This window comes from Anabas testudineus, chromosome 7 (genome assembly GCF_900324465.2).
Source record: "Anabas testudineus chromosome 7, fAnaTes1.2, whole genome shotgun sequence".
NCBI classification, from domain to species: domain Eukaryota; kingdom Metazoa; phylum Chordata; class Actinopteri; order Anabantiformes; family Anabantidae; genus Anabas; species Anabas testudineus.
In genome coordinates, this window is record NC_046616.1 from 23,467,941 (window position 1) to 23,540,029 (window position 72,089).

Here is a 72,089-nt window from a genome sequence, read left to right on the forward strand (position 1 = left end):
TGTGTATGAATCATGAAATGAGATTGTCCCTGATGAGCAAGCCGAGGGCGACGGTGGCAAGGAAAAACTCCCTGAGAAGGCACCAGGAAGAAACCTTGAGAGGAACCAGACTCAACAGGGAACCCATCCTCATATGGGTGATTACATGCTGTGTAGGCAGCAGTCCAGTATAACAGTTAATGTCTTTAAGTTAATGTGGAGTCCAGTTAGTTAATTGCAGGCAGACTTGTTCCATTCCTTGACTATCAAGGGTTGAGTCGAGACCTCCAAGAAACAGCTTCCGACGTCCGCCGAGGCCGGGACCGACATCATAGTAGCTAGTGACCAATCCAGTCTCCAAACGCATCCCATAGGGCAAACGGTGGATCCAGGCGACGAGATCTCCAGCCAGAGGTTGGGCATCAGGACGAGTCAGACAGGTCCAGAGGGCAGAGGGTGGAATGACGTGTATCTCGACAGAGAGACAGGAAGAGGGAAATAGAGAGGTAGAGAAAGAGAGAGATGGTAGTTAGTTGTATTCACAGTCGGATAAAGTTTGAGGTGAATGTATATTTAGAAAAGTGCAACAGGGACTGCGGCAGGACTAATTATGACAGCCTAACTAAAAGGGTGGGCCAGAAGAAAACAAAGACATGACGGCTCCCTGGGATGTAGAGCAACCGTACACTTCACCATCAACAAACCTGAGTGATCAGTGAGAGTTGGGAAGACAGCATCTAAACATACCAGTTCACCATAAAGCTCTACGTCCACGAGTCCTTCCCAAATCTATTTACAAAAATGCTTTACTAAATAAATAGGTTTTCAGCCTAGACTTAAACACTGAGACTGTGTCTGAGTCCCGAACGCTATTTGGAAGGCTATTCCATAACTTTGGGGCTTTGTAAGAAAAGGCTCTGCCCCCAGCTGTAGTTTTCATGATACGAGGTACTGACAGGCAGCCAGCATCCTTTGATCAAAGTAGGCGTCTAGGATCATAAGGCACTAGCAGTTCACTCAGATACTGCGGCGCAAGACCATGTAATGCTTTAAATGTCAGACGTAGTATTTTAAAATCAATGTGAAATTTCACAGGGAGCCAATGAAGTGTAGATAAGATAGGCGTGATGTGTTTATATCTTCTGGTTCTAGTGGGCCCTGGGGACCACTGTTTACCAGCACACAAGAGGGCTGCTGTAGAAGAAGAAAGCACACAAAACCAGCTTCTACGTGCTTTATTTTTAGTTTAGTTGTTTTGCATTTTGGAAAGAGACAGAAAAGTAAGTGGTTGGCTTAGAGCTCCAGTTGGCCAATCATCATTCACTATTCCAAATTGACACATATGGAACAAAATGAATACTGGTGGCCTAAACATTGACATATGATTTCATGTTACATGATCCTGGATCATCCAGTGTGTCATTAAGCAGATTTCAGGACACCATATCAAGAGAAACTCCTCACATCACCTTGCCTGCAAGTCAGGAAACTATTGGATATGTGCCAAAATTGTTCCACAGAGGACCAACGGACTCATTATCTGTCCTGGGATGATGATGACATCATCATCGCCACCTTGTCCTTGGCTTCCTGTCGCCTGGTGTGGCCGCCTGGCTGGAATGTTGGCACACAGCTGGGAAACCAACAAATACACACAAGCACTTGTACGCATTCATACATACACACAGTAAAATCATAAATAATAAAAAGGTGATCAACATGGGACAAATGTTAACTGTGTGTGGTCTTGTAGCTGCAGAAAAAATGTTTTTAAATTTTAATAATAATGAATACCCGCGACCCGGTCCCGGATAAGCGGATGAGAATGGATGGATGGATGGATGGATGGATGAATACTTTATTGATCCTATTGTGGAAATTGTGGTTGGACAGCTGCCAGAGCTGCTATGGGGTTTCAGTGTCTTGTCCAAGGACACCCCAGCAAGTAGCCAGGATCTGATCGAACCGCTCACCCTGGGGTGAGGACGACTGCTCTACCACCTGAGCTACTGTATGAAAATCCATGGCACAAATTCCAAAATCACATATTAACAAAAATATGAATGAGCTCTCTGAGAACACCAATGAGCACTAGGCAGCTTTTACAGACTGCGGCACACGTGACAAGTTTACTAATTGATTTTTTTAAAGCAGCGTGAACTCTTCAGTTCTTCTCGTGGCCACTAGAAAACGTGTGTGACAAGTATAAAAGTCATTTTGGCTGGGTGATAAAATCTTAATAAGGTAATTTCCCAGGTCTCAAAACCTTATAAGCACTTGTACGAAGGCATGGCTTTAATTTGAAGACACCAACAGATGCACTGTTGACCACTGTGTTCTTAGTTCTATACAAACGTTAACGTATCAGTGTGTGTACAAAGCCATAACCATGCCATTGGTGCTTTATTATTAGGAAAGTGGCACAATTCTTAAATTGACTTTATTCTGATGGCTCATGGAAGTAGAAACACACTCATTACAGCAGTCACTGTGGAGAATGGAAAAAGAAGTGGTTCTACTGATTGTGTTGCATTTGTATGGTTGACTCTCAGCTGTGTGTGAGAGATGATAACAGTAGATTCCAAAGTAAGACAATCAGGATTACTGACAAAACACCTAAACAGTTTGAGTAAACATGATCAGAAGTCTGTGTGAGGTGCATATGCATTATATACATTATGGCACCAAATGCCATCTTTTGTAGCCTGTCCATGCCATCCCGAGTAGTAGCCTTTAGTGCGGCATTCAACACTATAGATCACAACATTCTATTACACAGACTGGAACATGTCATTGGGGTTAGAGGATCAGCAGTAGGCTGGTTTAAATCCTATCTATCAGATTCCAGTTTGTACATGTTAATGATGAGTCTTCCATGCACATAAAAGTTATAGAGTTCCACAGGGATCTGTGCTTGGACCGATTCTTTTCATTCTATATATGTCCCCCTAGGGCAATATTATTAGGAAACATTCCAATTTCCATTGTTATGCAGATGACACCCAGCTATATTTATCTATTCTATGAAACAAGAAGAAACTAATCAATTAATCAAACTTCAAGAATGCTTTAAAGAGATAATTGTTAATGACATGGTACCGTTGCATTGTTGTTTGTTGGTGTCTTCTCTCTCCTGTAGGTGTGTCTCCTCCTCTCTGTACTTTTCTGAAGAGATCCTCGGCCTGGAGCTGTACATCTCCAGAATCCAGTTCACCTGCCCAATGTTCTTGCTGCTTGTTGTTGTTTTTGTTGCCTGCTGTTCTTTTCTCTCTTCTCTTTCCACTCACCCCAATTGGTCCATGCAGATGCTCGCCCACCATGAGCCTTGTTCTGCTGGATGTTTCTTCCTCTAAAGGGAGTTTCAGCTTCTGTCAGTTTCTCTCCACTGTGGGATTGTTTCCTATATAATTTTTTATACAACTATACTCTGTAAGGTCTTAAACCTTACACTGTAAAGTGCTTTCAGATTACTTCTGTTGTGATCTGTTGCTGTACAAGTAAAATTAAATTGAAAGTGAATTGAATAAAGCACTGGATGTCCTCTAATTTTCTACTCCTAAAAGACAAAACAGAGTTCATTTTGCTTGATCCTAAAAACCTGACGACGCTGTTTTTTTAAACAACTTATTCTAGAAGCTCCTTTTGCCTTCAATCCAGTATTTAATTTAAAATTCTTCTCCTCATTTATAAAGCACTTAATAATCAGGCTCCATCTTATCTTAAAGACCTCATAGTTCCATATCTTCCAAGCAGAACTCTACGTTCTCAGACTGCCGGTTTACTTGTGGCTCCTAGAGTTTCCAAATGTAGAATGGGAGGCAGAGCCTTTAACTATCAAGCTCCTCTCCTGTGGAACCAGCTCCCAGTTCAGGTTCTGAGGCAGACACCCTCTCCACATTTAAGACTAGACTTAAAACTTTCCTTTTTTATAAAGCTTATAGTTAGAGATGGATCAGGTGACTCTGAACCATCTCTTAGTTATGTTGCTATAGGTTAGTCTGCTGGGGGACCTCTACTGATAAACTGAGCTCCTCTTCTCTCTCCCTTCTCCTATATCTATTCATTCAAATGCCACCATTGCATGTCATTAACTTGTTTTTTCTCTCCCATAGTTATTCCCATAGGTGTTTCCTTCTTTTCTGTCTTCCTTTCTCTTTACTCCTCCTAAATATGTATATCTCCAGAGTGAAGTTACAGGCTCTACGGAACTGTCCAGTGTTTTTGCTGATTGTTGTTCTTGTTTTTGTCTGCTGTTCTCTTCTCTCTCCTCTTTCGACTCACCACAACCGGTCGAGGCAGATGGCCGCCCATCCTGAGCCTGGTTCTTCTGGAGGTTTCTTCCTCTAAAGGGAATTTTTTCTCCACTGTCTCCTGGTGCTGCTCAAGTGGGGTTGTTGAGTTTTCTGTATAATTTTGTATACAGTTATACTCTGTAAGGTCTTAAACCTTAAACACTGTAAAGTGCCTTGACTTTCGTTGTTATTTGGCGCTATACAAATAAAACTGAATTGAATAGTAGAAGTAGTAAAAGTAGAGTTAGTAGTAGCAGTAGTAGTAGTATGCGATTACATCCATGCCCTACTTGTGAGAGTTGTGAGCTCATATAGTTTGGTCCTGTCAGGCGTCGCACAGCCTTTCATGCAGCTTCCTTTTCCTGTTTCTGTTTCTTTGATTTTTGGAAAATTATGAGACACTCACGGCTGAATTTCCGTAGTATAATGACACTATTGTACTGCTCCAATGACTTTAACACAATAACTGCACATTTTATGAATAAATTAATTTTCCAAAGGGACTCTTTTAGCAGTTGTAAACACTTGTTTTGGAATTCCAAATAGTTTTAAACTGTTTGGTGGATGATCAAAATGATCCCATTTTGGTTGTTTTGGAGGGATAAATGAAGCAGTCTATTTGTTTTGCTGTTTGTTCCACTGTCATAAAAACTCTCCTGTAGTTTTTGATGTGATAAATACAGTTAGTCCTGGAAGTATCTGGACAGTGACAGAGTTTTTGAAGGATTTTGCCTTTATACACCACCGCAAGAGATTTGAAAGAAATCCATCAAAATGTTACTTAAGTGTAGATTTTTTGATTCAATAGTATTTTAGACAAAGCGACATAATTATAAATCATGTGTTTGACAAATGATATGGTTGCTTTTGATTATGAGCTGTTCGTTTCCTTCTTCATACTTTTCTCTTCCCGATACAAGTTAATCCTGGTTTAATTTGTCCGAAAAGTCTGATTCCAGAACATGGGAGGTTTTTAAGTGCTTTCTGCCAAAGTCTAATCTGGCTTCCTGTTTCCTGTTTCCTCTTGAATGTTACCAATGTTCTTCCCCTTGTTGTAATTTTTTTTAAATCTTGAAGACTCTTGATTGTAGATTCTGATTCTTCTCCAGAGTATCCTTGATTTCTGTTGATGTTATAAAGAGGTTCAAGAACATTAATTTGACCACACCTAAGTTTTCTCTTTTATAGATTTATGTTGTTATTGTTGTGGTTTTTTACAGTTTAATAATGGCCTCCCTCACTTGCATCTCCTTGGACTCTAGTGAAACAGCTGTCCAAATGCAAACTCCATACCTAATAAGAACCTTTTATCTGCTTGGAGGGACTCTGCTTTAAGTGGCTGTAATTCCCAGATAATAAATGCCATACCTTTGTACATTTAGCAGACACTTTTATCCAAAGCAACTTACAAGTATGGTACAATGGTAGGCAGTGTGAGCGTGAGGCCCCTACAGGTGGTAGGCCATGGGATTTAAACCCCAGTCTCCCACATGGGATACAGTGATGTTACCACTACACTAATGAGCCATTTTCTAACAACTAAAAACATACAGATAACCCTTGTCACATCTTGATTTATTTTAAATCCATTCTGGTGGTGTAAAAATCATATAAACGTCACTGTCTACATATTTCCAGGCCTAACTGTATGTCCACTGGATGCAGGTGCTGCTCTGGACCTGGAAACTCCACGACTCATCAGTTGACATTATTCCCAAGGCTTCTGGTATTATCTGTATTTCCTGCACAATCCATTTGATTTGCATATAATTTATATTAAGTATTCAAATACAAATGTATGTATTGATTAACATATAATTTATTAATTCCTTTCTTGAGGACAATCAGCTACATTTAAGGCACCAGGGGTTCGAGGTTCAGTGTCTTTTTCAGGGACACAAGAAGAAACACATTTATTTGTCAAATTTACATGTTAAATTGGTCTGCATTTAACCCATGCCCCTGGGGGGAGCAGTACAGCACCTGGGGAGCTAGCGTGGAGTGTCAAGGACACACCTGGTGTCTGTGACGCGGTTTGAAACCCGAACCTTCTGTATCTCAGGCCAATGATCTACTCATTGAGCCACCAGGCCGCTGACAGACACTGAACATGGCCAAGAGGAGCCAGCTGATGGAGTAGTTGTTGTTGTTGTTTATGAAACAGATCAGTCAGTTCAACACTGAGTGATGTGTTTCATGAACAACAACTACTCCATCAGCTGAACTACTGTACAGTCGCCAGTTGAAAAATAATCATCCTTTCAGTAATTATCTAAGGGGAGGTTCTTACCTATTTGCTTAGGGATATCCAGGTAGTGACTTTTTGGACGGGCAGTGTAATAAATAAATACATATTAGACATACATACATACTTTTACATTTGGAATTATGAAATTGCAATTTAAAAATAATAATTATTGTTCATTTTCCTGGGATATTGCAGCTTTATGAATCATGTGGTGTGCCTGCTAATATTACTTTATAAACATGAATCTGTCCTACCCCCAACTTCATCTTTTAGACCTATTGTCCATATTACACCAGTACTGTTGACATGCATAATATACAAGTGTTTTGTTGCCTAAACCAATATGCACAATGAAGTCAGAAAGTTAAAGCCCCAGTTCCGGGTTCTTTATGAAATCTTTCATTAATATAAACAGATCAAATAAAAACATGTGTCGTTATGTATTTAGTAACATCTAATCATTTTTAGATGTTTTATTTTACTTAGGTCTAAGCTGTGTTTTTGATTAACCTTTGACATCAGGAACTGTTCATTCTACCTGCAGTAGGTCTATACATCCATGAAGTGCTTGTTCTGTGTGTATTAGATCAATGAAAGCTGCTATCAGCAGCTGAATTCAGGAAGTAGCCTCTTCTCTTGATCTATGGACTCATTCAAAGTCACCTCTGATGCCAGGAAGTGTTTCTCTGCTGGATCTTTACAGTCTCAGCTATTGACCATCTAAAGCAGGAAGTGCTTGCTCTCCTTGATTCTAAGTCATTCATTTTGACCCTCGCCACCAGGAAGTGTCCTTTCTACATCTATTAGGCGTATGGAGTCTCTGCTAGTAATGACCTTAGACAGGAAGTGTCCCCTCTGTTGGATCAATGGAGCCATTCTTATTTCCTTCGCAAAGCAGGCCAAGTATTGTGTGGAGCTGGCTCCTTCTTCCTCTCTGATGGTAAATGAGTCTGCCGAAGTTTCGTCAGAGTTGAGGCTGCGTTCATGATGTGAGTAACACACCTAAGGCTGTTTATATTCTGTAACTTTACAGATAAGCATGATCTGTAAAATGAATGAGTCGCTGTCTCTTTCTCACACAGACTGTACTGTGTGTGTCATTAGAACTTCACAGACTGGCTTTCTAAAAATAATTCAACATTTGGCTTATTTTCATAAGAGTTACATGTTGAACCTCTTAAGAACAGTGTCCTTCCACACAGGGGTGGCTGACTCAAGTCTGGAGTCAAGTCTGTCTCCTCAAAGTAAGATCAAAGTTTAAAACAGTGTGACGTCACAGGCTCCTTGAAGGTGCATCTCCATAATAAGTTAATAATAATAATTTTTATTATACACTGGCAAGAAAAAGTATGAGAACCTTTTTTTTAATTTTATAGTCGTGTAGCTAGTGCCACACTACCATTTAAAACCTCAACCGGGCACTTCCTGTAGCTGTGGATCAGACCTGCACATTGTTCAGGAGGAGTCATTCTTTGGGTGTCTCATGTGTGGAGCACAAGAAGAAGACATTTATGTCAGCCATACCTCGAGAAAAAAGAGCTTTTAGAGTCTACAATCCAGAATTGTTGATTTACATAAAGCTAGATAGGGTTATAAAGTGATGTCAAAGACTTTAGAAATTCACCAGTCTACAGTTAAACAGTCTACAACAGGAGACACTTTGGGACTGTGCCTACTCTACCAAGAAGTGGGCGGCCAGTCAAAATGACCCCAAGAGCACAAAAAACACTCATGAGGTAAAGAAACAACCCAGAGTGACAGTCAAAGATTTAAAGCTATCATTGGAACTGGTTAACATCTGTGTTCATGAGTAGATGAAACATTGAACAAGGCAGGGCTATGGCAGGACTCCACGAAGGAAGCTGCTTCCACTAGCACTAGCTATAAGGTTTTTATGGTTGTTCTTAATAAAGACATGAAGGATCTGAATGTTGTTTGTGTTATTATTTTAGGCAGATTATATTTGTTAGTACTTTAGACTTAAATGAAGATCAGATCATATTTTATAACAAAGTAATGCAGAAAACCATAAAATTTTAAAAGGTTCACATTGTTTTTCTTGTCACTAAGTGCTTTTTTACAAATAAAAGTATTTGTGGTTGCATCAACCATTTAAAACAGTTATAGTTACAGTTATAGCCCATTTGTCTCACACACACAAAAACAAACAGGGTATTTACATTTACATTTAGCAATCTGGCAGACAAAAGCAACTTACAAGTGAGGTACAAGGTATAGTACCTCCCACTGGAGGTAGGCCACAGCTGGGATTCAAATCCACTACACTATTCAGCCAGCCAGGGACAACATAAGACAAAATGCACTAAACTAAACTTGACACTGTACCAGACACGGTGGGACAGTTTTCAGGCTGCAGCAGTTGTGTTATACTGGAATCCATAATCTTTTCTATAACCACAGCTTATATTGTTGGACTCATCACAAAAGGTTCAGCCTCTTTATTTTCTGGGTTTGAAATTGTTTGTGATTCTTTCCTGAACATTTTCAGTCTCCTGGTAAAATAGTGAACTAAAATGTTGAGGATATGAAAGGTTCCAGGGAGCTCTGCGCTCTTTTCTAAGGAAACTAGAATGAAATCACACACGCAGATAATAAAGCCCTGACCTTTTTTTTTTTCTTAATCCATGTTTTCCTCATTACATTAACATCACGTATCAACCCCTCCACCCCCCTGACTCTTTTCCTGCTGGCTTCACCCTGCTGTTATCTGTTTACTTTCCCAGAAACCTTCAAAACGCGATGATGTGGAAGCCGAACACTTGTGTGGTGCAACAATGAGCAGCAGACATTCTACTGACAAGCTTAACATCATCCTTTACATGTGTTAGAAATCAAGAAGTCATTTGTTTGGACTAATGTGCAGTATGTATGTATCTCTGCTGAGAAAGAAAGGACGAGGAAAAGAGGATGACGACAGATAATACAAGAAGAAAGAGGCTTTGAGTATGTGAGAAAAGACGACGTGGAGATGAGAGTAAGGTAATAAAAGGAAGAGGGAAAAGAGAAAGTGAGGAATGACAGTTAGAGAGGGAAATATGGGCAGAGAAGAAGGAAGGAGATCAAACAAAGTAGAGGAAAAGAGGAAGGAAGGAAAATCTCAGGAGGTCCTGAGATGGAAGGTGATAAGCAAAATGATGGCAATGGACAATGAGGGGAGAGTTGAAGGGAAGAGAAAAAAGAAGAGGAATGAATGAAGGAGAAGTGATGACACACAAAGTGAATGAGGGAAGAATTAAAGAGTGGATGAGCATAAGTAAAAAGGATCAAGGAGCAAAGGGATGATGAGTGGGAAAACGGGAAAAGATGAAAAGAGGAGGAAGAAGCTGCTTTTGTCTCCTTTCAATCAGTCTTTGGATGAGTTTCTCTTCTCTGCATATCTCTTCCTCTCACTACATACCTCTTAGCTCTCTGTAGTAAACACGCACGCACACACACAGACAGGCGCTCTGACAGCTATCTCAGCAGCTGTTGATGTCGCTGCCAGCTCTGCTCAGCAGATCCTCAGCTGGAGGAGGTTCTTGGCTGCAGACGCGAAGCAGCGAGAAATCATGAGACCAAAACAAAAAGAAAAGAAGTTTCTCCAAGAATTATTCAGAGAGAGGAGAGTCTGATTTACATTTGGAGAGACAGAACCACGGCAGGCGACACCGGCGTGCAGACCCGGGGTAGAGCTGGTTCAAAAGTGTAATCTGCTCTAGATCAAATCCTATTTTACAGTTTGAAGCTGTTTAATGAGAATTAAATGTTGCCCAAATTGTTTAAAAACATCACACAGCAAAACCAAGGAGAGGGTTTTATCCACACACAGCTCCTCCTTGTCAAACATTGGCACCTATTTGACCATTGACAGTTCAGTTGCTTGCTTTGCAGCTCACTTGCAAGAGTGTCTATGACTAAATGTAAAGGTGGATTCAGATGTCAGTTTAACCTGAGCTAGGGATGTTACAACGGCTCCTTGATGGGAACGCATGAATCCAACTCTTAGTGAAGTCTCCTCTTTATTTGAACAGTGAGAATTAGCCAGTCACGATAGGAAGAAGTTGCTGTCAGTGCATGTACATTTGTTTTTTAGTCATTTGGCAGCATTTTTATCCAGGCCAATGCTAAGTCATCTTGGGTAACAATATGATTAGGTTTCATGTCTCTGAGGTTTTTCGGTTTGCTTGAAGTTTGGCTAATTGATTTGTCATGGATCAATATAGCTGGGTTTCATCTGCATAGCAACGTATTTAGCTGGTAACCAGTGTAGAGAGGACAGCATAAGAGAAATCTGGTCCTGTTTTCTCAGTGAAAGTGAGATGTGGCAGAAGTTGTTAAGGACAGTTAGATGTAGGTTAAATGTAGGTTTGGAGAAGGTTAAGTTAAGGTCTGCATGTTTGAAGGTGGATGGGACAGAGTTAATTCATTTAGTCATTTAGCTGACACTTTTATCCAAAGCAACTTACAAGTGAGACAAGGGTAGGCAGGGTAAACAAGGGTAAACGTCACGTCTTGCCTAAAGACCCCTACTGGACGTAGGCCACAGCTGGGATTCGAATCACGGCCTCCTGCATGGATGCTGCTGGATAGAGTAGTTACCACTACATAGTATAATATCAGAGGTAAGATGATTCAAGAGATCTTTTCTCATTTCAAAGTGAAGCAATGTGCTGTTTGCTGGCCTGGATATTCTGTAATATTGTGAGATATTCTTAAAACTTTGTTGATGTGTGTTCCCATATTAATAAACATTAATATAAGCATGCTTTTTCACATTGTTGAATTCACCAATCCACCATCAACAGTTTCAGTCATACTGTACACTGTTGTCAACATTCAGACATTGGCCACCAAGTCCAAAATAACTTGACAACACTGTCATCTAGAGGAAGGACACAGTAAATACAGACAGGACATAAATTCAACTGCAAAAGAAACTTTAAGTCCATTGAAATCACATCTTAAACAGTCTGAGTCTTCTAACAGTCTGTTTGTGCTCATTTTCCAATCCGGTGCTCTCATCATTCAGATGTAACTCCAAGTCGCTATAGACTTCCTGAGTGTTAAAAAAGTTTAAATTTAAATTAAGTCAGTTAAAATTAAATTATGTGTGTGTGTTGGTGCAAAAATAAAAATTAAATGTGCATAAAGCGTGGAAAGAACTTTCTAAGGAGGAATGGGGATTTCTGTGGACTCATTGTTCAAACTCTTTAAAGTATGAGACGCAGAGGTGAGAGAAGTAGGCTACACAAATACAATACTCAAGAAAAGTGTAAGCACTTCACTAACATGTACACTGAGCAAAACACAAGTTCTTTATTAAACTCATGTAACATGTACATGCTCTAAGATTTAATCATTTTATTCCATAATATATGTATAAGTGTATTAGTGTGTATTTGGTTTGGTTTGGTTCCTCGAAGCTGTCAGATAAATTCAGTGGAGTAAAAGTATCTACTTATACATATACTTATGTATATATATTAAAAACACAGTGACTGTTTAACAGAGGCACCACAAACACAGTGATCACACCCTGGAGCTTTGGTCACTTTGGTTGTTCCAAGTCTGCTTTGGAGATGATCACACAGAAAACTACAACTCCCGGCGTCCCACAGCGGCACAACAACAAACGAGGGAGGCAGCAGCTGGGAGACGAGACAGACACACTGCGTAAAGAGAAGCCCGGAGTGAGACACAGCGGAGAGAGTTCCCTTCACATCGATGGAGGTTTTCTCCGCCGCAGAGGAGACCGAGTGACGGACAGGAACCCGCTCGAACATGGCCAAGAACCAGGAAGTGGAGCGCATCGCCAAAAAGCTGGATAAAATGGTGCACAAGAAAAACACGGTGAGTGCGAGAGCGGGGGCTGCATCCGCGATCAGGTGCCGATCGGTACCTTTGAACCGCCGGGACGGGGAACCTTCTGGAAGCGGCTCTGAGGGACTGCGTTTCTACACTTGTGCTGATAATGTCCCACTGTCACCTGACTGATGCTGCTGATGCTGCTGCTGCTGCTGCTGCTGCTGCTGTTTGTGCTGACACTTTGGAAACAGTTGGGTTAGAAATCACATCAGGGCTTGGTTGAAAAGCCGGTCACCACACTCACACCTGGAGTCAATCATCCTCTCTGTCCACCTCAGTTTTGTCACACCACATTTTAATGGAGGTTGCAAATAACTGTGCAAATGCAGTTTCGAGCCACTGAAGTGTCCATGTAGTTAGTTAATAAATAATTTGAATATTCCCAGTGACACAGATCCCCTATGAAAGTAACTAAATAAAAATTTACCTAGTTCAGCCTTCAGTTCCAGATGAAGCAGAATACAATCAAAAGAATTGACTTCATTTTTGGTATTGCTGGTTGTCTGGCATAACCACGAAATGGTCCTGATTTGATGTAATTAATTCAATTTAATTAAATTTTATTTATATGGCACCAAATCACAACAAAAGTCTTCTCAAGGCACTTTACAGTGTTTAAGGTTTAAGACCTTACAGAGTATAATTATACGAAAAATGACATAGAAAACAACAACAATCCCATTTAAGCAAGCTTTAGGCAACAGTGGAGAAACATCCAGCAGAACCAGGCTCATGGTGGGCGGCCATCTGCCTCGACCGAATGGGGTGAGTGGAAAGAGAAGAGAGAAAAGAACAGCAGGCAATAAGACAACAACAAGCAGCAAGAACATTGGGCAGATGAACTGGATTCTGGAGATGTACAGCTCCAGGCCGAGGATACCTGCAGAAAAGTACAGAGAGAGGGAGACAGAGAGGAGGAAACACAACTACAGAAGAGAGAAGACACAAAGTTAATGACATGCAATGGTGGCATTTGCATTGATACTGGAGAAAGGAGAGAGGAGCTCAGTTTATCAGTAGAGGTCCCCCAGCAGAATAACCTATATCAGCATAACTAAGAGATGGTTCAGAGTCACCTGATCCATCTCTAACTATAAGCTTTATAAAAAAGGAAAGTTTTAAGTCTAGTCTTAAATGTAGAGAGGGTGTCTGCCTCCAGAACCTGAACTGGGAGCTGGTTCCACGGGAGAGGAGCTTGGTAGCTAAAGGCTCTGCCTCCCATTCTACATTTGGAAACTCTAGAAACCACAAGTAAACCTGCACTTTGAGAACGTAGAGTTCTCCTTGGAAGATATAGATAGTTTTTCAGCATCAATCACTTTGAGATAGGATGCTGCTAATTTTAGAAATATTCCTGAGGTGGATAAGGGCAGTTCTAGAGATTTCTTTTATATATGGAGTAAAAGAGATATCCTGGTCAAAGATAACTCCGAGATTTCTCACAGTATTACTTGAGGCTAAGTCATCTAGGGTGAGAACGTGATTAGACAGTGTGTCTGAGATTTTTAGGACCAAACAAAATAACATCTGTCTTGTCTGAATTTAGGAGAAGGAAATTAGAGGACAGGTGGGATTGGTTTCTTCTGGTTTCATAGATAGGTATAGCTGGGTATCATCTGCATAGCAATGGAAATTTAGTGTTTCCTAATAATATTGCCTAGGGGGACTTACATACATATAAAGTAAAAGAATTGGTCCAAGCACAGAACCCTGTGGAACTCCGTAGCTAATGTAGCTTTGAGTAGAGGTTTGACTACAGCAACCCTAAAAACTGTATGTAAGTATGTAGCCTGTTAGTAAAGATAGATTGATCTGAACTAATATTGACGTGCTGATCAAAGGTAAGAGGTCTCATGTATTGAGCCACAGTGATGATTAGTGTTTGGTTCAGTGGGAGTATAGTATAGACATTTGGTAAAATAAAAATATGTGGCATATTTGACACATTCAATATTGGCATTCATATTTTTATGTAATACATTTTAGAATTTTAACAACACTGATTTGATGGAATATGTTTTCATTTATTTATTAATTTTTTAATCAGGAGGCACACACCAGGATTATGCAGGGACTAAAACAGTTAGCATATGCTAGCAAGAGACTCGCTACACTTTTCTCAGTGCTTCTTGTAGTCATTGTTATTCAATTCAATTCAATTCAATTTTATTTGTAGAGCGCTTTTTACAATTGACATTGTCACAAAGCAGCTTTACACAACCAAAGAACAGTACATGAACAGTGAATGTGTATGAATCATAATAATCAGATTGTCCCTGATGAGCAAGCCGCGGGCGACTGTGGCAAGGAAAAACTCCCTGAGAAGGCAACAGGAAGAAACCTTGAGAGGAACCAGACTCAACAGGGAACCCATCCTCATATGGGTGATTACATGCTGTGTAGGCAGCAGTCCAGTATAATAGTTAATGTCTTTAAGTTAATATGGAGTCCAGTTAGTTATTGCAGGCAGACTAGTTCCATTCCTTGACTATCGAGCGTTGAGTCGAGACCTCCAAGAAACAGCTTCCGACGTCCGCCGAGGCCGGGACCGACATCATAGTAGCTTGTGACCAATCCAGTCTCCAAATGCATCCCAAAGGGCAAACGGTGGATCCAGGCGACGAGATCTCCAGCCAGAAGTTGGGCATCAGGACGAGTCAGACAGGTCCAGAGGGCAGAGGGTGGAATGACGTGTAGCTCGACAGAGAGACAGGAAGAGGGAAAAGAGAGAGGGAGAGGGAAAGAGAGAGAAGAGGAGAGATTGCAGTTAGTTGTATTCACAGTCGGATAAAGTTTGAGGTGAATGTATATTTAGTGTAGTGTAGTAGGGACTCCGGCAGGACTAATTATGACAGCCTAACTAAAAGGGTGGGTTCAGAAGAAAACACAGACATGAGGGCTCCCTGGGATGTAAAGCAACCAATCACTTCACCATCAACAAACCTGAGTGATCAGTGAGAGTTGGGAAGACAGCATCTAAACATACCAGTTCACCATAATGCTCTACGTCCATGAGTCCTTCCCAGATCTATTTACTCAAATGCTTGACTAAATAAATAGGTTTTCAGCCTAGACTTAAACACTGAGACTGTGTCTGAGTCCCGAACGCTATTTGGAAGGCTATTCCATAACTTTGGGGCTTTGTAAGAAAAGGCTCTGCCCCCAGCTGTAGTTTTTAGGATACGAGGTACTGACAGGCAGCCAGCATCCTCTGATCGAAGTAGGCGTGGTGGATCATAAGACACTAGCAATTCCCTTAGATACTGTGGCGCAAGACCATTTAATGCTTTAAATGTCAAAAGTAGTATTTTAAAATCAATGCGAAATTTCACGGGGAGCCAATGAAGTGTAGATAAGATAGGGGTGATGTGCTCGTTATGACATTACAATAACTAAAAAGCTTCAAAACATAAAGGAAATTATTGAAAAGTTATGCCTGGTTCTAACACTTTTAGAAGTGCTTGGTTGGGATGGGTATTAAACAATGGGCACTTGGTCAACAGATTTATCCATTAGAAGTCTGTCTTATAGCTGCATCATTCTCTTGGGAACCATTACAGTGAACCTCCTAGTCAGTTGTGAGGAAGAATATACCTTCTAAAGATTTGACTTTTTATGTTGCTAGTGAAAGATGACAGAAGTTGACTGCACATTAACCAGGCTAGAGGTTTAATATGAAGGTTTTGTGTACAGGATGGTGCCCTTGACCTGCTGAGGGAATTGAAGAACATGAAGATGTCTCTGGAGACCCTGCAGGTAATTAACTTCACCCCTCTGACATTTCACTACCACCAAGTTCACCCTTTGGCACCTTGCACTGCAGCTCCACCCTCATTATGTGAATATGTCTTTTTTTTTTAAGCTATATTTATCAATTTAAAACAGCACTTTAAACATATTTTCTGACATAATAGAATGAAATTCATTTGCAATCAATTTTATTTACGTATTTACATCAACATATTTGTTGTGATTTAACAACAAAATAATTTCAAGGAACTCTACATAGCCTTACACAATTATGTAGAAAACCCAACAAATCCCAGTTGAGCAGCAGTGGGAGGAAGAGGAAAAACTCAATTTAAAGAAAAAAACATCCAGTAGAACTGTGCTCAGGGTGGGCGGCCATCTGCCTCGACCGATTAGGGTAAGTGGAAAGAGCAAAAACGAACAGCAGGCCACAAAAACAACAACAAGCAGCGAAAACACTGCGCAGGTTGGTAGGGAAATAATATGGAAATATATAGCTCTGGGGTCGAGGATGCCTGCAGAAAAGTACAGAGAGAGAAAAACCCAGAGGATGAAACGCAACTACAGGAGAGAGAAGACACAAAGACATATAAGTGGGGAGTGGAGGTCCCCTAACAGACTATAGCAGCATAACTAAGAGATGGTTCAGAGTCACCTGAGCCATCTCCAACATAAGCTTTATCAAAAAGCAAACCACTAGTAAACCTGCACTCTGAGAGTGAAGTGTTCTGCTTGGAAAATATGGAACTATGAGAACGTTGCTGATGTAAGAGAAATATGATCTCTCTTTCTAATTCCAGTCAGAACTCTGGCTGCAGCATTTTGGATTAACTGGAGGCTTTTTAGGGGGTTATTTGGACAAACTATTAATAATGAATTACAATAGTCCAGTCTGGAAGTACATAGACTAGTTTTTCAGCATCACTTTGAGACAGGATGCTTCTAATTTTAGCAATAGCCCTCAGGTGGAAAAAGGCAGTTTTATATATTTATTTTATGTATGATGTAAAGGAGAAATGCTGGTCAAAGATGGAATGCATGCAGAAAGTATTCACAGCACTCAACTTTTCCCACATTTTGTTATCTGGAAAGTCATAGCAACTGGACTTCCTTTTGTTAGGAAGTCCAGAAGTCCAGTTTTACTACTCATACAAGTAACAGACTGAAGAAGCTACTTGGATGAGTAGCGAAAAGTTTTAACCTAACAATCTAACAAAAGGAAGTCCAGTTGCCATGACTCAACTTCCAGATAACTTCACCAGGAGGACTGAGAATTTTCGCCGTCACATTTTGTTATGTAACAACATTATTCCAAAATGTAAAAAAATATTTTTTATTTTGTCAAGTCAATTTATACAATATGAAAATATAATAATATAATTATAGCCTCATGTTCTTTTAGTATGATGCTACAAGCCTGGCACACCTAATTTTGGGCAGTTTCTCCCATTCTTCTTTGCAGTAACTCTCAAGCTCCATCAGGTTGGATGAGGAGTGTGGGTGCACAGCCATTTGCAGATCTCTCCAGAGATATGGGATTCAAGTTTGGGCTCTGGCTGGACCACTCAAGGACATTCCTAGAGTTGTCCCATAGCCACTTCTTTGTTATCTTGGCTGTGTGCTTATGGTCGTTGTCCCGTTGAAAGACGGATGTCTCTGTACATTGCTGCATTCATCCTTCCCTCAATCAGATGACTAGTCCTAGTCATCAGATGACTAGTCCTAGTCATCTGATTGAGTTCTTGCTGCTGAAAAACATCCCCACAGCATAATGCTCTCCCCCTTAAGGTTCATTGTAGTGATGGTATTGGCCAGGTGGTGAGTGGTGCCTGGTTTCATCCAAGCATGACACTTGGCATTCAGGCCAAAGAGCTCGGCCTTTGTTTCATCTGAGATGTGAATCTTGTTATTCATGGTGTGAGAGTCCTTCAGGTGCATTATGGTAAAATTTAGCTGAGGATTGGATTTTTATTGTAGTTTCTACAACTTGTTTGAAGTCCACAGATGAACTCCAATCAAGATGTAGAAACATCTCAAGGATGATTGGTGGAAACAGGCTGCACCAGAGCTCAATTTTGAGTGTCATGGCTGTGAATACTTATATACATGTGATTTTTTAGAATTTGTTTTATTTTTAATAAAATTGTAAATATTTCAAATAATGTTTTTCTCTTTAACATTATAGGGTTTTTTTTTTGTAGAATTTTAAAGAAAATAATGAATTTATTCTATATTTGAACCTTCATACAGGGTATTCTTGCGCAGGTGGTCTCATAATTTTTTTTCAACTACTTTTTTAAAGATTTTTCTAAGAGATAAGGGGCAGGCAGGATATTGAAACTGCACATTTGAAAGGAGCAGAGTCTACCAAGGGAGGTCCCCCAGCAGTTCATGTCTAAAGCATCATAACTCAGAGATGGTTGACGGCTTTGACCATTACTAACCCACCACCAAACAGGTCATGCTTGGTGATGCTGCAGGCAGCATAAAGATCACAACATTGTCTTCAGGCTTTTTCACACTTGTCACATGTGCTCAGTGTGAACCTGCTCTCTCCTTTGAGAAGGACCTGGCACCAGAGGCCAAATCTGATGTCCTGTATTAAGTGCCAGTCAAGCTGCAGTGCTGGGCTGTAAGCACAGGTTATACTGGAGGATGTCAGGCTCTCATGCCACCCTCATGGTTTCTGACAGTTTGGTCAGATACATGCACACCAGAAGCCTGCTGGGCTGTCATACTGGTCCTCCTGTTCTGAAACTGGTTCTGCTGCTGGTTGTTGCCCTTTTATGGCCTTTTAATGGCAGGTGTCCTGGTATCTCCGTCATGCTCTTGAGACTGTGCAGGGAAATGCAGCAAACCTCCTTGTGAGTACACACATGGATGTGCCATCTTTGATTAACTGAACTACCTGTGCAACAGGACTGGGCTGCAGATACTTGTTCATGCTACTAGTAGTGACAAGGAGCTAAAGTAATCTTGCATGTATGACAGATATTGAATGCCTGTCATATGGTTTTCAAATCAAATTTTGAAATTTAACAGAAATGAATTTTCAGATCGCAGAGCTTTAATTGAACATGGAAGTTAAAGAAAACATGTTGGTCACACACAGTTTGGCTGCTCTTGTGAAATTGCTTCACAGCCCCGATCCGGGGGCCGAGGTGTCACTTAGTACAAACACAAATTTGAACCCTCTAAGGAAATTGCGTGGGTGATAGTTGAATATTTATGGACAATCACAATGCCCCTTAACACTGAACTGAACACAGTTGGCCCTCTGCACATATAATACAGTACTTAAGCCGGCACTAGCAGAGCTGCATGTAAAGGTTACAGTGAATACAAATCAGCACTGCAGTGTTGCTCTTATAAATCGTTATTTGCTTATATTTAAGATGTGTTATTATGGCAAGAAAATAGATTTGATTCTCCTTCTATTTGTTATTTTCTGTTTCTCTCTCTCTCTTCTCTGTCTGTAGTCTACCAGAGTTGGGATGTCAGTGAACGCGGTGAGGAAACAGAGTTCAGATGAAGAAGTTCAGACTCTCGCCAAGACTCTCATTAAGTCCTGGAAGAAACTACTGGGTAGGAGTGTGTGTATGTGTGTGTGCGTGTATCTGCGTCTGCAGTGATCGTTTACAGTTCCTATCTTTCTATGATTGTGTGGACTAATTGGAGTTCGATGCCTCTGATGTGTGGACATTTTGGCTGTCCCACTCCATTTGCTGCTTGTGTGCAGTGATACCAGCTACTAGGTTAAGAGCTGATCCAGCAGCAGATGCATATTACCATGTCATCAGTGTCAAGCCTAATAATATAAAACTCTATAAAACATATAATCATAAAACACAACAGTCGTTGCGATAAACAATCAAACGTTGGCAAACTAATCTTTTCATGAATAGTCCTGAGTCTTTTTCGTCCAAGAGTTGTTTTTTTGGATTCACCACCACACCATAAGGATGGTGAATGTGAAGTGAGGAGTCTTTCCAATTCTATTAAGACTTGTTCTATATCAATACTCCGCCTACTGGCACATGACAAACCACAGTGAAGCTCATAGAAAACAGTCAGTGCAGGTTTTTTTAATAGTAGTAATAGTAGTATCGTACTGGACACCACCAGCGTGTCCTAATCTCTTTACATCAATACTTGTCTCTGTAGTAAACATGATGGAGAGTTGTGTTTTAGTTTTTTGTTCTCTCTCCTCCCTCAGATGGCTCAGAGGGCAAGTCTGAGGAGAAGGAGAAGAAGAAAGAAGGATCTCCTGTGAGGTCATCGTCCACGTCCAAAGACTCGGGCAGCAGTGAGAAAAGGTCTCAGTCCCAGTGATGCTGGAACTTTTGCTCCATTCACAGTCGCAGAGTGAGGTCATTTCATAGCTCTCCTCTTCCACAGCTGTAAGAAGTCCGGGGAGACCCCCAGCACCCCCACCACTCCTACCACCCCAACCACTCCTACCCACGCTCCTCGCGCCACCTCCTTCCCTCCCGCCCCCGTCACAACTGACAACGTGAGGAACAAGTGTAGAGAGCTGTTGGTAGCCGCGCTGCAGACTGACGGTGAGAAGGCGGTTTGTCGGGTAACTTCTTGTAGGCACCAGAATTGAGCGTGTCGCATCAGCTACATCCACACCTGCTGGTTGGGATCATCTTGCACCTTGTGCGACTGCCTCAAGACCTGATGCTCATTGCTTCTTAGAAAGCTTTAACATGCTTAAAGCAAAACAACCGTGTGTGTTTGTGTGTTCCAGATGACCACAAAACCATTGGAGTTGACTGCGAGCACCTCGCAGCTCAAATCGAAGAACATATCCTTTCACACACGGTGCAAACAACAGGGTTTAATACAGATGTTTATCTGAGTGTTCGCTCCAGCTGTCGGCAGTCAGTGAGAGTAGTCTCTCGACGACACACTTCCCCAGTGCATGGTTGTTTAAAACCATAAACTCCCTCTGTCAGTCTCATCATGTCTGTCCTGTCCACGACTGCCTGAAGGGATTCTCTCATAAATGCTGTGTGTTGTCAATGTTTTCGTCCTTGACTGCTTATCGCCTTCACAGATCTTCCAGGAGTTTAAGTCGACAGATGTGAAATACAAAGCACGTCTACGAAGCCGCATCTCCAACCTGAAGGACCAGAAGAATCCCGACCTACGGCGCAATGTCCTGTGTGGGAACATCTCAGCTCAACGCATCGCCTGCATGAGCGCCGAGGTGAGGCCTGCAGTCAAGCGTTAGGTAGTTCAACAAAGATGTGTGGGTTTTCTAAAATATAGCCACACAGTGTGTTAAAGAAACCTCGACCCACTAGAGTCCAGACTGAAACCTCTAAAGTGGGATATGACGTGTATCATGATGTGGAGGTTATGAGTTAGTACAGAGGGACATATTGTAAATGTTTGTATCTAAACCATTCACTCAAAATGAAGACGGTGTGTTTGAGAATTGATACTCGCAATACTCAGTTGTATTGATCTTTGCTGACGCCTGTAGTGTGTCGTCTGCAGGAGATGGCGAGTGCAGAGCTGAAGCAGATGAGAGAGGCTCTGACTAAAGAGTCTATCAGAGAGCACCAGCTGTCAAAGGTCGGAGGAACTGAGACGGACATGTTCATCTGCAACAAGTGTCACGGAAAGAGCTGCACGTACACACAGGTATAGACACACACACACACACACACACACACACACACAGGATTTCTTCCTTTTCACAAACTCTTTTGCGCTTGTGTGTGTGTGTGTGTGTGTGTGTGTCACAGGTGCAGACACGCAGCGCTGATGAGCCCATGACCACCTTTGTGTTGTGTAACAGCTGTGGCAACCGATGGAAGGTAAAGAAATAACATTCGTACATGGAGGAGACAGAATTAAGACAAAGGAAGCAGCATGTAAACAGTAGATGTACAATAGAACAAGGAGCTGATTCTGTTCCACTGAATGTTGTTGATGTGGGGAAATGTGGCAGTAAGGAGGTTTAGGAACACGACCTCAACTAACAGGGACATGCTGCTTATGTTGTTTTGTATGTAAGCAACAGTGGAACCAGCAGATGGCAGCAGAGACTGGAGTTGGCTCTCTCTCCCTCTCTCTCTCTCCCTCTCTCTCTCTCTCCCCCTCTCTCTCTCTCTCCCCCTCCCTCGCGCTCCTCCCCTCTCTCTCTCCCTCTCTCTCCCCCCTTTCGGCCTCTCGCTCTCTCTCGCTCCCCTCCCCTCCCCCTCTCTCTCTCTCCCTCCTCTCCCTCCCCCCTCTCTCTCTCTCCCTCCCTCTCCCTCCCTCTCCCTCCCTCCCTCTCTCTCTCTCCTCCCTCTCCTCTCTCCCTCTCTCTCTCTCCATCGCCTCCGTCCCTCCTCCCTCTCTCTCTCCCTCGCTCTCTCTCTCCTCCCTCTCCTCCCCCCCTCTCTCTCTCTCCCCTCCCTCCTCCCCGCCCTCTCCCTCCCCCCTCTCTCTCTCTCCCGCCCTCTCTCTCTCCTCCTCTCTCGCTCCCTCTCTCTCGCTCTCTCGCCTCTCCCTCTCTCCTCTCTCTCTCCCTCTCTCCTCTCTCTCTCCTCTCTCCTCTCTCTCTCTCCCTCTCTCCCTCTCTCCTCTCTCCCTCTCCTCTCTCTCTCTCTCTCTCCCTCTCTCCCTCTCCCTCTCTCTCTCTCTCTCTCTCCCTCTCCCTCTCCCTCCCTCTCTCTCTCCCTCTCTCCCTCTCTTTGGTTGTTTAGAGACTCTTAAAGGTGACGGGAGCCTCTAGTATTTAAATGACAAATAAATCTTCTGCGTTTAAAAGAGCTGCATGAAGTTTTAGGAGCTGCTTCTTAGGGATTTTGGGGAGAAGTGTTTTGTTTTCCACAAATTCAACAGTCTTTATACATGTTGTAATGTAAAGTAACCAGAATCTGTAGATTTTAAAAACGTAGTCACATTCGATTGATTGTTCATTTGACATTACTCATTAGTGCTGTGGCTAATTCTCAGATATATGTTACATCTAATAGGTGGTGAGAATGCTGCACTGTTTGTACGTTTCATTGGTTTTACGTGTGTATCCGTACCGTGCATGTTCACACACGTACAAATGTGGTGCTGCTGGTTTCTTGCTGTAATCTCTTTCTCTTTCTCCTTCTCTTTGTTGCAGTTCTGTTGAACAGGACTTGGGTGTGTATCATTCCGTCACGAAGCAACGCGACTCAAGTGAAATGGATTGGATTGAAAAATGAACTTGATTTGTTTCTTTATTTTGTATCATTTCTTTTTATATCTAAAAGTGAAAGCTGTAATATATTTGGAGAAACAATCATTTTTGCCAGATCATGTTGTGTATGGGTTTAGTTCGTTTTGTACAGAGCACTTAAAGAGTTTTTCTTTTCTTATGCTAGGTGAATCATATTTACAGTAGGCCTCGTGGAAACAGTGGATGTGCCTTTCTTTGCCATGCTGTGCTGCCACATATTTTGCCCTTAACATTTCTATTAAAGTTGCTCTCAGATGAAGATCAGCCCTCTGTACTATCTGTGTTTGGTTTTAATAGGGGGCCGAATGTCTCAATAATCAGTTTGGTAGAGCGTATAGAGACAGACGGACGTAGATTTAGGCTGGTGGCCCTTTAAGGCAACCTTTCTTATTATCTGGCTGAAGTGGTTCCATAGAATCAGGTAAATGTGGAGTTCAAGCCAATACAGTAGATATAAACACGAGGACTGTTGATGGAATTCCTCCTCCTCCTGTGTTGCCTTTATTCATCCTAAGATCACTTTACCGGACCCCCCCCCAAAAAAAAGAAAAAAGAAAAATCATGACTCAGGTAAACACCAGACTCGCCTCTGTCTTCCAAATGACTGGTGGTGCAAGCGTGTTGACAGAGGTGATGGAAAGCGGTGAGAAAGCAGCGCACCGAGAGCTCCTGTTGTGTTTGTTGTGGAAACACCGCTGAGCTCTTTCCATACATGAGCATGGGAAAGAGAGGGAGAGAGGAGGAGAGACACTTACACCAGGATCTGTTAGGTGTCTCCCTTTTGGATGGAAAACAGACTGGAGTGCTGGGGTGCACACAGATCGCACAGGGCCGCTGGGCCTGACGCGGCGCACGCGATCCACGGCCACGCTGAGCTGACCTTTGGCAGAGATGACATATAGTTAACATTAGATTAGACTGATTACGACAACAACCATACAACATGAAGGGACAAAACGATGGAAACAAGTGAAGCTGGCTAGTCTGACTGTAATTTAAAGAGACACTGCAGATTAATACACAGAGTGTGGCTTTGTACTGAACTACATGATGAATATCATAACTGAAGACAGTGGGAATTACAGCATTAAGACTGTAATAGGCTACTGAATAAAGGCAATGTTACAAACTACCCTACAAAGATCCACATGCCTTATTAGACAGGTCCCTTTTTCAACGCAAATATTCACCCATTATACATGTACATATGTATCTAATGATGCATGTGACCTCCCAGAAATACACTAAATCCTGATTCTCTCAAGGTAATCATTTTAAGTTAAGTTTGGCTTCTGTATATATTGTGAATACTTGTGATGGTTGCCTCCATCTGCATTTTCATCTTACTTATTCACGTGGTGGAGAGCTGGAGGTGCTCATCCTCCAAACTCCAGCAATCACAATCAGGGTAAGGGAAACCTTTTCCTGTTTCATCCTCACCAATCAGTCTATTTCAGGGACCCTTCCAGCTAATCAATCAGTCATTTGGCTCTTATTTTCCAGCTTTGAAGAATGATGAGCGACACTGCCGTGCAGTTATTGCAAACAAGACATATAGAAGTGATGATTAGCATGAAATGATTCACTTCCTATCTATCAAAACTTGGGACCTTTTCGGTGGTAGCTGGGCTAAACTCCAACTCCTGTACCAAAGACAAGTCGGGTTAAACCCAGGTCGACGTGTTAGGGCCCAGAGCTCACCACCTGGGTTAGAACGTAGGGACGGTGGACGAACGAAGACAGAGGCTGAACCTTGCTGGATAAAGCACAGCACAGTCTTTGAGATTTTCAAAATAAATGTCTTTCAAAAAGAAAGACAGCAAAATACTTATGTACAATACAAACTTATTGTAATACGTATGTATCTATTCTCTCTTGTTTAGCTAAATCAACTAGCTATAAAATTCTAAAACGTTTGTGTCATATTCAACCTTCCTCTGCACAGCAGATACAAATGAACTTTTCATTTCAGTCTAACTGAAAGATTCTGATTCTTGTATTTGTCTCTCTCTCTCTCACACACACACGCACACACACTGATGGGCAGAATGGAGAGGCCGGTTGGTCTCAAAGTCTGCCAACACTCGTTTTTATATTGTTCATATCGAGGAGACTCACCCGCTTAATAAAATAATAACTAATTAATTAAACTGACATTATAATTTGTTGTTAGCTTAATTTAGCATATTAAGCACAGTCTGACTGTGTAATGTGTAAAGTGAGAAAGAGAATAATCATCAGCCCCAAGAAAACATCAGATTGTCTACACACAAACATTCAAATCAGCCTTGTCAGCATGAGAGGGCAAAAAAAAAAGGTTATAGCCTATTTATTCTAAACCTCATGTTGAGCTGGGAAAACGATATGTGAAACCAATTCTTAATATTTGTATTGTTTATGATACGAGACTGAGATTGAAGTTTTCATTCCCAGAAAAGAGACTTGGACTTGATGTGTGGTAACAAAAGAAAAGAACTTGAGTTACACACAAAGAACACATGAAACTGCTTCTCATTTGATGTTCAAGGGTTTCTGTTTATATATGTACAATTAAAATCACAGTCTTAACAAAATAGAAAATAAATAACATTAACAATACTAAGATAAATGCATTCTGAGTGACCAGTCAGGTTAAGACCTAGGCATCTCTTCTTTAAAAATCTGTTGTCTCTGCCTCCACAGACAACTACAAACATTTTTTTCTCAAACTACATTTCCCACAAAGCACTGGATGTAAGCATCCCATCTCACATAATAGGTCATATTCTTTTCTCTCTGTCGTTATTATTATTATTTTTAAATCTTTTTGTTTCATGAATATATATTTTTTGCACCTGGGATTTCCTCCCACCCCCCTTCCTGAATTGACCAACCACAGTTCAACCCTGGGGCCTCCTGCAGCCAATCAGGTGCAGGCATCCATGTGGGTTACAGACAGTGGTGAGGTCAAAGGTGAGAGGTCACAGAGGCAGAGGTCAGCAGCAGCAGCGCCCAGGCAGGCCACCCTGGTATGTGTGTGTGTGTGTGTGTGTGTATTACTATACTTATTCTCCCAGCCATGTTAGCACATCTTTCCAATTGGTTTTCCCATCAGTCATTTTCTTTGGAAATTTCCTCGGTCTTGTAAATTCAGATGTAGTTAAATAAATGATATATATAAATATTGTGGATGGAAACTGCAGATTTGGGGGAACAGAAGTGCATCAGCAAACATAAGGCAAGACCATCCTATAAAATACGTCTATATACGGAATTTGTATCGACAGCCAAAAACGACTATCAGCTATAGTAAACATTACACGGCCACTTCATATTTACTGTAGACCTGAAAGCATCTGACTGGAGGAGGTTGGACTGCATGAACACAGCACAGGGCTGGAGTCCAGTGTAAAACAACTCTCTGGTGCTGGTATTGTTACCGTTAAAGCAGCTGCTGTTTTGGTGCATGGTAACAAAATGGGCACTCTCACAATAAGCACGCGAGTCATATCAGAAGGTAGGGACAAAAAACATAAATGGCCGTTAAAGCTGGAGAAATTGTTGCAATAGTTCTGTGTTCCAGTGGTACACTGTGTTAGTGCTAGTTCATCAGTGTAGAAGGCCAATTGATCGTTGTCAGTTCCTTTTGTTATTATGTTAGCGCAGCTGAAAACGTGTGATTTCACAGGAAACTGTTGTAAAGGACATGTCTAAGTGAGCCCAAACTTTAGAACAGTGTTGTACATTACGAATTCAATCAGATCGAACAATTCTTCTATGTCTTCAACAGTCGTAGACGCTGCTATTTAGAAAAAAAAAAACAATGTGAATAATGTGATGTACCACGTTAAGTTCAGAGAAAGATCATTTGTGTTGTTGGCAGTTACAAATATTATAGTCTGTACCGTTCTGTTCTTCTGAATGTATACCTACATCATATTATTCACAGTTTTACCTACATAGCAGCCTCCATAATAAGCCTTTGATGAATATGTGAACTGTCTCATCTGATTAAGAGTTGTAATCTTTTTTGTATTTCTGTATATGGAAGTAGCTGAGAGTGTAGTCCAGCTCAGTCCTGATCGGTCCTCCTCTGAACCTGAGGTACTGTATGTGTTTGGTTTGACTCAGATACAGATATCTGGTCATTTAGGGGACTCAACCACATCTAGGCGAGGGTTAATGGTTTCGGACTGGGAGAAAATCAGTCCCTCTGAATTACAGTAACACAAATATTTGTAGATGTGTGCATGTGCAGGAGCATGTGTGTGTGTCGTTTCTCTAAACTCCAGTGTTTTATTGCGGTGTCTGTGGTGATGGGTGGGGGATCAGTCTCAGAGGAATCCTCCTCCTCTTGCAAAAAAAATTTTAAAAATCCAGAAAGAGAGTGGGAGAAACAAACCAAACAAACAAACAAACAACAAAAATCAACATAATTCAAAGGTTTCATAGTTTTCTCTTAAAAAATAGACGTCTGTAAATCAGTAGTTGGAGGGAATTGACATCCGTCCATTTGTCCATCTGTTTATCACAGGAGTGAAATGATTGATCCAGCAAAGGAGGGGAGGGCGCAACAAAATGCAGAACCAACTATTAAGTTGTTTGTAGCGAGAAATGGAGGGAGCACCCTGTGTTTTCCAGTTGAAAGGGGGAAAAACAAAAGAGAGAACGGGAGGAAATGAGAGGTGTTCGTCTTTCTTTTTGCCTTTTCGTCAGTCCCACATTAAAGCAACCACAGAATGAAAAACAAGGCGATGAGGTGAGCAGGAGTTGGCAACATCCAGCTTTAACTGGCTCCTAAAGGTGCTTCAATGATCACGTGGGAGGGGGCAAATTGGTCAAATCCACTAAGAATTCATGGCACAGATTAATATTTCTCATTTCAAATCTATAGATTATGTCTCCAGTAGTGGATATGCCTAAGAAATACCATCATCATCAGTTGTCATGAAGAGAAGGAAAAGTGTGGGAAACTGAAAGGCAACTGAGTAGAAGAGGGCAGAGGAATCCTAGAGGTGTAACAATTCTCCAAATCAACAGTTTGGTTCATACCTTTTCCTTCTGTTCCTATAGAAACTGACCTACAGGATGAGGATTTTTAATGCGTAATGATTTTCTATATTTGCATTTTTGTCAACACATCCTGTAAAAAGACAAACCAAATGAATTCAGAATCCAATTTTAGCTTTTTGAGAGTCTGTCCTTTGGCACTGACAGCTTCAATTTTTAACTGTACAATGTCCCAACCACTGCAAATTGTTAGGTTTTTTTTTTAAACAACAGGTTCATTAACTAAGTTTCCACCATGCGTTTAACCACAGACCTCAATGAGTGGAGCTTTCACAGCACTTTCAAACTGTGCAACCACCAACTTAGCTGAGAAAGACTGAGACATCCAGAAAAAGGACAATAACCGAAATTAAATTCAAAAATTCTGTAGTATTTATGGATATGAATTAATTTAAATTTAACATCCTCACATATAGTCCAAGTGACAGAGCCTACTCTGGAAACTAGTTTGGGAAGGACGGAGGGGAAAAAGAAAGGAACAGGAGCAGAAATTAGGGTTGAAGGTAAAGTCAGAAAAAAGATAAAGAACGCAAGAGAAGAGGTTTTGGCACTGGTAATGAATGTTTATGAATGGGAAGAGAAAACATAGGTAAGAAAGTCTTGGCAGTGATTTGAATCGTTTGTGAATCAGAGAAAAAAGGAGACGTGACTCGAAGAGTCTTGAACTTTTGGAAAATTCTGGACCGGGAGAAGTGTGTGAACAAAAGCGACAAACATCTGGCATCAGTCCTGCACAATCAGAATAAGAGGAGGAGGATGTGGGCAGGGGCGGTGTGGCACTAGGATTCAGAGGAGGTACGTGAGCCGCCTTGAACAAGCGACTTGTAGATGTTGGAGGAGAGGAATCGGGGGTAGGAGTCCCTGTGCATCAGTGTGTAGATCTGCAGCTGGGCGTCTTCAAACGTGTGAGGCGTTGGGTCCTGCATCTTCTTGTTGATCACCTCTCGAACCCGGGCATCCAGACTCACCTGGAGGGACATTTAGTTAAGTTAGTGAAGAAATAATAAGACAGAAGAAAGGACTAAGTGCAGGGTTTTCCATGCTTATCATAGCAAGTGATCCTTTGGGTCCAGTATCTTTAATTTGATTATTTGCTTGTTTTTTTTTTTTATGTCTTCTACAAATATACATTGTGAATCTTTGGAGTTCAGACCAGTGATCAGATATGAAATTTGAAGTTGCAACCTTACTTTTCCACAGAGTTGTACTTGTACTTGTACTGGATAACAGGAAGCAGCAACACGAGTCCGAGCAGCTTGATTTCTTTCTAAACAGCAAGCATTTCAGCCCTGCTGAAGTTGTCTGTCTTGTGTAAGACTGACAGAATGGCACAATACAGTGATGTACACAGAGCAGCATTAAAACTTGGATTTCACTTTAATCTCGCAACTGTGACCATGACCAAAATCCTCTTGAGAGGCTTTAGTTCTAGTTTCTCTCCATTTCCTCTCTCGCTGCAGTAGATGATGTGTGCTTACTGCAGATTAATCCGTATCAGTGTATGTATCAGCCATTCAGAGCCATAGACTTACTGCAGTATCAAACTTACTATGAAACAGGCAGAGCACACATTAGCCAGTCATGCCACAGGAACAAATGCAACTCTGACCAATCATATGACAGTCATTTAGTCCCTGACAGCCTATGCATAACAAGATTGATTGAGTTAGAGCAGCACACAGCAAGCGCAACATTTGGGTAGTAGAGATGAGCGCTCTGAGGAAACTTCCAACGTTGGTGAGGCAACATCGTTATTATTAAAAAGGTAAACAAGGCTCAAGGTAAAGACTTTGGCTTTTTAATCTCTGACAGCCTGATGCTGTGTAACAGTGTTAGAACTTGTTTCTCTATTAATGGTGTTAATACGTTCAAGTCCCAGTTCCTTTACTGTAGCTGAATTCGTAGCTGTCATGTAACAAGACACCTGGCTACTGTGATCAGGGTAAGGGATTAGGAGCCACATCTGGGGTGGGGTGGCTGTGGCTCAATAGGTAGAGCAGTTGACTGCCAATCGAAGGATTGGTGGTTCGATTGGCAGTGGTTCGATTCCCGGCTGCCACATGCCAAAGTGTAGTGTCCTTGGGCAAGATACTGAACCCCTAGTTGCCCCCGGTGAGTCAGGTCAGCTGCATAGCAGCTCTGCCATCGGTGTGTAAATGGGTGAATGAGAAGCAGTGTGAAGCGCTTTGAGTACCAGCTAGGTAGAAAAGTGCTATATAAGTGCAGACCATTTACCATTTACGTCTACTCAGGGAACCATTTCTCTAGAGATCCCTTTTGTATTTAAGATGAATCCACCACATGTCAGACTAAAAGTTAGTTTTAAATAAGTCCGTTTCCACTGTGTGTTTCTTAGATTTAGGCAATTTGTGCTGTGAACAGGAGTCTTTAAATAAAGAATATTATCAACTAATACAATCAAAATAACTTTGAGGTGGACTGAAGTTCTGTCAGAAGTTAGGACGTTTTGTTAAAAAACATCAAACTAGTCTTACACTGCTGAAGAACGCTTGGATTTAACAGCTCTTCTTCAGATTTTTGCAAGTGAACGCTGCAAAGTACAACAGGAAATATAAAGACAAAAATCACTCAGGTGGCTGTGATCTGTTTGATTGAAAGTTAAGAGGAGAGCTGGTTAACACAATCAGATTCTCCCTTATGGGGTCAGAGCATGTATCCACAGGAGAGAGGGCAACAGCGTTCACAAACAAAGGAGAAGCAGTTTTCAGGGACCAACTATGGGGATAAATGATGTTTGATTTGGATGTTTTGTCCAAATTTTAGCAAGTCACCTTACATAAAGTTGTTAATGTCTGGACCAAAAGTCAAGTCAGGTTTGTCACTAGTCACTTTCTTTTCACAAAAGGGGTATGAAAACTCATATGTTTCTTCACCATACATATGTCCACATGCATAACTATGTATTTTCATCCTAAGAACACACCACTGTTTGCCTGGTGACTCAACATCCTGAAAGTGATTAAAGGCGATAAGCAACAATCTTGTTGAATTTAAACGATGACACAAGCCTTAAATCTGCAACTACTCGGGAAGCCCCCCTGGTGGGATGTCCCCTCTTGCTTTGTTTTGCTAGAAGACTCAGGACCTCACAGCTGGCGTTGATTCTTATCAATTAAAACAACATCACAAAAACAAACGTGGACCATCGTCATGAGAGGAAAAATCTCGAGCCACATCATCCTGATTACCCTCTAATGTGGGGCCAGTGTTAGCTGTGGCTCCATCTTCATCTTTGAGTAGGTTTAGGAGAAAATGTGCAGACTTTAGTGAACTCACAATTAGAATGTAACTGACTTTCAGGACACCAAGGATAAACTACAGTGAGCAGCACTCAGGGTTGGGAACGTCCTCAGAGAGAAGTGCTGCTGCTGGTTTCAAACAGACAGCAAGCAAATCTTTCTTCTAAAGCTGAAGTTGTTACATACTGAGTCATTAATGAACTTCCACAGAGCCATGAATACATAGTGCACATAGCAGCAGCGAGAAGCGGCTGTGAGAGGCCCCACAGCCAAAGCACCAGCTGATATTTATAGAATAACGAGCTTTCTCTTATGTTTCCCTCTGCTCTTGTAAAATACACACACACACACACATACGCACAGAAACAGCGATAAGCATTGTAGCCAAGGTCACACATCCAGACAGACATTCAGGCTTCTTCACTGCCAAACTCAAGTTTGCATTATCTCTATTTGCGTATATGTGTGTGTGTGTGTGTGTGTGTGTGTGTGTGTGTGTGTGTGTGAGCACGCATGTGTTTAAACATTTGTGTCTTTGTATGTACATTTGTCTGCATGTGTGTCCAGTGTGTTTATAGATAAAAAATCTAAATTGCTCCTCTCACCACCTTCTGGCGGTAGATGCTTTTTAGTAAACACAAATACACACACACAAACACACACACACACACACACACACACACACTAATGACAAGCCTCCAGTGCTGCTAAATAAAGGCAGCACTGTTAAAGACACAGTTATAAATAGAAGTAACACCACCACAAAAAAAAGATGCACTCAAACACAGTGTGTGTGTATTTGTGTGTATGTCTCCCCTAAGTGTATAATCAGCAGTAGTCACTGGGTTAGTTTCAATTTCTGTCTATCAAATGATCAATACATCCACACTGATTATTACTATTAGTGTTTTGAAAGCTACCTTTTTATGCCCATCTTCATGGTGGCAAAGCAACAACTAAGTTGGAAAATCAAATACATGTGCCTTGCATAAGAAGAGTTTTTCAAAACTTCCCTTATTTAAAAATCATTTCTGCAACACAAGAACAGAACTTGAGCAACATCTGCCTGGTGACTGAACATCCTGAAGTGATTAACGACAACAAGCAATGACAATGACACACAAGCCTTAAGTCTGCAACAACCTGACGCTTTGTGACAGGAAATCCCATATGCTAGAATTTAACTGAGAAAGGGGAACTGTGCGATAGATCACCTGTCATATGGATAAATCGAAACTGAATGTTATAGTATTTGTACTACAAACTAGCACACTGGTCCTTTATATTGTTTTGTTCTAAACAGAAGTGTAAACCACAGCCTAAACAAACCCTGTCCTACCTCTTTTGGCGATAAGATGGAAATGTAGTCTTCATAGATGGAGCGCGACTTCTCCTCAATGACGCTCTTGTTGTCTTCCTGTTTGAGGTCCTCACAGGCCAACCAGAACAGCATGTTCTCCTCGCTGTACTCTGTTCGCAGGAACTCCCGGAAAACGTTCCGGCCGGCCGGGTTCCTCATCAGCTTGTCGAAGGACTGAGACCAGAGCCGGATCTCTTCCACTGAGGGTTTAGGGCTGAGGAGGACAGATAACTCATTTATTCATTTATCCTTGTACAAGTTCACTCAGCCTTTTGTACGTATGTGTAAAAAGTACTTTGTGGTACAAGTGTTCACTTACTGTCACACCAGAATGTTGAGTATTTGGTGGGTGTTCAGTAAAGAGTTAAAGTATATTGTGTTTGTCTAGTTGTGAATTTGATTCATATCAAATCCCATTTTATGACCAATTAATGCAGAAACCTTCATATTCTAGAGGGCTCCCATACTTTTCTTTCCACAGCTGCTGGATTAACTCACAGCTCATCTCCTGCCCTCAGAAAATCCACTAACTACTCTAGTTAGAAGAATATAGTCACCAGCTATTTTAGAAAAATGAATGAATCAATTATGAAAGTGAATTTGAAAGTTATTTTTAAAGAGTTAGGTGTTTGTTATTAAATGAGATGATACGTGCTAGATAAAAGATGTGGTTAATGCATAAACAGAACTCATTCCATCCATTTTTTGGCATACAACATGAAAAGTTAACAAAAATAAGCATAGCACTGGGCCGAACCAATCATGTGGTTGGAATACAGTCAGTAGCATCTGAGTATCCGCCAGTATAAGCACACATTCTAAGGTTTGTGCTAGTGCAGCCGTGCACACCAGTACGTCAGGAGTGGGAGCGAGATGACAGAAAATGTTAACAGAAACTCGAGGGACAGCGTTACAAAAAAAGACATCCCAATGGAGACAGCTCAAGGCTCAGGCGTCCCAGGAATTCAGTAGTGTGGAGATATTTTGGTTATTTAAAGTTCCACAGGAAGCACAATGAGTGCACTGCACACTTTGTCCAAAGCAAGTTCCCACAAAGACAGGTAAAACCAATCAGAGCATAAACAGTTCAAGGTTTTCCAGTCCCAGACCAATGACTGTATTAACCTAGGAGTACATAGGAACCTTTAGGGTTGACAGGAACAGAGGTGCGATATGTATGGCAATATATATCAATCTTGACTAAGAATCAGAAAAACCACTAAAAGACAAAGGGCTGACAACCCATGTGTGCTAACAAACGGTGCTTTGTTGACGCTTCATCTCCAAGTTTTACTTATTGAATGACAAATACAGAATACCACCACCTGCTGGTGTGCGGAGTAATTACGCTGGCACTGAACAAACGTGGTAGTTGGCCCTCTGGCTTTATTTTTGAACCATGTAGCCAATTTGTTTTCAGGCACGTAACATTACAACCCCTGAACTTTTTGTTTTTTTCACTGTACATGGAGAAGTTCACAAGAAAAAAAATGCTAATAAACAATCTTTCCCATACATGGATCAAACCCGCCCAGTGTGTCTCTGCTCTGCTCACTCACCAAGGTTCACAGTTTGGTATGGTTTCCATCTTGGTATCTTGCGATATTCTCTTCCTCCTCCTTCGCCTCCGCCTCTCCTCTTCATTCCTGATGGTGAGACTGACATGATAAAATGGCTTTCAGGCAGGAAACACACACACACACACACACACACACACACACACACACACACACACACACACACACACACACAAAACCACAGTTGACAGAAAAGGGTTGCTCAGAACTACACAAGATAATGTTAACATCCTATTTAATGACAACACTAACCACAGTTCCGTTAACAGCAGAGGAAAGCAGCAGCTACAGGTGTTCACACCTTCAGTATGTGCGTATGTGTGTGTAACACACACTGTACAGCTACTGACTAATGTCTAACACCTGCATATAATGTGTGTCGGTCCTTTGTCTTCCTTTGTGTGTACATAGACAGAAATTACAAAACAAATGGCTCCAGTGACTGGGCATTCTCACTTCACTTAAGGCCATGGATGGTCTGTTGCACATACAATCAAACCTGCATGCTCTCAGTAAGGTGTTTGATCTGAAGTGTGGACTATGACACTCCATGCTGTACAGGGGTATACAAATGTTATTTCTTACCTGACCCTTATCGTACCACAATCTGTCTACCTAAAACTAAGTGTAGGGATTCAGGCAGCAAATAGATGTGCAGCCTTCAAACAAAGGCTCAATGCATCAGAAGCTTTACAAGATTGCATATGTACCTCTTAAATAAATAAATACAAATATTTGTCAGTGCTACAGAGGCCGTATGTACACCACATGAAAACCACAATAGCTGATAGGTAAGTTTGGGCTGTCTCTGATGATCCCTTTGAATACCACAGCACACTTTATGACCCAGAAAGCCAATCCTACTGCAAACTGTGTGTTCCAGATAACAAACTCTTACAACTCTCCACAACAGGGCAATACCTAACACTAAACTATTAACTGAAATTAAACAGACACTAAAACCATAGCTTTATTACTGATTACATTATATCCTTAAATAGTTGATACTTAATACATTTAAAAAATTGTAGTGATGCACAATTCTAAACATTAGCCAATGAGAGGCCACGACACATTTCATGCGAAGTGAGTTGTCGCGTGGAGCTTTGCAGATGTGGTCATTACGATGAAGAAAGTAGCTGTCGTGTCAGCTGTGTTGACAGGACCACAGTACATTGAGAGAACCAGTTTGCCAGCGCCAGTATGAATGCAGGGTGTGTGTGTGTGTGTATGTGTTTTTGTCCCCTACCATGAGCAACTGCAACAGCAGCACCAGCAGAAGCAGCAGGCGTTAGGCCGTTGAGAATTCTGGGTAGTGGTCATGCCTTGCCCCCCTTCTGTTCCGCTCAGTGCTGAGGTCTCGCTGCGACCTCCCCCCATGGCCAGCTCGCCCCCACGCTCGGCCGGGATCGGACCTGTGTACTGAAGAGAGAAAGACACCGTCAGTCCTTCTGCACCATGGATCATTTACAGAATGACTCTTGTCATCTTGATCATTTTGGTTCTGTGCACCCATAACAATAGATTTAAAATTTAATCCAAACATACTTTATATGCAGAGTCAGCCTTCATTTAAAGGTTTGGCCAAATATAACGGATTAGCCACGTAAAATAAAAGTTACACCCATTTTTTCCCCAATTTTTAAAAAAATATTTGGACAAATGATCATACATGACCAGTTTGAAATCTTTGCTTGTTTATATCAGAATCAGCTTTATTGGACTACACACGTAAACAAAATTGTTGGTACCCTTCCGTTAAAGAACGTGTGTCCTGTAATTAGCATCACAGGTTTCTTCACACTTGTATTCAGTCAGTCTGCCTATTTAAAGGGTGAAAATGATCACTGTGCTGTTCATGGTGTCTACAACACTGAACATGGACCAAAGAAAACTAAAGAGAGCTTGATGTGACTACAGTTGCACATATTACTAGAAGTTTAAGGTCCATGGAACTGTAGCCAACCTCCCAGAGGAGGAAAATGAATGAAAAATGAAGAAACAAAAAATACAAATGGTAACTAAAGAACCCAGAATAACTTCCATAGAGATTAGAGGTGAAATCCAAGGTCAAGGTACATCAGAGTCAGATCACACCATCAGTCACTGTTCAAGCCACAGTGGACTTCATAAAAGACGACTGAGGAGGACTCCACTGATGAAAGCAAATCGTAAAAAAAATAATAGAAAACGCATATTAACAAACCACAAAGCTTCTGGGAGAATGTCCTTTAGACAGATGAGACAAAAACTGAAGTGGCCTTCTATGAGTCCTGATCTAAATCACATTAAACATCTGTGGAAAGAGCTGAAACATGCAGACCGGAGAAAGCGTCCTTCAAACCTCAGACAACTGGAGCAGTTTGCTTGTGAGGAGTGAACCAAAATGCATTAAGAGTTACAGAAATCATTTGATTGCAGTGATTGCTTCAAAACGTTGTGCAACAAATCATTAAGTTAAAGGTACCATCATTTTTGTCCAGGCCAGTTTCATTAGTTTATTTTTTAAAATGCTTCTGTTGAACCACAACTCAAGAGCAATGTCTGATTTTCACGAGTTAATTTTTATAAATTCTTTATTTATAATTACTTTTGTCAGTTTCAAGTTTTTCCAGTGACCTTTGTGGGTTTTTCTTTAACGGAAGGATACCAACAATTTTGTCCATGTGTGTAAGTTTGCTAACACATACAAAATACAGTACAGTTTGTAGCAGCAATGTATTAATTGTATGAGGTCAATTGTTAGTCAGTGTGATGGTCTGTGGTGACTGACTTTGAGTGTTTAATGGCTGTGGGCAGAGGTGCACCAACTGTTCCCTGCTGGGCTGTTTAGCAGGGGCCTTTTCCTGACCTGGTCAGTCTACACTTACAGCACATCTTGATTGTTTTGGTGGCACATAGAGCCAAAATGACCTGTGTGTCACCTTTCATATATAAACTGACACTGACATTACTATGGCTACTTGAGGAGGAGCTACTGTAGTTTCAGCACCACAATTCAATATATTGTTAAGCAGTTAAGTAATTTTCTACTTGAAGGTTTGGCCATTTCCAATACTGGTGTTGGAGCTCCACATGATCAACTTTGTTTACAGTAATCATGCAAATGTGCCGGTATTTTCAGAAAAGCTACACAAAGCATGTCTGTCTTTATAGAAGGTGGATGAGAATAAGTTTCTAGTTAATGATTTGATGTCAAACAATAAACAGGATTAGAGTACTGGAACTGTAAATTGAGAAGAAAGAGGGTGGAAAATACAAAGACATGTCAGTTAGATGAAGACACATGAATACAAAGACCATACACTGTAGAGAAGAAAGAGAAAGACGATGGAAGATGAGAGAGACAGGGAGACGGCGTGTAGAATAGAGGAAGTGAAAAGGAGCTGGTCTGAAGACAGACCAGGCAATGTGATGTATCATGTGATAAAGCTGTGCTCACGCAAACACACACAAAGATAATCACACACGTTTCTCTACTCTGGGTTCCGGACCAAAGAACAAGAGATTTTTTAAAGCATTTACACAAAATTACAATTCAAAGCTTCCTCTACAGTCTTAGAGATAAATAGAGGTATATAGAACAGAGAACTGCTCTGATCTCTGATACAAGTTATAATTTATAGACCTGTGGGTCACAAAGATAAACTCAGAGCTTAATATACACACCCTGCATTTATGAGCATAATAAAAAAGCACACACACGTGAAAGGTGAACACAGATGTACAAGGAAATGTAAGCCAATGCACACACACACACACAACACATGCAGACACACTCTTAGTGCTCTCTTTGCGGCAAGCACATAATTCCTTGCTGATGTTATCACCATTTCATTAAATGCTGTTATTTTTACATTTCTCTAAAATAGTGAAACTACAGCTCAGCTCCAGCCTCCAGCTGTCGACTGTGTCTGTGTGGACATCTGCCAGCACTGGGCCAGATGTGGGCCACTGACCTCGTGTGTTTGAGGCTACCACCCCAAAGAGCAGGTGACTAAGGCAGAATGGTTACTAATTCTTGTCAATTACTAAATTAAAGCAGTGATCTGCAACATGGGGCAGACTTACTTAGCAATGATTTAGTTGTTTGTAGATACTAAGTAAGATGTAAGATTAAGATGTGTTTGTTTAGAAAATACATGGAAAAAAACAAAAGTCACAGGCTAATATTTCATTGGACTGGTCTCAATAGCTTTGATTACAGCATGCATTCGCTGTGGCATCATGTCCATAAGCTTCTGCAATGTCACAACATTTATTCTCATCTCATTCTCTGATTAATTTTTCGCCCAGATCTTGTATTGATGATGGGATAGTCAGATCGCTGCACAAAGTCTTCTCCAGCACATGCCAAAGTTTCTCAGTGGCGTTAAGATCTGGACTCTGCGGCAGCCAATGCATGAATGAAAATGAATATGCCTGTGTCATCAGGGTAGAAAAAATCCATTGATGAAATAACCTGGTCATTCAGTATATTCAGGTAGTCAGCTGACCTCATTTTTTGGGCACATACTCTTGCTGAGCCTAGACCTGATCAACTGCAGCAATCCCAGATCATAGCCCCCACAGGCTTGTACCAGACATTAGACATGATGGGTGCATCACTTCACCTGCCTCTCTTCTTACCCTGATGCTCCCATCAATCAAATGCAAATAATTTGACCTTTTTGAAACAGATTAACCTATTTGTTTACTAAATAAACTAAATACATTTAACTTTTCCACTTTTAGATTCACAAAGTTTATGAAATTTAAATGATAGTTTATCAGTGTTTTTAACTAATGAATCTAACAACTGACATTTGTCCCACACATTTCCTGTAAATCTGATATTTCTTGTGATAAGAGTAAATATTAATTGCAAGAAAGTAGCATTGTGTTTATGTTTAGCCAGTTTAGATGTAGCATGAGCAGTCTGACAGCTGCAGGTCTGGTGCGCTGCATTCAAGGACAGTACAGATTGTCAGTCATCCATGTAATGAGGTGTGTGTAATGAGAAGACTAATATTCTTACAATCAATACAGGACCTAACAGACCTGACTCATCCCAATTATGCTTGCTACAGGGGATTTTCCAAGTTAGCAAACATCATCAGCAAAAACTAATGAAGGTCTGTAGGGTGATCATAACACTGCTTTAAGGGAAGAAATGAAAATTACAGCGAACTGATACTGTTCTATGTTAATGTGTCGTTGAGCAAGGCAGGCAGCTGTGGAGCCACTGGCAGGTGTACAGTGTGTGTGAGCACACACACTCTAAAAAAAAACACAAAATAGGTAGAGAATCACACACCTTCCCAGACACACACCAATTATACTGATGTCATAGTTTACCTGCACTGTCAGGACAGAGGCAGAGGAACACTCCCTTCCTCTCTTTTATCACCCGCACCATCTTTTATAACAGAGATATCAAATTTCCACGAGAGAAAGAGACTGAAAAGCAAGTCTGTACAAAAGCATGTGTGTAAAGTCATGTTTTTAGAGGTGATGCCAGAACACACCTTAGTATCATAGAAAGAAAGAAAGAAAGAAAGAAAGAAAGAAAGAAAGAAAGAAAGAAAGAAAGAAAAGTGTGTGTGCAGTTCCTTCTGAGCAGATGTCTCACTTCCTCTTTTGTTCCACGTATGTTTCAGTGTGTGTGTGTGTGTGTGTGTGTGTGTGTGTGTGTGTGTGTGTGTGTGTGTGTATGTTTAACAGGATTTGGATCAGAGTGTTAATCTGATTAAGCTAGATGACATTAGAAATACTTAGAAATCACACACACACTCACACACACAAGGTATTTGTCATCTTGAGCCCATCTCTGTAAATATTTTTTTAACCTTTATTTATCCCGGTAAGGTTGACAGAGCACACATGCCGTTTTTTCACAACGCCCTGCTACATACACACACACACACACACACACACACACAGCTTGGCCATTAACTAACTCAAGCCGACGAGTTAGAACTGTTAAAGCCCTGCTTAAGGGCTAAAGCTACCTATTATTAAAGAACAGGAAAGTGTTTCGTATTTCGTTTCCTTACAGTTACATTGTCCTGTGCAAGAATTCAAACGAGACACCTTGAAGCTGTTATGCAGCAGTGGATAACCTGGCTTTTTGCCCTAATTGGCCATAAAATGTGATCTGATCTTCATGAAACTTACAAGTATAGACAAACACAATGTGCTTATATCCACACACACACACACATTTAATTGTTTGCATCTTTTCTTAACACACCCATTAAACATCCACTACTTCCTTTTTGCAACACTAGATAAATGTTTCATGGACTGATGAGACTAAGGCTAATTTGTTCCAGAACAAGTTGTGGTATGTATGGTGTACAAAGGGATAAGTAAACCAACAGAAGAACAGCAGTGAAGGATGATAGAGCATCATATGCCTCAGGGCCTGGACATGCAGTCATGCAGGCAAAAATGACTTCCCAGGTTTCTTAAGATGTCACTGTCTGCCAGCTGAAGCTCAGTAGAAGCTAGAAGCTATATAATGCAATTGGACAATCAACATAAATCTACTACAAACATCAACCTGATAGGGAATGTGTGCCTAAAGAGAATATGGCTAAGCTAAAGGTCCAAAGTTCCTCCTGACAGAAGGGCTTGTTTGAGGTTAATGCTGCCAAAGGAGGTTCAACCAGCACTGTCAATATGTAATAGGTAGGGTGTTGACAGTTCTGAAACCAAGAGTGAAACTGCGACACACACATCCAGTCTGTGTCATGGCTCCATCTTCTAGAACTGACCTGTGACATGTTGGGGACAGTATAGACTGTCCAGCAGTGAGACAAAACTGTGACTTTCTGGCAAGTCACATCAGTTCTATGTTCACAGACATAAAAATGAAGCCTACAAAAAAAAAAAAAAAAAAAAAAAAAAAAGAACACTGTACATACTATGGCACAAAGAGGAGGCTCGGTTATGTTCTGGAGCTGCTTTGCTGCAATTGGCACAGGGTGTCTCAAATCTGTGCAGGGTACAATCTCAAGACTATTAAGGCATTTTGGATTGCTGCCCAATGTCAGAAAGCTTGGTCTCATTGGTCCACTAACAGGATAATGAACCAAAACATAGCAAATCATTGGTCTATTCTGAGGTGGCCTTCTTTGTATCCTGATCTAAATCAGTGGAAAGACCTGACACTTGCAGTTTAGAGTAGGCACTCAAACTTGAGACAGCTGGACATACGCGTTGACAGGTCAAATCTCATTGAGAGTTACATAAATCACTTGATTGCAGTGATTGCCTTAATAGGTTGTGCAACAAATTATTATGTTAAGGGTACCATAATTTTTGTCCAGGTCAGTTTGTTTTATCTAATGCCTCAGTTAAGTTCAAGCTCAAAAGCATGATTTTCATGATGTAATTTTTAGTAAATCTTTATTCATTATTCCTTTTGTCAGTTTCACGTTATTTCAATGACCATTGTGGGTTTTTCTTTTTTTAATGGAAGGGTACGAACAATTTTCTCCATATCTGTATTATTATATTACTGAATTTGATCTCAGACTAAGGACTTCTACCTTCATTTTTTAGATTAGTTGAGCTTCACAAAACTTGTGTGATTGCCTTGTTTTCCAGGAAAAAAAAAAAATTTCTGTAATAACATAATTGCTAAAAGGTTTTCTAATGGTGACCCATAAACTTGCATTAGCAAACACCATGTGTCATTGGAACACAGGCCTGAAAAACAAAAAAAACAAAACTGCTGTTTTTAACAATAGTTATTTACAACATTAATAATGTCTACTATGTATTTCAAATTCTTTTCTTTTTCTTACAAAAAGTAAGTAACTTAGTTCAGTTAAACATTTAATCTCCAAAATGTTTCAGCCCTGTTTATAAACTGACCCACAACACAGTATGAAACCTTGTCTTTTTTTATGTTGCTGAAACAGACCTATGTAGTATAAAAAAGTACCACCTTTCCTTTGCCAACACTGTATTTTCCGCAAATTAGAATTAGTTCTACTGTCCACCACCTGTGGCTTCTTGTGAAACCTGCAGAGGAAGTGAATGAGAGTCGGCAAGTAAAGTTTAAGGAACAAACAACTTTGGGCTATCGCTCTGTGATCAGATGTCAAAAAAACACAAGTAGTTAACTCAGGGAGTAATCAAATTTATAATGAAAGACATGATACTACTCAATACAGTGAACAAGGGTGGAATTAAGGCCTTGGTGAAGATGCCAAACAAGTGGTATAGCTCGCTCTCACACATTCTTCAGCACAGTACAAGTGTAAAGGTGCAGAGCACCGTGGGGAAAAAAGCATGGAACATTGCCTACCATAGTGTATCAAGTATTGATTGTTGCTTATTATTCATCAACAAATGTGCAGAGATTAACATTTGATGAACCGTGATGTGTGTACGGTAAGGGTAATCCTGCTTGGTGCAGTACCTCCACATGAACTCTAATTTCTAGGAAGCTGGTGTATGACTGATGGACCAAACCAAAGCTGACCTCCTTCACACTTCCCCATGAATAGTGAGCTATATTATTTGATTGGTTTATGTATGACCTATGAACAAGTAGACATATTGCAATAAACACAAGTGAGTGGCAACGTTTGCTGCCATGTGAATGTTTTTCTTTTATATTGTGCTTTAATTTAATTTTGCATTGTCAATGTCATCTGTTTTTCTTACAAAGTAGTTGGAACTGCCTCGTCTAAGTAGCTTTAGTTAACCAAACTAGATTTCCTTCTAGCCTAGCTTTGATGTAGTTCAGCTACTTCCAGTGTGATTACAAGTAATTGGTCGCTTCCCCACTATACTTACTTACCCTTCAGTTTTTTAGCACATGTTCCTGTAACGTTCATTGGTAAGTTCACAATTTTTAATGCTATGCAAGGTCAAAGCTGTGTACTAACTATTGGTACAAAATATATTCTGGTTGCTTAACAGATTCCATGTCTGGTCTTGTGACTAAATTGTTTTAAATTTCCTGATTATTCCTACAAATAGCAAACAAATAGCTTTTGCTGTGAGTCAGACCACAATTCCAGTACAGTACAGGAAAAAAAACAAATATTTTATAGAGAAGTTGCCCTGACATGCTGAACGCTCCTGAAGCTTTGTTAATGGGCCATTTAACACACACACACACACATACACACAAAACACATGCTTTCTACAGTGCACATCACTTCTCTCGCTCCTGATCTGTCTCCCTTCATTTACTTATTCTTTAAAAAATGTCACACACACTATTTTGATGGAGCCTAACGCACATACACACACAGAGAGTGAGTGGGTCTATAAATCCAGTCTTACAATACTCTGGTGGCAAATTCAAGGTTTTACACTACAGGACTGTGCCAACAAGCCGAATCAGTTCTGAATTCATCTCCTCTCCTTATACAGACAAGACACTCACTCAAACACACACACACACACACACACACACAATGACAAGTTTCACACATTCAAGCTACTACTGCTCACATATGCATTCAAACCTAAAGTGCACAAACACACAATCACAGTTCACATATACCCAGCACAGTATGGTGCTTTTGCAGTCTCAAGTTGCAACAATCCTGTAAATTGTACAAAGCTATGTGGGCCCACCATAGCTTACATGACTGACCTGACTCAGTCGGAGAATGGTTAGCTGGCTCTTGCTATCTTTGTAGTGGATCTAGAGATTGTGACTGAGAAAGGTTTCTGCATGCTGATCAGAGCACAGTTCATCTGTGTTGAACAGATATTATCTCTGGAGGCTGGAAACTGAGTGAAGAGCGTGTGGACTCTGGGTAAATGCTGCTAGCTATCAGCTGTCTGCAGATGTCAAGCTGATCACAGGACTGGCTTTAAAAGCTCCTCAAACCAAGTCAGAACTGGGGAAGACTGGTTAGGACACTCAGTCCTTCTGTGACTGTAAAACTAACTAGCTTATGTTTCTAATACTCTACTTTGTGATTATTTTCATTAATGTGGCAGTGTGCGTAGAAATAGATCTTCACCATGAGCTGTTTTACAAAAATAAAGCTGAACTAAACAGAGACATTGTCGTGTTATTGTTATTACTACTTAGAAATACCTCTTTTTTAATGATTTGATGACAGCTAATCTTGCACACATTATCTCATGAGGTAGTCACCTTGAATGGTGTACCAACTCTCTTTTTGTTGGCTGCTTTTCCTTCGCTCTCCGTTCCATCCAGTCATCCATTTTTTTAACTTCTTGTCCTCTTAGGGGTCGTGGGAATGCTGGAGCTTAACCCAGCTGTCATTGGACAAGAGGCAGGGTACAACCTGGACAGATCTCCAGTCTTTTACAGGGCCAACATATAGAGACAGACAAACATTCACACCCATGGGCAATTTAGAGTTACCAATTGACATGCATGTCTTTGGACAGTGGGGGGAATCCTGAGTACCCGGAGAGAACCCATGTAGACATAGGGAGAACATGCAAACTCCACACAGAAAGGCACCCAGCCAACTGGCCAAACCATCTCATTCATTAAGATTCAGTTTGGGTTATTGTGGAGGCCAGGTCATCTGATGCAGCACTACATCACTCTCTTTCTAGGACAAATAGCTCCTTCATAACCTAGAGGTGTGTCTGGAGTCACTGTCCTGTTAGAAAACAAATGATGGTCCCACCAGGGAGAAACCAGATGGAATGGCATGTAGTAGCCATGTTGGTTAAGTGTGCCCTCAGTTCAAGTCACCAATAGTGTCAGCAGCAAAGCACCTCAACACCACACCTCCTGTTTCATGCTATGCTTCACAGATTGAAACCGCACATTCAGGAAGCATCCATTCACCCTCTCTACATCTAACAAAGACATGGCAGTTAGAACCTAAAATCATGCCATAATATGGATATGTACAATAGTAGCACTAGCAGGACTACTGACTCTGTAGCCACTCTTCATCTGTTCAAGACAAGTAACTGTCTAAAGACATTAAGAAGAAGAAATGTCACAAAACAACTCTTTTACAAGTCAGACTGTGAATTAAAAACCATTCCAGGTGACATCATCATAAATGTGATGAGAGAATGTCATATGGTGTGCCAAAGGTAAAATGTAGCTACTTTGTACAATCTAAAATATGATAAAATATAAAACATATTCTGGGTATAATATATTCTTGTTGACTACTTAATTCCATATTTGTTCTGCAATAATTTCAATGTCTTTAGTATTATTGTACAATATTGAAAATAATAAAAACAATGAAAAAACACAGAGGGGAAAGGTTTGTCCAAACTTTTGACTGGTCGTGTCAAGTGTTATATAGATTCCAGGAGTAGATGTTGTTGCCAAAGCAACTAATGGAGACCCAACTAAACAACAAATATGAAATCAAAGCAAATGTTCCACTGGAATATGGGACAGACATAGAAAAGCCTCTGGTTTGAAACTTGTTAAATATGCAGGTTATTTGTAATTGACCAAAACATGCACCACCCAGATCCCAGCTTTTCAGGAACTGAGAACTGAACTTGTTCAAAGCTTGATGACAATGCATTTTATCTACCATGGTGTTGAAAGAGTTTCATCTTAGACACAACTGAGGGATCATTAAAACACATATGTGTAAATTGAAGTTATGAAACATCCATCAAACAAACGTTTCAGAAAAGGCAGACATAGAAGAAGTCAACTGCTAACTCTGCCTCTAGTGCCGTTTTCCTCTGTTGATGTATCGAGTCACAACTTTTACAAATGCCCAAAATACAGTTCCCTGTTCAAACCCTGTTAAATAAGCAGCGCATTAAACTGTCAGAACACAGACACCATTCAGCAGCAAAGCTCACCCGCGACAAGATGATTCAATGGTGGAACGATGAACGACTGAATCAAAGAGCAAATGGGTCCTTTTTGTCCCGCTCTCACTCTTTTGCTAATAGCTACGGCGACTCCATCAATCAACACAACTTCACTCCAGTGAAGAGGAAGAGAGACGAAAGGCAGTGCAAAGCAACAGGAAAAGATGGAGAGAGGAGAGAAAGAGAGAGAGGCAGGAAACAGAGTCAGAGGCATTGTGACACACAAGGCTTCTTGGTTTCTTTCTGAAACTTGATGAATCAGACTGTGTCTACACACACACACGCCCACACACACGCCAGCCCAACCCTACCCATCAAGACTGCGTGAGTCGATTCATGCCGTGATGGCTTAAAGGAAAAAGCTGCTGTAATCCAGCAGTTATATTCTTTGTTTCTCTGAACTTTGACATCCCTGTAGTCCAGTCTGGAATTGTCAAATTCACAGATTGAGTAAATAACAACTATCTTAATTATCCTTCAAACTACACAGATGCTGCAGGAATCCCTTAACTCTGCCTTTCTGCTTTTTCTTCTGTACTGTTCCTGAATGCAGCACACTAGAACGGCAGCTGATAGACCATTAATGTTACCTCAGACACATGTTACTTTCTTAGTATTTAGCCTGCACACACAGACCAGTGACAGGTCCTCTTACAACAAGACATATCACATTTCTGGGATATTGCATTAAATTGGGGGGCCTCAGAGAGTATTAATATGCAGGAGGTCTTGTGTTTCTTTTGTTTCAGTGCCCATTTCAGAACAACTGCACCCCGAGTAAATTTGTTTTATCTATATAACGGACTAGAATAGAGAGCAACTTTATGAAAAATGGCCCGTCAAACATTTCCTTCATTGACTTATCGGAAAAAAATTATCATATTCCTTTAAATTCCACAATTCACCAACCACTACAGCACAATCTATTCGAAACTGAAACCTTCATAATTTTATTAAAGTTACTCAACAATTTAGTTTTCTGAAAAGTTTTCATTCCCACACAATATAGCTAAAACCTTAGCAGGGAAATAGCATGGCTCCTAAAGTCAGCCACCAACTTCTTTAGCTTCTGCTTAACAAATTTGGCATCTGATTTCTCTAATTTCTTACTCTTAATACTGCCATCAAGCAATATGATCAGTGGACATCAACATGGACATAGCTGCAGACAACAGAAGCGACAGGTAGAAACAAAAGAGACAAAGTGACAGAAGTTGTATACAGAACAGTCAACAGAGGAAGGTCCAGTAAACATGAAATGATGTATCACTTAAAGAAAATGTACAGGAGAATCTGATTAATTATTTGTGTAGTTTCATTAAATGATAACCCTGCTCCCTACCTGTTAATGTGACTGCATGCAGTTCAGACTTGTTAAATGTGAAATATAAATTATGACTAATTGGCGTTACGACTTTTACACAAAAGTGAGCAGGGTTTTCAATGAGAAGCATATTTAGATGCTGTCAGATTAAGAGTAAAGACAGAAAGGGCTTTAGTTACAACAGTATCAAACAGTGAAACCAGAAAATTCAAAGAGAAATAAAGAAGGTGAATACAGAGAGGAAAAGTAAGACAGAGCATGTGGCAGACAGAGTGGAAGAGGTGCATTTGTTTTACCAGTATGTCCGTCATGTTGTGAGGTCGGGCAGTTGGTTAGTGTGCAAGTCGTCAGCGATGTTAGCAGGCCGGACACATGCATGTCATCCCCCCTTCTGCCTCGGACCTCTCCTTTATACATACACAGATACACAAACACACACGCACACACCACCAGGGGAATGGACAAATGTATGTGCAAACATACAGTCACTCAAATGCCACACAGAAGCACACAATAATACAAACAAATACATCAAAAAGAAAAACGTGAGGGTGCTCCCAGCAGAGCAAACAGTGTATAGCACCCACAATGCAGTCCCAAAGGGAATGTACATTTATTCACAAAAATATGGATGTACACATGCAACAGTACACACACACACACACACACACAAAGAGAGAGAGAAAATAGCCATAGTGAGTATAGTCTGTGTGTATAGTGTGTATCAAGCATTCAGCTGTAACCACAGTTACTTCATATTCTGAGGAAAGTGTGTATTTCCAAAAATCCCAAATCACTTCCATGCAGAGTATGCTGTCATTTTCAATACCGCTCCAAAATATCTGTAAAAGTTTCAGTGAACTTAGGACATAACTAAATAATCTAAGCAGTTGGAAAAACACTTTTAGCATACACATAATGTACTCTTGGTCCATGGTCCATTGTCTATTCCCATTTAAACGCTGCACACACATAACATAATGAATCCTTATGGGTCTTATTCTAGAAATCTGTGTTTTTATTAATGTCAGGTAAATTCCCTAACTCGCAGTTTGTTCCCGACTCAACTTCTAGTGTCACACACATTTCAGTTCACCGTAAACACATCATAATTACCACACATAAAAATGAACACTTGTATCGAATGCAGGGAGTAGCTGATAAAGATCAAACTGCCCGAGAACGGCTGAAACATTGTGGAACATTGCACTAACACAGTACACAACCAGGATGGGAGACACACTGGATGTTAAAAAACTGAGGATAAAGCATCAGCATCAGCAAACATCAGACCAAACAAAGGTTGAAATACAAGAGAAAACAGCACCAGACTAAGTTCTAAATGTGCTTGCAATCACATCAAAATACTGTAACAATTTAACATCACTGAATGCAACTCTCAGTGCCCTAACTGTTGATGACTCTCAGCCAGTGACCAAACAACCCAACAGTATAACTTTTTGTAGGTAAAAATTCAGATTTTCATTTGGAAGCAGATTATTATCTGCTGCATACTAGGACAATTCATTGATTAAATCCTGTCTAGCATGCAATGGACTGTAAAATTATATTTTTAGGAGTACTTTGGGCTTATCACACTGAACTTCTGAAATTTGTACAGACAAATGGACACTAGCAAGAAAAGGTTTGGAAACACATATTATGTATTCTTATTATGGTTTGTGGGTTTTAGTGAATCAAATGGTTGTAAATGGATCACAAAAACACAAAAAAGGTTCTGCATGTAGTATACAGTATATATATACACATATATTTATTAGGGTTGTCAATGTGAACACATGCGATCAATCCAAAAATGTTAACGCGTAAATATCCTTTCAGGCAAATTAATCGTCTAGAGAAGTACAAAGCAGAGCCTAGTGTCAGCATAGACAAATGTCCACAACAGTGGTTGCCAGTACATCCAGGTGCCCATGGTAAGCTGGTACATTTTACAATGTACCAGCTTACAAGGTCTGGATTCTGACTTGGCCAATCCACGTATTTTGACGTATTTTGTTTTTCTGAATCCATTCGGTTGTGCGTTTTATGTCATTGTCCTGTTGCATCATCCAACATTTACAGAGTTTAAGCTGACGTACAGACATTCTCATATTATGCTATAGAATTTTGATACACTGGGATACAGCTTCCCCTCAATCACTGCAAGCTGGCCAGGCCCAGATGCAGCAAAGCAGGCCCAAAGCATGATGTTTCCTCCTCCATACTTTCCCATTAGGATGATGTTTTCATAATTATATGCTGTGTCCTTTTATGCCAGATTAAGTGCTGTGTGTTCTTTCCAAATAGTTCAATCTTAGTATTATCAGTCCACAAAACATTAATGCCAATACTGCTGTGGAGTGTCAATGTGTGTGACCTGAACACAGATCTTAGCCAGTTCCAATGATGCCTTCAAATCTTTGGCTGTCACTTGGGATTTATTTTTTCCCTCATTAATGAGTGTTGGTTGTGCTCTTGGGGACATTTTAACTGGCCGCTTACTTCTTGGTAGAGTAGTCACAGTCCTGAAGTGTCTCCATTTGTAGATTATTTGCCTCATTGTAGACTGGTGAATTTCTAAAGTCTTTGAAATAAAGTCTTCTAAAGACTTCCTAACCTTTTCCAGCTTTACATAAATCAACAATCCTTGATCATAGATCCTATGAAAGTTCCTTTTGGTTAGGCATGGCACATATAAGCATATTCTTCTTGTGCGTAGCAAACTCAAAAAGTTTGAGTGCTCTTTGTCAAAGTAGCTCTAGTCCACATCCTCAAAATTATTTATGCTAACACCTGACTCCAATTAGGTTTTTGGAAGTCATTATTCCAAGGGTTCACATTTAACATTTTCATGAGGTTTTTATGTTTGTTCACAATAAAGACATGAAAGATCAGAATTTGTTTTGTGTTATTATTTTAGGCACATTATAATTATATATAATTATATAATTATAATATATATATTATATTATTATATATAATTATGATTTGGCTCACATGAAAAATGGATGTGTTCAAACAAAAGGTGGTATCTTCTAAGTTGTGTATCAGATCCAGACGTAAACACTTGGAAATAAAAACTAAACTGTTTATCTTTTGTCTCATTTTCATCTTTTGATGTCAAACAATGTTTTCATTTTTTTTTTGTCTACAGCAAAAATACAGGAACTGGCCTCACTTTTCCAAAACTTTTGGAGGGGAGTTTGTATATATGCATTTTCATAACCTGTTTTTTTTTTTTTTTTTTCCAATTGTCTACACCCACAAAAACAGCATTTCCCTTGGTGTCTTTTTGGTGACTTCATGTTATTCAACAAACAACATGGTCTTTAATGGGCTGAGAAAGCTACGACCCTTTAATGGGGTCCTTTGAAAATCCCACTGGATAACCTCGAAAATGCATGGCACTCAAACTAAAAATACGGCAGGAATTTCTTACTTCTTTTTTTTTTTTTTTAGTTTGTAGACAAATATTTGACAGCGAGGAGTTCTGTGTGGGTTTTCACGGACTTCGATCAACAACAATTTTCAATCCACAGATTAACCAGTGAAACCATCAGACAGAAACAGCACACAAACACACACATTACTACATTAAAGATGGACTGAGAAACAGAGGGACAGAACAAGAGACACAAAGAAAGAAAGAAAGACAGAGAGAGATTCAAGAAAGGAAGGTGATGGCCAACTTAAAAAAAGAGGAAGCAAGCAACAGACACAATGAAGAAAGACAGAGGAAGAGGAAGTGTGTACCAACTGGCAACAAGAGGAAGGAAAAAACTTGTGCACATATACGTCAGTATCTGAGAGGTGGCATGTTTCTTAATTTCAGGGTCGGGACCCCAAAATTAGTTGGACTCTTTTTTTTTTCTTTTTTTTCCTTTCTTATAATTGATGCTGTTGTCCCTATATAAATGACAGATCATAGAGAGGTTGCCTGTGATTTCTGTAAGCAGTTTCTCACTGAATATTTTAGAAGCTGCTTAATTTCCTCCTTGAGCTTGGTTTATTCTGTCACGTGAGAGCAAAAATTTTACACCAGTGAACCTCAGAATCTCACTTCTCTTTCAAGATTTTTTTTCTTTATAACTGGAATTTGAGGCAGCTGCAAAGAAGAACCCCTAAAAAGAAACGTGGATTTACCGGGATAAAAAGAGATGGGTGCTGACACTTGATAGTCAGTGGTTCCACATGCTCAGACACACTGAAAACAGAGACAAAATGCAAAGAGCTGGATTTTAAAAAACCTGACAGCTCTGACACTTCCACCTTTATTTCTGATTTCAACAGCACCTTCCTTTGTGACACCTTCACCCACTGCGCTCCGGTGTGATTTTTAAAAAGACAATGAAGGGATGAGGACGAAAGAAAGGGAGGGCTCGGTTGCATTATACCATCTCTGCTCAAACTAATGCAGCAACATTCATTTCTGCTTTTTTGGGACTCTTCCTCTTAAAAGTGCCTGAGCTGAGGCTACACCTTATATGGTCATAAATAGGAATTTTACCAGAATCCTAAAAGTCCCAGTAGGAATATTATAGTTTCTGGTTAGATCATGTGTACAGTAAGACTAGCATATCATTGGACTGCTGTAGGAATAGAATGTAGGTGTCAGTTTATACTGACACCATAAACACATCATAGAGTATAGCAAGGTCACTGTAAACTCACAAATAAAGACAGTGTATAAAAATAAAAGGAATACAGTGGTGATCTTTGGTCTTAACTGTCTCAAATATTTGGAAAAAAGCTCTTTAACGCGTCATTGAATCTGCGTGGAGCGTGTCATGGTTGGAGGTTCTCTTCTCTGTGTAATGCCGGCAGAACAAGACACTAACCCTGTCAGACATTTAGGTTTTAATCCCTATGAAGAACGGTGACCTCAGGTAGTGTTGACATTTTCTGAACCTGTGACCTCACAATAACAGAGAACACCATAACGACTGCCGGCCTACATTACCCACAATGCATTCTGTGCAGGAAATCCAATTGATGTACTTCGCAAAGAAGTGTTTCCCTCAAATAGCCCCGCTCCACTTTCATTCATGCTAGTTATGCCAACGTGGTTAGCACTCAACTTTTATCTTGTCATCGTTCAGGTTAAAGAGTTTCCACGTTCACTGCAGTGAGTGAGAGAGATGGCAGGTGCCCAAGCTCAGATATAGCCTATGTATTTCAACATGAATTAGTGTAATTATAATACCATGCATTTAGTAAAAAGCTGAATATCGTGATATCTGAATTTAAAAAAAGAATTTCAAAGAATCAAAACATTTGGTTGCAGCCCTCCATCCGTGTGCCACCATTACCCAGAGAGCACTAACTGCTAAACCCTGAAAAGGTCTTTGAGTAATGGAGCACGGAGAGTATCTCAATATGTGTCAACATGACACATAAACCCAACAACAAACTATGTGGTAGCACAAGTAATAACTCACTAACCTCAGCCAACAGCTACCTCTAAAGCTTGCAGCTGTGTTAGCTAGTGAGTTAGCAAACTCGCAGCACCCCTTACTAAAAACTGTGCCACAAGTTAGCAACAGTGCTAGCTTCCAAGCTAGCAAGCTGAAACATGTACTGACTCCTGGCACCTGTGACAGCAGACTGCAACATTAATGTTACTATTCAAACTACTTTACATTGTAATTTTCATTTTGCCAGAGATGAACCGTAAAGCTGTAAAACAACAGAGCTAAAAGAGTAAGTCTTTGTTTTTCAGATCTGCCTTGCAACCATAAGCACAGATGTAAATCAATCCAATACAGACGTGTGACTATATAAACTATTGGAAGTGGAGCGAGAAAGAAGATCTCAATGCAGACTGCAAAAGCAAAAAAAAAAAAAAAAAAAAAAAAAGAAAAAGAAGGAAAGCTGGAGAGGTTCCATTAAAATGAACAAACCAAATCAAAAGCCGTGTCTTTCCATCTGACCTGTGTGAGGAGCGAAGCGGCCCTCAGCTACAGCCCCTGACTCTCACTGCTCCATGCCGATCAACAGCTGAACCGACTCCGAACTCACGGACTAGTTGGACAAGACAAGTGAAACCAAGAAATACAGAGAGGAACAAAACGGCGTTCAGCTCCACATGCCGTCCTTGAACCTGCTTTAGCTTCCTCCTAACGAGCTCTGTGTGTGTGTGTGTGTGTGTGTGTGTGTGTTTGTGCACACCCTGTTCTACGGTACAGGACATGAAGAGTTCGCTCTTTCAGTCCGGTAGACTGACCCCCCCACCACCACCAACACCACCCTCCTCCTCCTCCTCCTCCTCCTCCTCCTCCGCCGGTGCCGGCTCGTTTCAGTAAAACGCTGCAAGAGAAACGGAGAAAAAACGGAAGCACCGCCGGCTCGGGTCCGACTGCTGCTCCCTCCCTCTCTGTCTGTCTGTGTCTGTAAAGAGCGGCCGTCCGTTCGTGAACGGGAATCAAGGAGGTAAGTAAGGAAAGAAGGAAAGGAGGGAGGGAATGAGGAGGTAGTGAGGTAGTGAGGGAGGGGAAGGAAGGAATCACAGAGACCGACCTTTTCCTGAACACCGCGGAGCGAGGAATAGCCCCGCCGCTGACTGGAGACCTGGGGAAGGGGAAATTAAAGTGAAACCAGCCCCCCCCTCCTCTCCTCCCCTCCCCTCCCCGTGTTCGAGCTCGGCTCTGCAGCCGATCACATACTCACAATCTTGGCATTAATAAGGTCCGGAGGGCGGTATCCGCTGCGCTTTCGGTGGCACATCCGTGTGGGTTTGTTCTTCCTCTGCCGCTCCGCACCGGCGGGAGGGAGCTTCGGGGACGTGGATTTCTTTTTTTTTTTTTTTTTAATTTTTTATTTGAATTTTTTTTTTTTTCCAAATATCCTGCCGCCGTATCGGAAGAAGAAGAAGAAGAAGAAGAAGAAGGAGACCTCCTCCTCCTCCCCCCTTCTGCTGCTCTCCTCCTGCTCGGGTTTTTCCCAGAGAGAGAGAGAGAGAGAGAGAGGGAGAGAGACATAGAGACTGAGTGAGAGAGAGAGAGGGAGCGAGATCACCGCCCTGGCGGACAGAGGCAGCAAAGCGCATGCGCGGAGTCACGTCCATCCAAGCAGGAGGAGAGCAGGAGTTCTCCATAATAAAACTTTATACATCCATAGGATCATTTTTATTTGTTGTGGCCTACATGCTATTGCACATCATAAACTCACGGAGAGTCATAATTTAGATTCTTGGGAGGCGTTTTTTGATAATAAAACTGCCAGTATTATCTACTTTTACACATTGAACTTTATGAACGCACGGTAGTTTTGCAATAAAAGATTTTTACACACATATTCATACATATTGAACATGGAATTAAACGTGATGTGCAGCTCACCAGCAACCCTTATCACAGTACTGTGATAACTCGCTATCCTGCTTTGCATGCAAGCCGCAGATGAGCATTTGATAGTTGTGCTCACAGATTCTAATCACAAGTCGACGCTGAGAATTCAACTCGACATGAGAATTCAACTCGATGTCCTCACACTTTATGACAGCATTTTACAGCATCACTCTGTTCTTTCCATGACTCTGCAACAGCGTCTCTAATCAAACAGAAGACCAAAACATGTGAAATAAAACAACACAGGTGCTGAGAAAGACAGAAATACAACAAAGTGTCCTATATGTACTATATTTTTTTATTTCCAACTGTGTTGAGGACCAGCTGATGGTTCTACATTGCACTCTTTCATCACTCTTTATTCATTAATTCTGTTTTGGGCAGGTAAGAAGATGATGCTGCATGTGACTATGACATTGCTCCATATTTAATATTAATATGTGAAATGTTGTTTTCTCTGCTTCACCTGGGTCACCTCTAGGACCAGTGGAGCTGTACAGGCCCTAGTTTGACGCCCCTGAGATTTAATAGGTTCAACTCTTAGGTGTCTTTCTTCACTGCTTACTATTTATTAAGACTTCTTTAATTTCTTGTGTTCTTTTCAAATAAATCAGACTTTACTTAGTTTAAATGCACAGTTTGCTGTTGTGCAGTGGCTTCGGATGATGGGAATGGCAGACAGTAGCAACAGGAGGGGGCGCCATACACCAAGAGGAGGGAGAGAGAGGAAGAGTACCTGTCCATCGCAACAAAGCCTCCTACGGTGGTGCATATATTTCTGACAGACTGCACGTAAAGATGTCAAAGTCAGTTTGGTTTTTGTTTTATGTTTGGATTAAAGGGTAACATTTTCAACTCATAAAAAGACTACAGGGATGTGTTTAAGCTGTCCCCTGCCTATTCTATCTACTAGTGAGGTTGTCCAACTGGTCCTTGCTATCAGATGACATCATCAGAACAGGAAACTTCTCTTGATGATGTCATCTGGAGAAGTTTTCAGCTAGAAGAGACATTTAGAAGACAGAGGGAAATTTAATGCCACTACGTGCGATTTGATGTTTCACCTCTGCACACTTGAAGTTCGAAGACAAACCCAGAAGCTGGGGGTAAAATGTGTTATTGTTGTTCAGCACCCCCTGTTGGAACACACCTGACATGGTCCCGGCTTTATTCTCCACAGCTGAACCATATCAGAAGTTAACCTTTGATCAGTGATACGATTCATATCTGGCTGCACGAATTGGGCCTGATATGGGCGTGAAGTGTTATCTAATGCATTTCCTGCCTGAAGCATATCTGCTGTTACTGCTACTGCTGTCTTTAGATGACATGGAAAGGCCTCGCTTTGTTTATCTTATATTATGATATTAAACATAAGACGACATTAAGCCCATAACACTGCAGGGCAAAACCACTAAACACGACATAATCCCAAAAGATTCCACCTGTGTTAACTTGTGTAAAATGATCCTCACATGATTCAGTGATTTCAAGTAATACAAACACGAGGCTGCCTTCGCTGTAGCGCAACACTGAAATGCACTTGAGTGTGCTGCGCAGTGCTTTTTGCTGCCACACAGAGGCACTGAAGCTGCATATCAAGTCTAGCATTTCAAGCTCATGCAGATTGGTGTGTTTGCTGCAGACAGACTCTGAAGAAACAAGTTGCATTCAGGATGCATTTGCTCTCCCTTTGATTCATGCTCAGAGAACCTGAGCTAGCTGCAGTTTGTATAGTTTTCTTGTAACCTTCATCATTGAGGTAAAGAAGACTGGGTCGGTGCCGTTTTGTCTCAACGCCACCCTGACTCACATTTACTGGGAAATCACCACCGGAGTGACGCCCATTCGAACGTAATCTTATACTGATTAGTTCCACTGCAGGAGCAGGGGCTTACTCGCTTTGTCTGAAAATAGACTCGTCATTAAATGGTGTTTCTCATTGACTTGCATGTCAAGTCAATTTCCCTCTGCGTCACAAGGGCGTCTCAGAGAATGTCACAGAGAAAAGCCAAAGCCCATCAATATGTGACTGATCAACAAAGCAACACCATTCACTAGATTTCCTGTCAACATGCAGTTAGAGGAGACAAAGCACGATTCACCTCCACTGAGTGTAAATGTGAACTCTGTTCTATTAGTCTGCGTGTGACAACATGTCACAACCACCTGTAAATGGATTTGGTTAAATAAACAGTTGTTTCACGTCAGATGAAGGTGACCTGTTTAAAATGACAAAACGGGAAAAAAAATGTTTGTTTCAGCACGAAATCTTCTGCGTGTAAGTGGGGGTGGAGGGGGGTTAAACACAGAAACGGGAAATGACTCATGAAACTTTAACCTGTGTATTTTCACAGATGTTCTGTTCGATCCGAGCTCGAGCTCAGTAAGGAGACTTTTTGTCGGCTCTGTTTCACCTTCAGAACCTGCAGACTGTGTCAGGTTAAAGTGGGGCTAGGGTGGAGGAAGTGAAAACAGGAAACACGCAAATACACCCCCGCATGCATGTAAAAGCAATAAAAACAACCATTCTGCACACTTCTTGATTGCTTGCATCTATATTTGTTTTTTTTTCCTCTTCCTCTTGTCATCTTACTAGATTAGAAGAGAATTATGCACACTTGAAGCAGCCATGCGCACACTCATACTGCAGACAGAGTTCCCGATGGGAGATGACTTAATTCTCTGACTGCAGTCGTGTGCATCCTATCAAAGCCCAAGAAGCGGTTTTATCTGATCATTCGCCTGATTTGACCTGAAAATATTCAGAAAATAAAATTTAAAGCCAAAGTACTCTAAAGTATGTTTCATTTTGGCCTTGAATCAAATGCCCAGGTCAAGTGAAAGGGGTTTACACTGTAGCGTGTGGTAGTGAACTCTTCAGCACACTGATCTAAAACAGGATTTCTTTGATAGTCATAGATTTCATAGTTATGTTAAGGCAATGTTTACTGTGCAGTAGGAGCAGGTGGCATGCAGACGCACTAACAGATTTCAGATTATAGGAAAAAAATGCATTTTTCCCATCCTCGTCAAAGTGACAGTTTATCCCAGTTCACATAATCTGGAACCTTGTAATATCTGTGTCCATACTTCACAGTATGTATCTGATCACGCACAGCATCATGCATGTCGCATGTGGCCGGCGTGCTGCAGTGAGCACACCAAACAAAAGGTAAATGTACACTTGTACATGGCGCTGATGATCTTAGTTTGACTCCAATGTTATTAACTGCTGATTGATGAAGTGCAGATAATTCTCAGGGTAATGCAGCAGCAAGGAGAGATGAGAGAGGTCAAACCTGACTGAAGTTGGTGGTAAGCTAGCTGAACCAATTTGAAGGTCTGGCAAATGTAAACGCACGATTGATTCTTTAAATGTGTGGAGACTGTAGATGTTCAGTTGTGTTGCTGTTACAGGGATTTGGGGTTAGGAGGAGCGGAGACAGACCAGCTCCACCTGTCTTCCTCCTTCTCATGCACTCTACAGTAATATTACAGTATAATGTGGGAAAAAACAGACTCAGTTATGTCTCGGTGTTGGACCTCTCAATCTCACATTGCTTGGGGAACACTTAACTTCAGACTACCTTTAACGTTTGACTACAGTAATGTTTGAAATGTCAAACTGCTTAGCAGCCGTGGATTTACAGGGTAGCAATAGAAGCAGCTGCTCCTCCTCATCCAGCCCCAGATCAATTATTAAGTTCAACTATAGAATGACAAGTATGTCTGCAAGTTGTTCAAATCACTGACAAATCAGAAAAAAAGATCTGATCAGTATCAATAATTATGAAGAATGTCTTAGACCTCCTAAAATGTATAACTCTGTTTCTTTCATTCTCAGTTTAATTCAAACCTTCACACATTGTTGGCTTAATATCTTGTGTGTATAGTGTTTTTAACTGGACCCAAATGCAATGGAGAGCCAGGGGTCTGTAGGTGAAAGGGAGCTGGGAAGAACCAGAAATGATGGCAGAGCACAGATGAGTTGAGCTGGTGGCTGAGGGCAAACAAGGAGAGGAGAAGAGGTTGCAATGAATAAACCATCTCCCAGAGTACACATGCAACAGAATGACAAAGGCGGTTCACAACAATCTCTCAGATGAGTCCATGATCCCAAAGTCAAAGAACACTTCTTAATCCTTTACCCACAATCCAAACCCAAAATCCAAAAGTCGATCCACTGTCATACATAGGCAGACAGAGGCAGCAGTGAGGGCAGAACACAGGTCGGTAACAGCAGAGCCTTCAGGCAGATAATTAAGCTGGAGGACTGAAGCACACAGCAAGCAAACAATCTGGTACTAGGGAAATGGAACAGGGCAGGTTAAATAAAGACAGGCAGAGAGACAGGTGAAGAGAAACGGGAGGTAATAGATGGACTAAACCATTGCAAGGGGAAATCTGGAGACATTCGTAGATCATTCCTGGATCGGGTGTGTTCAGCCAGTTGGAAGCTGGAAGATATCAACTCAGAAGAGGGCGAGGGGAGTGAAAGTGAACTGTGTTATCACCTCTAAAGGTGAAAGTATTGTATGTCCATAGTCATAGTCAAATAGAGGACACCTGGGCACAATTTTCTTTAAAAATCGGAGCTTTTCTATCAGTATCAAACATATGAAACTAAACCAGACAGACATATTGTGACAATATCAAACGCCACGTGTAACTGTGAGTTTTTATCATTACTGTAGCGGCATCACAGTATAAGGGCTACATAAAGTGTAAAATGTAAAACAACTAGGCCTATGTTACAGAGACCAAGCTGAATTAAGTGAAAAATACATAACCTACTACGGATGTAGTTTCGTTATACTACTAGAGTTACTATAGTAAGTAGTATGGTTAGTATAGTTAGCAACCAAAATAGATTTAGCCCACTAGCGCTAGCCACATGTTAAGCTAAACATGGTTAGTTTAATTGTTAACTGACCTTTCAGAATATCCTAAAAAAAGGTTTGTACGTCTGCATGAACTTAAAACTGTCTCCATGAAACCAGACTCCAGAAGAACCAGCCTGCCTTTTGCTCAGTCAAACGGCACTGTATTGGAGCCACTTCCCCGTTACCAGGGCGACAAGAAGGATGCTGTAACCGTTTTGTCGGCCTCATCAATCATTGAAGCGTACACGTTCAGACAGGCCAGCGGAGGCTATCTACACGGTTTTCAACATAAACATTTACAGACACCTTCTTGAAACATCCATGGCTGATATATTTAGCCTAAAAAGTGTATAATATGACTCCTTTCAAATCACACATGTGCTTCTGTTTCACAAAACAGTTAAGTGTTGTGTCTGTTTGCCATTGTTTTGGTGATACAATATAACGTTTGTGTTTGGTCACATTACTTCTTAAAAACACACATAGAAGCAGAACTCTGGGATCTGTATTAAAAAGCAAGTTCAACTTACCCCCATGACCCTTGGCAGGCGAAGCTGTTGAGAGGCATGGATGGATGGATAACCAGGATTATGAACTCTCATTACACAGAGAATAATCCACTTTGAAAAATTGAGAGCATAATCACAGAAAAAACATTTATTTGTGTGCTTATGCAAATAGAATGTGTGCAGGACTCTGATGTGTTTTTTTTGTCTGCTTGAGAAGGTCTCTAAAAACTTGTGGGTTTTAGTAGTTTTTTTAATCTAATCAAATGTGTTCCTATTATTGAAATTAAATCTAGTGGTGGAGATAGACATGGGCATGGCAGCAAGTTTTATTAAAAGCATAAAAATATGATTCAGAGTGATAAGAGCCACACTGTCTATGATATTAGTAATGCAATAGTGTAATCTACAGCTACAGCTGAGAAGAGGCAGGTAGGAGGTGAAAGACCATGAAGATGACAATGAAAACAGAAGTGAAAAGAGAGACACAAATTATCATTACCCAGCTCAATTTCCCGTCTAATTATCAGTCTAGAAGGTGTTCAGGAGCTGAAATGTAGAAACTCCTTCACTTGAAATGGACAAACATAATCCAGACAGCAGCTGTCACAATAGAAATAACAGGACAAATTAATAGCATCTAAAAATAGTTTATAGGAGACAAGGTCAACAAAACAGTGACAGTGACCAGCTGCGTGTCTTCACATCAGAAAGATGTGAAGTGAAAGAGCAGCATCTGACACTGTCAGGACACAGCAGGTTGTTTGGGGCTGAAGTGTCTTGAGGGTTGAAGGTGAAAAACACATACATGGCTGATGTGGAGGGGATTAACATCACTGCTGCAGAAATGAAATTACCTGGCCTGCCCTACTGACATAATCCTGTCTGAATGGAGCTTATGATGTGGCACAAAATGACACATCAGATCGATGACGTCACAGGGACACATACACAGACAGTCTGTTGATGGTGCTCTGGACATACAACAACCCCAAACTAAACTAGAAATATCATGCACCACAGAATTACAGAGCTCCAAACAACCATGATGTGATTGTATATACAATTATACATGGTAAACTAAAATATTTGCACTTACCAATAAATTGACTTCCATTCATTTTTAATGTGACCATAAAGAAGGAAGCTATAAGGGCCATATTACTTCAAGATCAAACATTGCTGCATGACCACAGCAAAACCCACTGCACTGTTTATTTGGCCTCCATCTCTGATTTCTAATGTCAAGTTTCATATTCAGATGGACTGACTGAAATGTTAATGATTGTTATCTAATTTACCTGAATAGCTCCACCATGCAGTTGAGTGTTTACAGTTTAACAGGTACAGGGCAACGTAGCACTTTATATCTCAGTCTGACTTCTTTCGTCCTTCTTTCTGTCACACCTTAACACTAATATAAGTGCTATCAGTGTGACTCACTCAGGGCAAATGTGTGTGTGTGTGTGTGTGTGTGTGTGTGTGTGTGTGTGTGTGTGTGTGTGTGTGTGTGTGTTTGTGTGTGTCTGTGTTTATCGATCCCAGTCTTTTGTGATCCTCCATCCTCCATTATCTCCTCCAGTTTTGTCTCAGAAGAGAAAGAGGAAGAGTGTAAGAGAGGTGTGTGTGTGTGTGTGTGTGTGTGTGTGTGTGTGTGTGTGTGAGTGTGTGGGGGTGGGGGGGGGGGGGGGGGGGTGAAGCAGAGACAAAAACAAAACAAAACAAGAGAGTGAAAACAGAGACATAAGAAGAAAGATAATTATCAAGGTGAACTGGACTCAGGTTGACATACAGGGCGGTGAGCTGCCAAACGAGGAGGCTGCACAGATCAGATCTAGGGCAGATAGTGAATTATTATTCTTTGATTTAATGTACTTTTTCAGACTCCAGTTATTTTTACATTTGAAAACTTGCACACCTTTTGATTTTGCTGGGTATATGGATTGGAGAGTTAATGGCCAGCAGATCTGAGAAGCTGGAAGGTGGAATAGGTTTTAAGAAGCTCGGAGATGCAGCCTGGGGCCAGACTTTGCAACCCCTAAAATCACTTCTGTTCTTCGGTCCTGCTGGCAACCATTAAAAAGAGAGGAGCCTGTACAGGGGAGATATGATCTCAGTTCTTGGTGCCATGTTATCAACCAGCTGCAGGTGAGATAAGACTGACTGAATGATTCCTACATAAAGAGAACTGCAAGAGTAAATAAAAGGTATGGCCTAGTCAAACCAAATAAAATCACATTTTATTTACTCAGTATAGCCCAACATCACAAATCCCAGGTTTACCTCATGGGGCTGTACATTTTATACAACACACTGCATCATCTCCTTTGCTGTATGTATGTCCTGAGGATTAAAAAACAGTCCTCTGCAAAAGTATTGTAACACCTAAGCCAATCCTTTTACATGTGCTTTACACTGAAGGCATTTGGGTTTACATTTAAATGATGGATAAAAGTTCCTCTCCTCTTCAGCAGGTCAAAAACATGTTCAGTAAGCTTAAGACCTGCTTATAACTGGGCCAGTCTGCAACTCTGTACCTTAGGTTGAGTTGAGTGTTTTAAATGTTGCAAGATGAACCTTTTTTTAATTAGCTTGGATACATTTCTTTGTAAGAAGATGTTTCTGTTCACCTCAGAGTTGAACCTTCTGCTACCATCATAAGTTATATCATCAGTAAAGATCCTGTTCTAGAGTAGCAGACAATAGTTTATATGGCTTGGGAGTATTTATATGAAATCACATCACTGACCCTCAGGGACGCCTCGCCTTGCACCATGGTGTTAGGGGAGAAGGGGTTCAGTATCTTGCCCAAGGACTCTTTGGCATGTGACGTGGCAGCCGGGAATCAAACCACCAATCCTCTGACTGGCAGTCAACTGCTCTACCTATTGAGCCACAGCCACCCCAGTTGTTGTGTTGTCATACATTGTGTTCAGTATATTAATGATTAGTGTTACATTCACTGACAGTGTAGCACCCCAATAAAGCTGCAGTGATGAGTCAATTAATCTTTTAGCCAATTCAGTCAGTTCAATTTAAGGCAAAATGTCAAATGTATGCTGTTTGTAGCTCCACTATGAATTCATGTTTTCACATCAAACTGAATTTCCTTATCCTTTTCCAAGGACACCTCAGATGTTTCTGTATTTAAAATGCCAAGTTAAACATATAGTTATATATACAGTGGCAAGTAATAGTATGTGAACCTTTTGGAATTTCATGGGGTTTCTGCATTAATTTGTCATAAAATGTGATCTGATCTTCATCTAATTCAACAGTAATAAAAAATACAATATGCCTAAAATAATAACACAAAGAATTTGGATCTTTAATGTCATGTCTTTATAGAGAACCATATAAACCAAAGTATTATTGGAAAAAGTACATGAACCCAATGATAAAGAATAATAATACATTTATATAATTAATTTATTATTGAATAATAACTGGTTGACCTTCCCTTCAATAACCTCAATCTAGTTATTCCTGTAGCTATGGATCAGACCTCCATATTGTTCAGGAGAAATTTTAACCCATTCTTTCTGGCCGAATGGCTTTAGCTTTGTCATATTCTTTGGAAGGCTCTCTTCTGTTTGTGGCTCTCTTCAAGCCGTTCAATAGCATTTCTTTTGGGTTGAGGTCTGGGCTCTGACTTGGACACACCAAAAGACAGAGTTTCAGCTGACGTACAGACATTCTCATATTATGCTGAAGAATTTTTTTTCATACACATTTCTCTTCCCCTCAATCACTGCAAGCTGTCCAGGCCCTGATGCAGCAAAGCAGGCCAGAATCATGATGCTTCCTCCACCATACTTTACAGTTGGGACGGTGTTTTCATAGTGATATGCTCTGCCCTTTTACACCAGATGTAGTGCTGTGTGTTCTTCCTAGATGGTTCAATCTTAGTCCACTCCACTTAGTCAAACTCAGTCCACAAAATATCAATATCAATGAACTCTTTACCAAACTTCAGACCAAACTCAAAAAGTTTGAGTGGTTTTTGTCACTCGTAACTTATGCTAACAGCTGAATCCAATTAGCTTGTTTGATTGAGGTTATGCTGCTAAGGGGTGGTCAACCAGTTATTATTTAATGGTAAATTTATTAATTTACTTATTCCACTCAAAGTGTGAGGTTGTTATGGTAGTTCTCAATAAAGACACGAAAGATCATAATTACTTTGGGCATATATTTGTTAGTACTCTTGACTTAGATAAACATCAGATCACATTTTATGACAAATTAATGCAGAAATTCCAAAAGGTTCAAATATGTTTACTTGCCACTTCAAAATATCTTGACATGAGAGATATGTGGCAGTCAGTCAGAAAGTAGGCAGAGGAAAGGTGAATACATTTTTGTTTGGTGAGGTGACAGCAGACATCTCAGTTTTGAAGGCACCAAAAGTACCATGACTAAATGTGTTGCACAATCAAGGTTCAGCCTGAGCAGTTGATTGACAGAAGGATTGAACAACTGACAGCCTGGACTGGGCAAAACGTTCTGTCAGGACATGTTCATCACACAATCGTCAACCTGTAACACTGTCAGCCTGTCCCCCACACTCAGCAGGAGCCTCTCTTTTATTCACATGCAGTGGTGTGACAAGATAATGATATGGCATGACATAGTCTGTGTGTGTGTGTGTGTGTGTGTGTGTGTGTGTGTGTGGTGGTTATTACTGTATTGATTTCTGTGAGACAGCGTTAAAAGCACAGACCAAGTGGTAAAGGTGAGGTGGCGAGAGAAGGGTGGAGAGAGAAGGGTGGTTAAAAAGTAAAAGAGGGGACAAGGTGAAAAGAGAGAAAGCGTTAGATTGATGGGTGAAGTAAGAGCTTCTATAAAATTAATTCACTCCGTCTGCCACCTCTGTCCTTGATGTTTCTCACCTCTCTAGTCTTCTCCTTTTTTTCTCACATTAAATATTTGCTTCCCCTGCATCTAATTGATGTAGAAATGTCACATGTCCTTGGTCAGTATTGTTAAAATATCATTTTATCATCATCCTGGTCATCCTTGCAGGTCTGTGAGGCTGACCATATGCAAATATGGTGTTTAGAGCTAAATGCTAACTGGTTCACAGTGATTATGCACACATGCTCATAATTAGCAGGTATAATATTTTCCATGTAATGTTAATTCAAAGGGTTTACATACCCTTTCCACTATCACAATAAGGGTTTTTATGGTTGTTTCCGAATAAAGACATGATTGAGCAGAATTTGTTTGTATTATTATTTTAGGCACATTATATTTATTAAACCTTTTGACATAGATGAGTATCAGATCACATTATATGACAACTTAATGCAGCAACCATGGAATTTCAAAAGGTATTTATAAATAAAATATATAATATAATATAATATAATATAATATAATATAATATAATATAATATAATATAATATAATATAATATAATATTTAATATATTAAATAATATAAGGTTTTTAGGACAAAACAAAAGAACCATTGTTCATTGTCCATTGAGTATTTCCAACAACACTCAATACTCCTCTAAAAAAAACAACAACTAGTAAATCACAGGAAGTTAGCTCCATGGGTCAATTCACAAATCTGTAGCTTAAGGCAGACAACACATAAACTGGAAAGGAGTTGGTGTTCCACTAATTTAATGAATCTTGCCTAGCCTAAAAAAATAATAATTTATAAATATATGATAGGATATGATAGGATAGGCTATGATAGGATATGATAGGATATGATAGGATAGGATATGATATATATAAAATATAAGTCCTCCATAAAGCTAGAACCACATATTACTCCTCATTAATAGAGGCAAATAAGAACAACCCCAGGTTTCTTTTCAGTACTGCAGCCAGGCTGACAAATGACTTCATTCATTTCTTTACAAATAAAATCATAACTATTGGACAAATAATTGATTAGCTCCTCCCAGCATACAGCATGGATGGTCTAGACTCATTTATAAGACCACACTCACACTTAGACTGCTTCCTCCTTAATTTAGATTATTATGAATTAATTTCAGTAATTAATTAATCTAAACCATAAACACGTCTCTTAGATCCCATCCCGACTGGACTCCTCAAGGATGTCTTACCTTTGATCAGCACGTCCATATTAGATCAGATCAATCTATCTTTACAAATAGGCTACGTACCACAGGCTTTTAAGGTTGCTGTAGTCAAGCCCCTACTCAAAAAGCCTACTCTGGACCCAGGGGCTTTATTAAATTGTAGAACAATATGCAAACTGTTCTTTTTCTCTAATTCTCTAATTCTTGAAAAGGTAGTTTCAAAGCAATTGTATGACCACCTGCACAGGAATCACTTGTATAAAGATTTCCAGTCAGGATTTAGAGTACATCATAGTACAGAAACAGCACTGGTAAAGGTCACTAATGATCTTCTACTAGCATCAGACAATGGTCTACTCTCTATACTCGTCTTGTTAGATCTTAGTGCTGCATTCAACACTATAGATCACAACATTTTATTACACAGACTGGAATATGTCATTGGGATCAAAGGAACAGCACTAGAGTGGTTTAAATCTATCAGATAGATTTCAGTTTGTGCATGTTAATGATGAGTCTTCCACGCACGCCAGGCAATATTATTAGGTAACACTCAGATATTATGCAGATGATACCCAGCTTTATTTATTGATTAAACCAGAAGAAACTATTCAATTATTCAAACTTCAAACATACCTAAAGGACATAAAGGCCTGGATGTCCTCTAATTTCCTTCTCCAATTCAGACAAGACAGACGTTATTTTGTTTGGTCCTAAAAATCTCAGAGACATTATTTCTAATCACATTCTTAACCTAAATGACTTAGTATTGACCTCAAATAACACTGTAAGAAATCTCGGAGTTATCTTTAACCAGGATATCTCCTTTACTTCATATAAATCTCTAGAACTGCCTTTTTTCACCTGAGAAACATTGCTAAAATTAGGAGCATCCTGTCCCAAAGTGATGCTGAAAAACTAGTGCATGCATTTGTTACTTCCAGACTGGACTATTGTAATTCCTTATTAATAGTTTGTCCCAATAACTCATTAAAAAGCCTCCAGTTAATCCAAAATCCTAGAGTTTCCAAATGTAGAATGGGAGGCAGAGCCTTTAGCTATCAAGCCCCTCTCCTTTGGAACCAGCTCCCAGTTCAGGTTCGGGAGGCAGACACCCTCTCTACATTTAAGACTAGACTTAAAACTTTCCTTTTTTATAAAGCTTATAGTTAGAGATGGATCAGGTGACTCTGAACCATCTCTTAGTTATGCTGATATAGGTTAGTCTGCAGGGGGACCTCTACGGATAAACTGATCTCCTCTCCTCTCTCCTTTCTCCTTTCTCCTTTCAAATGCCACTATTGCATGTCATCAACTTTGTGTCTTCTCTCTCCTGTAGTTGTGTTTCCTCTCTTTTGGGGCGCCAGAGCTGAACATCACGATTAGAGCAATGTCAGGGAAAAAATGTTGTGGGCTGCAGGTTGAGATGACAGTTTATCACTAAAATAATAATCTGTATTTTTAGATTACCAATTTAGCATGTAAGTTTATCCAGAATGAAGACTGGGTTTTGATTTGCATGCAACATTACATTTCTGCTAACCAATAGAAGTACTGCATTATTTAAATTTTGCTTTCTGGATCACACAGTGAGTGGCTGGTTAGTGTAGTGGTAACATCACTTCTTCCCATGTGGGAGACTGGGGTTCAAATCCCAGCTGTGGCCTACCACCCGTTGGGGTCCTTAGGCAAGACCTCCTCACATCTACCCTTGTACCCTACTTGTAAGTCGCTTTGGATAAAATGTAAATGTAAAATGCACTACAACAAAGTACCCCTTTCTATTTAATACAGTGCTGTCTGCCATTTCTCCCTCCCTTCATCTTGCGTTTTCACTTCTTCTCCATTTCTCCTTATCATATATATCCATTATACTCAACCCTTATTCTTACTTCACCTCCTGACCTGCCTGCTCATGTTCTCACCTCGCTCCACCTCCCTCTGGTCCTTCTTCGCCTGCCTTCCTCTTTCTGGCTAATCCTTTGCAGCATTACGCCTCATAAAACACTATTACTATATCTTCATGTAACAGTGTTCCTGGTAATTCTGCTGACCAACAGTTAAAACTAGCGCTCCAAACCAGCAGGCACCAATCATAATGATCATAATTTTTACTTCTGGCTCATTAACAGCTGACAGTTGGCAAAAGGTTACTTGTTTTTCAAAGCAATGGCCCATTACTGAGTTTGAAATCTCTACTATTATGGCGGTGAAGGTCATATTATGACATTTCACTTTTGATTTTGTAGTTTTGAGTATCTGTGTAGTTTTGATTGTTTGATAAAATCCAGCTCCAGTTTTTAAGCATTTGCTGGGGATACAGTTTCTGAACTGCACAAACCACCACCACACTTTTTTCCTTTTCTAGGATCATTTCAGATGCTGATTCTTTACCCAGTATGTTCTATTATACAGTAAAAATAGAAGTAGAAAAACAGGACATTGCTTTTGATAAGAAATGTCACACTAACACTAAATACTGTATACAGTACCTTGCAGCTGCTTCTTTTTCTTGACTTCCTGTGAAAGGGAGGATAGCCATAAATTGCTTGTGTCTGCACAGTCTGCCATCTCAAGGACATCAAACTGCTTTTAGAAACAAATATTTTCCCCCTACAAGTAATAAATGAAAAGCCTAATACTTGTGTGTTTTTTAGTAAATGTAAAATTTAACTCCTCATCTTCTCTCTTAGAAAGAACAGGAGCAATACGATTCTATTCAGGAAAACTGAGACAAGCTGTAAAGCAGTTATATAATAAACGTGCCTGCAGCTCACCCTACGGCCTCATGAAGTCAGTTTTGTGACTTTGTGAGTTTTGCCACTTCACTGCAAATTTGACCTATTATTGCAGTTTCTAAGTTTCAGCAATTATAGCAGCCCAAAGAGAAAAACTTTATATGTGTGTGTACCGAAATTATAATTCCAGACTCCAATGAGTAAACGTATGAGGATTTATTAACACAAATATTGAATTTGTAAAACTGGATGATCCAGGAGATGTCAACTCTGAAGACCAGTGGCGAGGAATCTAGGTATGAGAACCAGTGAGTAAGAGATCAAAGAACTGAATAACAAAGTGTACTAAAGAACGGGGAACCCTGGGATTTGGAGTGAAGCAGAGCAAGGCAGTAAGTGCAGCACTTGGCGTACTTCATGTGGCTTCCGTAAGCTGGTATTAAGGAGAGGGGCGAAGTGACAGGAGAAACCAAAGTAAGAACACAAAATACATATATTTTGAGCTCTTTATTAAAATTAGGAGAATCCTGTCCCAAATTGAAGCTGAAAAAATAGTCCATGCATTTGTTACTTCCAGACTGGACTATTGGAATTCATTATTAATAGGATGTCCCAATAACAAACAAACATACCAACATAACAACAGAGGTAGGTAACAAAGGTGCAAAGGTTCTGAGGTCCAGTGTCCAAATCCAAATCCAAATAGTTGATTTCAGGTCCAAGGTCTAGTAAGGCTTGATAGTCCAGAGATCCAGAGAGCAAGAACTAGGACAGAGCAAAAGGTCGAAACACAAGGCAACAAACTAAGCCAACTCTAGGCAAAGGCAAGGTCAAAGCCCCAAAGTCTGTAACACAAGGCTGAAAGGTAGACAGTGTCTGACTATCTGGCAAAGGAACAATGAAATGAAGAGTGGTGCTTTAATAGTCACAGGTTCGGCACAGGTGAAATCATCAGAGCTGATTGCATGGAGCTGGAGGCAGGAGAATAGGAGGAGAACAGGAAGTAGTGAGAAATAAAAGTGCAGGACAGGAATTGGAGCCAGTATCATAACACGTCCAGGCTAACATGGCATGGTTTTCAATTGCTCCCACAATTTGTTTGCAATAAAAACATTCCAAGGTGCATGGCGATTTAGCTCTGTCACCATAACTTCTTCTGTTGGACAATCACACCATTTAGATTTTAAGACCATTTTAAAATGATAAAAACTATTGATAAATGATAAAGATTTGCATATATACTGTATGCCGACCTATGCTGTGGATGGTCCCTGAATGCCTCAATACCACCACATACTTAATATATGATTTCTGTTACTTTTTTTGTCAAGTTGTATTATTTATGGATATCAGACCCAATTATGTCACTCAAACAGCCATGTTCTAGGTCGACCATCAAAGCCACAATAACACATATTAACTGGCTGGATAACTTACATGATAAATCAATGACGTACTGAGAGCCAGCTACTGCCAAGCCAATTTTTAGAAAAGCTGCCCTGAATTCATCCATTTAAAGCTTTTTAGGCCAGAACAACCCAGAATGTCAAATGATTAGAGAACCACACTATGTTAAATTCTTACCTCCCATTTAAGTGGACTGTTTTTGAATTTTAGTACATGTATGTACTTGTGTGCCTGCTCAGGTTTATTGGGAACTAAAAAAACGTACTTTCCAGCATGTTTTTTTGCTTCTGCCGTGTCTTTAGCTAAGTCTCAAGTAGGTTGATACATGTGAGAAATCCACACTCAGTCAAAACAATTGTGTGGGTGCCACCTCAAGCAAATCTTTGCAAACATTTACATGATTCTGTTGCCTCCATTTACAGTTGGCTACTATTAGCATATGTAATGTGACATTTGCATCTTAATTGTATCTGGACACGGCTAGGTTTCTACACATGTTGACGACTAAGATGTAAGGATGCCACCTTGAAATGAGACAGTAACATGGTACAATGACTGGAGGGCTTCTTTCATGGCAGGATGATGGAGAATTACCATCACTGTGGTGATAACAACATTTAGACTGCACAAGTCCAAGTTCACATTCTGAAGGTAACGTTCTTCAGCACAAACAGAGTCTGAAATGGGATGCAGCATCTGGCTGTCCTTGGTATATATGACACCGACGCTGTAGCTGTGGAACACGATGCTTCCCCTTATCATAATGTGACCATGACATTGAACCACCATGAACATAACACATGTCCTTATGCTCGTTTAACCATGGAACTAAGTACATGAGATTGTCAGGTGTTGGTGTGTGCATGTTGAGAAATGTCTTCATCTAATTTGTAGCCTATGTAAAAAAGCCAAGTCATTAGGACTAGTACTTGCAGCCTGTGTGTGTGTGTGTGTGTTTGTGTGTGTGAGATTGAGTGCATGCAGACAGATGTGGCTGAGGGGAATACTAAATAGGGCGCCACAGAGCACCGTGACTGACAGAAGAAGATAAGGGCACAGAGACATACATGGAAAGACAGACAGAGAGGTAGACAGAGGGATGAACAATGCAAAGAGAAACACGGCATGAGAGCAAATGAGTGTGTTGAGACAGGTCGGACAAGGAGAGAGCGCCATCTGTTGGGACAACCTGTCACCTTGTGAGTCTCTGCAGAGCCACAAATGCTCTGTTTTGTAGCTCATTTTGTTTGATTTCTTTTGTCCAAGCAGGCACGGAGCAGAGTGAGAAACCCAGACCAGATGAACTTCATTTAGCAACTTGATTTAGCTCCATTAAGGATGGAGCTGGAGCCAGGGGTAAAGTACTAGAGATTAGGACAGACGGGAAGCATGGAACTAGCCATGAAACCACCACCGCAGC

At 40.6% G+C, this 72,089-nt stretch overlaps 2 protein-coding genes across 11 annotated transcripts; one reads left to right on the forward strand and one right to left on the reverse strand.

The window, feature by feature from the left end:
* Positions 1 to 12,148: 12,148 nt before the first annotated feature.
* tcea2 (transcription elongation factor A (SII), 2) lies at positions 12,149 to 23,805 on the forward strand. The gene is made up of 10 exons (XM_026367006.1): positions 12,149 to 12,369; positions 16,078 to 16,140; positions 19,614 to 19,719; positions 20,351 to 20,450; positions 20,533 to 20,696; positions 20,888 to 20,944; positions 21,195 to 21,349; positions 21,643 to 21,789; positions 21,894 to 21,965; positions 23,252 to 23,805. The coding sequence occupies exons 1-10, from the start codon at positions 12,301 to 12,303 to the stop codon at positions 23,258 to 23,260; spliced, it is 942 nt and encodes a 313-aa protein (XP_026222791.1). The 5' UTR covers positions 12,149 to 12,300; the 3' UTR covers positions 23,261 to 23,805.
* Positions 23,806 to 25,861: 2,056 nt separating this feature from the next.
* rgs19 (regulator of G protein signaling 19) lies at positions 25,862 to 54,536 on the reverse strand. Of its 10 annotated transcripts, none has more exons than XM_026366954.1 (6): positions 54,386 to 54,528; positions 54,236 to 54,286; positions 35,843 to 36,015; positions 34,576 to 34,674; positions 32,996 to 33,230; positions 25,862 to 29,364 (listed from the first exon to the last, which is right to left on the reverse strand). In XM_026366954.1, the coding sequence occupies exons 1-6, from the start codon at positions 54,440 to 54,442 to the stop codon at positions 29,176 to 29,178; spliced, it is 804 nt and encodes a 267-aa protein (XP_026222739.1). In that variant the 5' UTR covers positions 54,443 to 54,528; the 3' UTR covers positions 25,862 to 29,175. The 10 variants fall into 10 exon arrangements, with proteins under 10 accessions (XP_026222739.1, XP_026222740.1, XP_026222743.1 ...); XM_026366955.1 differs by having other exon boundaries at positions 34,576 to 34,662; positions 54,386 to 54,527; XM_026366958.1 differs by lacking the exon at positions 54,236 to 54,286 and adding an exon at positions 48,013 to 48,123 and having other exon boundaries at positions 54,386 to 54,511.
* Positions 54,537 to 72,089: the final 17,553 nt, after the last annotated feature.

Bases quoted from the DNA above. Each gene is read 5' to 3' on its own strand.
- tcea2 (XM_026367006.1), top strand. From the start codon at position 12,301: ATGGCCAAGAACCAGGAAGTGGAGCGCATCGCCAAAAAGCTGGATAAA. The intron at 20,945-21,194 runs ATATCCTTTCAC...TATCGCCTTCAC, and splicing joins CGCAGCTCAAATCGAAGAAC to AGATCTTCCAGGAGTTTAAG. The intron at 21,350-21,642 runs GTGAGGCCTGCA...TGTCGTCTGCAG, and splicing joins TCGCCTGCATGAGCGCCGAG to GAGATGGCGAGTGCAGAGCT.
- rgs19 (XM_026366954.1), bottom strand. From the start codon at position 54,442: ATGTGCCACCGAAAGCGCAGCGGATACCGCCCTCCGGACCTTATTAAT. The intron at 34,675-35,842 runs GTAGGGGACAAA...TTATCATGTCAG, and splicing joins TGCTGTTGCAGTTGCTCATG to TCTCACCATCAGGAATGAAG. The intron at 33,231-34,575 runs GTGAGTGAGCAG...TGTCCTCCTCAG, and splicing joins ATACCAAACTGTGAACCTTG to CCCTAAACCCTCAGTGGAAG.